This window comes from Rosa rugosa, chromosome 4 (assembly GCF_958449725.1).
Source record: "Rosa rugosa chromosome 4, drRosRugo1.1, whole genome shotgun sequence".
Taxonomy (NCBI): Eukaryota; Viridiplantae; Streptophyta; class Magnoliopsida; order Rosales; family Rosaceae; genus Rosa; species Rosa rugosa.
The window spans coordinates 26,932,620-27,004,708 of NC_084823.1; the positions used below are offsets into that span (position 1 = coordinate 26,932,620).

Here is a 72,089-nt window from a genome sequence, read left to right on the forward strand (position 1 = left end):
ATGCATAATTCGTTGTTACTATGATGGATTTTGTGTATGGTTGACTTATGGAAAGATTGATATGACCTCGTGATAGGATTGACTGTGAAGAGACATTGTGTTGATGTATGAGCTTAGGTAATAACGTTGTTTTCAACTCTAGGAGTGCTAGGGTTGTATAACTAATTTATGAGGCCAGATACTGTTGTGAGGACAGATTATGGATTATGACGTGGTTAGTGTGAAGTGCTATAATCACAGAATTTTGACCCACTAGATGTTGACTTACCACCAAATGAGCAGTGAGGTGATTCGTGGGTGAGATACTGAGTGTGGTACCAGTATCGATTAGTGGATGCTAAGATGGTACATATTGCTTGTTGAAGCAATTGATAGATGGAGTGATCGAGATTTTTTTTAGAGTTGTAAGTGTGACTCTAAAAACGTGGGTTTTTCCTAGCTAACTCAGGATGTGTTTAGCTTTATAAATCCCTAATCCTATCGATAAAATTGTTGTGTTTGGTTTGACTCAGAGGATACTAGCTAGACCTCGATGCGACTTAATTGATTGTTGGATTCTTTTTGAGTGATTGTTTTTATTGCATCATTATGAAAGATGTGTGCAGTAGAGTTGTTTATGGTTTTGAAAACAGTATTGGGTGACCAAGGTTCGATCCTTGGTGTTGTTGTTGGTTAAACAAACAGGAAAGAAAACATGCACACCATCTTATTGAGTTTATATTACAAAAAAAAAGAAAAAAAAAGAAAAAAAAAAGCGAGGACTATGCTATACTAAGCCTAGTCAGCAGCTCCGGATGGGTTGAGGCTGAGCTCAAGAGAAACGTTTGAGCCACTGTGGTAACCGCCTGAGCCACCAGAATAGTAACCAAAAGCGCTACCTTCCTCGGAAGTAGTCTTCAGGTTACCAAAGACGTCCTCGCCGTGCACGGGGAACAGAGGAAGAGTTTGAACCTCCTGGTGATCTCCTCCTCGTTGTTGCAGGGATGTTTGTCCTCCTGTTGTGCCAAAAGAGTTGGACTGGTATTAGTGTTGAAGTGTGAGGAAGAATATGAAACAAAATTTAAGTAAATAAATCCTTCATTACCAGTAGAATAGGTGGAACCAAAGTTGAGATCAATGGATCTACCATCATCAGTAGAACTAGTGGACCCAAAATTGATGTCAATGGATCCACCAGCTGGCCCAAAATTGATGTCGATGGATCCACCAGCACCAGTAGAACCAGTGGACCCAAAATTGAGATCAATGGATCTACCAGTACCAAGAGAACTAGTTCTCATGGGCACTGGAGCAGCCTGATTACACCTATTCATCTGCTTCTCTCGAGCCCTGACGTTCTGGAACCAAAAGTAAATGTTCTTACCCTCAACATACCCATACTGGTTCAGCTGGAGACAGATCTCGTGAATCTGCTCTGTAGTTGGGCACTTAAATCCCTTGACATAGTAAAGATCCTTGAGGATTCTTATTTGTTCTGGAGTAGGAATCCACCTGGTACGGCTTCGCCAGAAATCCATGTTGGCACTACTTCCAGCTGCTTGGGTGTTTCCTCCCTCCTCTGTTGGTTGCTGTTGTTGTGGTTCCATTTGTTGCGGGGTTTGGAGCTCCATTAGTTGCAGAGTTCGTGGCTCTTGGGTCATGGGGTGAGAGGATGTGGAAATCGAGGAATACATGGTTTAGTGTTTGAGGGAGATTTTGTTAGAAGGATTGGAGTTGTTGAACTGGTGATTGGAGATCTGAGATTCTCAGAGGAAAGATGAGATCGAATCTTCAAATGGAAGAAAAGATCTGAGAAAGAAGGATTGAAGATTTGGAGGAAAAGATTGAAGATCTGAAAGTTCAGAGGAAAGATGGGATTGAATCAACTAGATGGGAGAGAAGATCAGAAGAGAAGGATTGAAATTGATGAAGAGAGGATTTGAGTTTCGAGAGGAAGGCTGCAGAGTTTGAGAGAGAATGGCTGGGGAAAATTTCTTTTCTTTGGTGTGAACAGTTTTTCTCCAGGATGCACCTATTTATAGAACGAGGTGAGCAGATCTCCACCGTTGGATGGACGATCTCTGAGATTCAATCCACGCGTTGGATTAAAGTCGCCCCGAAACCCGGAAAAGCTGTTGGCGCGTGGAGAGCGTGTAAGGGGACCGAGGGAATCTCGAGGCGCTGTGGCAGACAGCTGTAGCCGAAAGCAGATTTGACTGCCGTAAATCACGGAAGGGATAAGCCGTGACACAAGTGGGCCGTACTTGGGCCTGTCTCGGATCAAGGCATCACTGTAGCTGTGGGTGGAGGCCTGATGGGCCGAGTTTCAGAAACAGTTTTGGACATGATGGGCCGAGTTTCTGAAACAGTTTTGGATGAGTTGGGCTGGATTTCTGTAACAGTTTTGGATACGTTGGGCTGGGTTTCTGCAACAGTCTTGGATGTTTTGGGCCGAATTGTTTAAACAGTTGAAACAGTTGGTTTAAATAAAAGGATTTGTATGGATAATAACGTGAGCAGCCGTGCTCGAGTGGTTGAGTGTACAGTTCGTGTACAAGAGGTCTGAGGTTCGAACCTCGCCTCTCGTTTATTTTTATTATGTTCGTTATGACATAATAAGTATAAAATTTGTACACATTATATTAAGCACAGCTTGTGCTCCAGTGGTTGGGGACAAAGGTTTCGTGCAGCAGGTTGAGGTTTCGAACCTTGCCTCCCCCGTTATTTTATTTATGTCGCTTATGACATAATAAATATAACACGTGAGCATATATTAATGAAGGCAGCTCTTGCTTCAGTGGTTGGGAGCAAAACCTTCGTGTTTGAGGTCGGGAGTTCGAACCTTACCTCTTACAAATATTTTTGGATCTCGTATATGCTTGATATACGACGTATATACGGTATGTACGGTATACATACGTATATACGGTCTGTACGGTATGCATACGAATATACAGTTGTACGGTATGCATACGTATATACGATCTGTACGGTATGCATACGTATATACGGTATGTACAATTTCATACCGTAGCCGAGCTGGAAGTTGGTGGGCCGATTGGTAGGCCCAAATCGTAAGCCCAAATGGTAAGCCCAATTGTTCGGCCCGAATAGTAGGCCCAAATGTTAAACCCAAAGTGGTTTGGGCCGGTTCGAAATGTGGATGGTCCGATTTCTTCAGGCCCAAATGGCCAGCCCTAGTGCTTAGCCCAAGGATTGAACAAGCCCAAGTCATCGTCACTGGGTGACATATTTTATTGGCGTGCTTTTGGGGATGATTTGTTTTGAGTGATGCATCTCTATTGTTGTGAAGAATGGTGCATGCTTGAGTTTTACTATAGAGATTTACCGTGATGCTAATTGAGTAGCGAAACACTTTGTGGGAGTGTTTACTGTGCTTGTATGCCAGTACAGAGTGAAGATCTATGTAAGGATCTATGAGATGATCCATGTGATGATTTTGTGTAATTGATGTGGAGTGATGTTGAGCAGTTGTGTTGTGCGTTTACGTTTGTGATGAAAGGATTTAGTGGCCCTAGGAATGTATTTTTATACAAAGGATTGTGGCTTTGTAGATTACTACAGATTTGGAAAAGATGGAGATTCTATGATTAGGTCAACCTTAATCGAGAGGAATTGACTTACGCTCAAATTTCGGGACGAAATTTCTTTAAGGAGGGTAGATTGTAATACCCCGAAAAATCCAAATTAATTTCCGTGGATTTTTAGAAATGATTTCACGATAGTAGGAGCGAGTACGAAGCTTGGAGAAGTTGTGGAATTAGTTCGAACGATTTTATTTTCGAAAACGAACGTTTTTAGGGGGTCAACAAAGTTGACTTTTTATTCGTTCAAAATTTGGGAAAACTTCCTTCATGAAAGTTGTAGAGCTCGTCGATACGAGTTCGTGGACATGTGGAACGCATTATTCGGAGTTCGTATGATTAAGTTATGAATATTTGAAAATTGGGAATTTTCTATAAATAGGAAAAATTTCTGATTTATTCATTAAGGACAAAAAAATGGAGATTTTGCGGAATAGTCCCCCGAAACCCTCCGTCCTCTCTCCTCTCCCACGCGGCCGAACCGCTCGACCCGACCCGGCCGAACGGCCCTCCTCCGGCCTCCTCTGGCCACGGACCCGGCCTTCCCCGAGCTCGCCGTCGCACGCCCAGCCGCTCCCTGCCACCGTCTTGCCCCGCCGCTGCCCCCAGATGGAGATCGAAGACGCCCCAGCCATGTGAACCCGACCCGACCGGAAAACGACTTTTCCGGCGTTGCATGGGCCGATCGTCCCCATTTTCGTGATCTCCTCCTCATGCTGATCATCCCCATGTAAGCCTTTCATCACGATTTTGTGTATAGAACGCTAGATCATGGTTTGACTTTTTCGACGTCCCTGATTTAATCTGAATCTGATCAGACGCACGAGATTAATCCAACTTCAACGCTTGATCTAGGACGATCTAGGCCAAACCAGACTTAGCTCCAGGTATGGAAGTCGATCACCCTTTCATTTTGAACCAGTTTGTAGTTGGTCACTTTGCCATCTGAGGTGGTTGACCGTCGTTGACCGCCGCGTTGACCGCCCACTGACCACCGCTTGTGGCGGCGCATCAGACCATATTTCGAGTTTTCATTATCTAGGCGATGATCTATGCATCCATACGAGCGTTTTGATATATAACATGGTCATGTTAGAAAAAGTTGATAAATAGTGGATTTACGTTTTGACGTTACTATTTAACGTTTTTACGTTTATCTTCGGTTTACGATCTGTGAAGATCTGACCATCGGTTTTGCTTCAATTTTGGATATGTTGATCGTATGACTGTCCCGGTGACCTTGTGAGGTCACGGGCGAAGATCCGACCGTTGGATCTTCGTATAATTGAGAAATAGTGATTCGGAAGGCGATTCGTGAGAATCTGACCGTCGGATTTTCATATAATTTTGTGGAGATGTTAGTAAAGGCGATTCAGGAAGATCTGACCGTTGGATCTTCGTGATAATTTTGGAGGATGATCCTAAAGGCGATCCGTGAGGATCCGACCGTTGGATCATCATTAAATTCAGATCCGACCGTTGGATCATCGTTTAATTTGAATCTGAGCGTTGGATCGTCGTTTAATTACATATTTGAGTTGTTGGCTAAGTCAAGATCATTATTGGACTAGGTGATTGACGGTTTGAGTTGGTGGACGATTGTGGATCGTATTTTGAGCTGAATTGAAGACGCAGCGGGATTATCGAGGTGAGTAAACCTCACGTGGTTCATATTACGAACCCAATACAATTAATTGCTTTATTTTGTTGCAATCATATGAACTATTGTTGGTGTTACTAGACATTCCTGTGTGAATGTCTGTATATATATTATTACGTGAAATAATATGTATTGTTGGAGTTGTGTTGAGTTATTGTTGAGAAACAATATATTGTGAGAGATATTGAGTTTATTGTTGAGAAACAATATATTGTGAGAGGTGTTGAGTTTTATTGTTGAGGAACAATAAATTGTTGTGATCTGTGGAGATCACTAGGTCACGAGGTGACCATGGCATCTATTAGTGAATCACGCTCTCGTACCGGGCTGGTGGTTATTAATAGTATTAAATCGTAATCACGTCTGTGGCCGGACGAGTGGTTACGTTCAGTTAGAGCTCTAGTCTGTCTGCCAAATGTGGAGTGACCTTATGAGTGAAATTGAGAGTAACTCATAAGTGTCAATATATATATGGTAACCTTATGAGGGAAATTGAGAGTAACTCATAAGGGTCTATATATATATATATGAGTCTGTCTACCAAATGTTGGGAAATCTTATGAGCGAATTTGAGAGTAACTCATAAGTGTCTATATATATATATATGAGAGTGAGGGATCTTATGAGCTAAATTGAGAGTAACTCATAAGTGTCTACATATATATATGAGAGTGAGTGATCTTATGAGCTAAATTGAGAGTAACTCATAAGTGTCTATATATATATATGAGAGTGAGAAAGTAACGTGGGTTTGTGGTAGTCTTGAAATCTAATAAATCAACAGTTCTTTCTTGTTTACTCATACTGGCTGTAAAAAGCTTACCGGGTTTTGTGTTGTTGCAACTCCCGGTACACTATTCAAATTGTGTAGCGGGTAATCCTACAGGACAGGAGAACCAGGACGGTGATCGTGCGGTTAGAGCAATTGTTAGAGTTTTACAACAATTGTAAGTTGTGAGGTGTGTTATGCTCATTTGAGCTTTATAATATATTGTGAGAGTGAATTGTAATAATGAACTCGAAGTTTCGAGATTTGTTTTTTTGTAATTGTAATTATTCAGGTTTCGGATTTGAATTTATTATTCAAAATTCGGGGCGTGACATGTTTTGTGTGCGAATTTCAAATCCAAAGATTCGTTATTTCGAAACAGATCTGAGGTAACAATGTTCAGAAAGAAATTTGCTTTTGTTTGTCAATTGATCTGTGTTTTTATTTGTATGTTTTTGCCAAAATTTGAAGCTTTCATTTTGGTTAGGATTTTAGAGGTTGTTTTTTTTTTTTGGCTGGAATTGGGTTTTGGGTTTGATTCGTTCTTTGGTTGTCTTTCTTACAATTTGAAACTTTAATTTGATAATTTTGTGAGTTCTTTCTTTTTTCAATTTCTATCTCTGAATTTGTGATTAATTTATTTCTGAATTTGTGATTAATTTCTGTTTCTGTTTCTAATTGTACTAAAACAAAGAGTATGGTTGTTTCAAATGCTGTAGAAACTGATAGATTTGATAGATGTTATGTTTAGATGTTTCAAACTGTTTTGGGTTTAGGACTTTGGGATCAGTTTGTATAGATTTGATCTCTTTCTTGGTTTTTTTCAAAATAAATATAACATCCAGCATGTTCTTGAAATGGAAATCATATGAAAAATATGGTGATGATTGAATGAGATTATCATCCCAGGTCCAAATAGAATAAAAATAAAGATTTTGACCTTTCACCTAAGCTTTTATATTTGATCTCAAAGATTCTAATGGGCGTGGTTTTGTTGAAATAGTAGGCCTGCTGCTTGCTTTCCTGAGGTGAATAAAGATGGATAAATGTTGCTTCAGAGAATAAAAATGGTTTTTCCTTCTCACAAAGACGAAGGAGCTGGTGATAGTATTACTTTGAGAAATTGAGCTAACTTGAACAAATAGGAATATCCGATTGAGCTGGCACCCATTTGATCAAATTGGGGGATTTGATTGAGCAATCAAGGATCTTTGAAGGATTGAGCTCCGGGTAAGATTCGTATGGTTTATTGATTTTAAATTTTGGTACATGCAGTTTTGGGTGGCTTTAATGAATTTGGGATCTTCAATTTGTTTAGATTGTAAAACTCTATAATCCAAGAATACTATCAGCTTGCATAATATGATAACCATATATCTAATGGCATTATTAAGTGATAACCGTCATCGTGTCCAGCCAAGTAGAGCTCTAACATAACCTAAGGTCCAATCTTCATCTGTGATAACACAAATGTTTCAATTGAAATCATTCAGATCGTTAAAACACAAAGATGTAGACTTTATTAATTTTCATTGTAAACTACACCCTCGATTTATGTATTTGACTATTTTTGTGTTTCACTGTTAAATTTGAACAAAGAATAGCATGACTTACACATTTCTTTCAATTTCACTTTAGACCTAACTGGAAACAGTGGAATTGACTTTTAGTCCAGTTTCACAATGTTAGTAACCGAAAGAAGCATTAGCTTTTCTGCTAGCCAAATCTTAATTGGAATGGAACATCTTGGCCAGTACTTGATGTTGCTTTGAAATTGTTGTTTAGTCTGGTTGAAACTGAATTAGTGTTCTATTTATATCTAGAAATGGTTAAGTCATAACTCATAAACAAGTATATAAAGGCAGCAATATCTCACAGAAATCAATTTGAAACGGTTTTTATATATTTGCATTCTGTTTGTAAGATAATTTGCCATCAATCATAATTATATGTGATAACTGAGATTTGTCTTAGTGTCGGATGTTATGTGTCTATTGTTTATATGCATGCTTCATTTTATGCAGTGTGATTGTGGAATCCCTGACGGTGGTTAGCTTGCAAGGATTTGCCTCAATTTTGGAGCCTAACCTCTGCAGAATTGTGAGTCAAATTTTGATTATTTACTGATTATAGTTGAATTTTGGTCGAGACTAGATGCCGTTAGATGAATCTCTTCAATATGTTTATCAATTCAGTGAAGCATCATGTTGCTTTTAATAGTTCTGTTATTCAAATACTCATGTCATTCATTCATCAAAATCATGTAATGGAATCACTTTAATGGAATTTTTCTGGAATTATATTCTGTAAGGGCTTCTATTTTTTTTTTTCTCTATATAGAGATTTAGAGACAAACCTTCAAGGGCTGAAGCAAGATCGCAAACCTGTTGGGTTTCACTTTCTCTATATAGACCTTTGGGGTGTATTAGAACACAGAAGGTCCTAAAATTCTTGAGTTTAGTTATGGTCTAAACTCAGTATTCAGATTGGTTTAGATGGATTTAATTGTTTTGTACCACAGAGGTAGTAAGTGTGTGTTTGGGAATGCCTCTGAAATGAAAGTGCTTTTGGGTTTAATGTCAAATGAATTTGGAATATATTATCTGCATTGTTTTGCTCGCTTTGGACATTATCAATTGTGATTTAATTCCAATGCTTTGATCGTGTGATCAGTTTATATGTGTGACATTCGATTAGGCCATGCTTTGCTTATCACACTCTTTATGACTCTGATCATAAACAAAGTATATAGTAAATATATTCCATCATGATCATGATTTCCTTATTTAGGCTTTCATTTCAGGAATCTGCATTTTTGGTCTCACAATTTTGAGGGTTTGATGAGTTGAGAAAATTAGGGGTTTTAGGAATTTTGTGTTTTGTTGGGTTTATACATATAATGGTTAGAAGAAGCATGCCGTGATTCTTGCTAGACAAATCTGCATCTTTTCTGACTTCAATTTGTATCATCAGTTGATTCCTTCTTTCTTCTATAGTTGCATTGAGAGAGTCAGTTTTTTTTTTCCATCTGTTTGCTTTTGATTTTTTGCTATTTTTTTTTTTTCAACTTTAATTTGCTCTATTTTTTTGTGTTTACCACCTTTTCTGATTTAGGTTTTCTGATTGGCTTTAACCTGTTAACGTAAAGAAATTTAGATAGTAAAAATAGACTGCGAGTGTTTTTGGTAGTACTGAGTGATATATGTCACATGGATTTATTTTTGCATGTAATGCTGTATCCAATGCAGTAGTGAATGATAATGTGGGAATTAAATAAGCAAAGAAAGTTGGTTATCAGTTAATTAAGATAGTTGTTTTTTGTGGGCATTTCTCAAGGATTGTTGGGATCGCAGTGATTTAGTGTTGTAACTGGTTGAAGTTTTTGATGGTACTTAAATTCCATAAGCAGTTGAATATAATAGTTTTGATGATAGTTAAATTCCCGAAACCCACCTTTGTTCCTGTTTTTGGTCTTCATAATCAATTGAATATAATAGTTTTTGATGATAGTTAAATTCCAAAAACCCACCTTTGTTTCTGTTTTTAGTCTGGAACCATCTTGCTGCCAATCGTTAATTGCAGCTGAACTGCTGCAAAGAGTTTGGTCTGCAATGAAAGCCCTTCGAAATTGCAGTCCAATTAAACATGAAGGAAGATGCTGTCATGTTTATACAGAATCTTTTTGCTCAGTCTCTTACATGCATGTCCAACGTCTTTGAAGTAGGATTCCAGCGTCCTCATGTTTCTTACTCTTAACTGAAATTTGGAAACAAAAGCAGGGTTTGTATTGATGGTAGAGATTTTAATTTTGACCTGTTGAAGACTTTACATTTAATGGCAATATGCTAATCATGTTTTTCATTATTCTCATGTCTCAGTTTTCTATTTAATGTTCCCTTCTGCTTTTTTTTTTTTTTTCCCTTAATTGGCAGCAAGATGGTTCCAGACTGACTGTTTCCAAACTTCACAAATAGGTTGGCATTCACGTTGCAGTCCAGTTGCAAACCAGAGTTTCTTTGTTGACAGAGCTCTATCAATTGAAAGGTATTGAATTTGGCTGTTAATATGTGTCATGTTTATATGTTCTCACTGCCTGTGTTTTGTTTTTTTGTTTTTATTTTTTTGGGTGAAAGTGTTGTTCGTTGTTCTAAATTGATTGTTGTCCACTTTATTAAAGGTGTCTCTTTCTCTTTTTAACTTTTGTGATTGAAATTTAGTAATTGATATCTGTAATAGTAAGATAAATGTATTTGATTGAAATAATCTAATTTATGTTCGTTATCATTTAGTAAGCTATTCTACTCATCAGATTTTCTAATTCAAATTTTGTAATTATCTTCTAATGCAACTTCTGTTATGTGTTTTGGACTACTTGGTTTCACTTGAAGGAGCTTTGTGATCAGCACCTTAAAAATTTGAAAAGAGGTAAGAGCAATCCTCAATTTGTCATTGTCATGAATCAATTTCGCTTTACAGTTTTCAATTTAATTAATGGCTAAGCAATTTTGGGTGTCACTTTCATGCATTTTGGAAAATGATTTGCAGCTGATGGCAAATTGTTAGCACAAATTAGCTTTTAACTTTGTGTCACAGTTTCAGCTGAAGTTAAAATTTTTGGGAATATGATATAGTGATTTCAGATTTATACTGAAATTCTTTGGGTTGTGTTTATTGAATTTTGGAATTTGATAATGTATTAAGAGTGGAACAAGAATCATAGTAGAAATGAAATTGGCATTGAGCTTTAAAAATTTTCTATTCTTTGTGTGAATAATTGTTTGTTTTTCTTTTCTCTTGCACATGTTTTCAAAAAATGGTTCCATGATGTTCTGAATAAATAGATTCTTGAGTTTAGACTGATTAACTATACCTTCTTTCGGTGTAAAAAACTAAAAACACATGCAGCCAAGGGCTTAGAAATCTTAATATAAGTACGTTTTGGACCTTGGGGAAGAGTTCAGAAGACTTGAAATCAACAATGATGCAATTAATCTTATCAAACTAATCGAGAGTCATGATTGAGATCTGATTTAACAAGGTCCGATACTTGATAACATCAAAATAACAACAGCATAACTGGAGCAACTAAAGTAAACAAAAATTCCAGAATTGTCGATTAATCTTATCAAACTAATCGAGAGTTATTTTGTTGACAGAACTATATCGATAGTGAGGTCAAAAGAGGGGTGGACGAATCAATTGGAAAATTCTGTCGGGTACCTTTTGGGTTGGGTTTTTGATTGGGCTGTGTGTCTGGCTGACCAAAAATTGAGTCTTTTTCTTATGTAAATTGAGAGGCTTGAAGGGAATTTGAAAGAATCGAACAGCTATATGTTGTTTCGTGGCTTCTGAATTTGGTCTATTTTTAGAGTCAAGTTAGTGAAACTTGCTTATTGTTGGAGTATGGATTTCTGTGGTTTGGTAATGGTAATGTGTTTGACTGGCAAAAGAGTAGCATTTCTACTGATATTGAAAGGCTTGAAGAGAATTAAAGAAGTTACCGGCTATTTGTGGTACAAACTTTGTATTCATAGATGGGGAGATACCCTTATTTAATTCTTAGCATGTTAACAATTCAACAACTAAACATGAGTTTTTTTGAATAGAACTAGAGCATAAATCATAACATTCAAGGTGAACATTCTCCTTTGTGTGATATTACTTGCCTTCAGGTAATTTACTGTCAAAGTTTTGGTGGATGTTTATATATTGCCATCATTTATCTCTTATTTACACTAAATGCATAACCTTTTAACTTCCTGTTTTTTCTGATTAGAGAAAAAAATACAAGGAATCAAAGAACCCAAAGCATTCATTGGACTCTTTGCAGTTGAGAGAAGTAATGAATAACACAATGGTCAAATCCAAAGCATCCTTTGTGCATGTGTATATGCACAGAAGAGTATATGCTTGATTACTTGGAGAGCATTGAAGCCAAGAGAAGTAAAGAAAAGAGCAGAAAAGAAAAAGTTAGGGAGGGAGACTGAAAGAAACCCTTCTCTACCTGATTCTTTGGTTCCGAGAGGTAAAGAATTAGCAAAGCAAAGTAGATTAGTCACTTAAAAAGAAAAATTGTTTTAGTTAGCTTTATTAGAGACTTGACAGTGACATTCCACAGAATGTTCTCATTTATTGGATTCATTTCTTTATGTTGACGATCAATCAGAATGTCATCTGAGGTAAGTAATCAGAAAAACAAGTGGTTGACGATGTGAATTGTGCAATCTGTGTATTTGATCAAAACTACCTGAAACTCAATTCACATATAGCACTTATTTTTTGCAGTTTCTCAAGTTTGAGAGCTCTAAGTCATGCATGCCCGTAAAATCTTGGACGAGTTCTCATATTATCATGTTCAACAGGGAATATAGTGATGAGATTAAGAGCACAAAATTTATTGGCTCCAATAGCACAAAATTTTGTGCTGACATAGAATTTGGTGAAATTATACATCTAGAGAAGCCAATAAATTTATTGGAGCCTTTTTAATTCCAAAATTTTGTGAAATTATTCCATCTAGCACAAAATTTTGTGATGTTATTGTGATATATATAGCACAAAATTTATTGGCTGCAATAGCACAAAATTTTGTGCTAACGTAGAATTTGGGTCTTTGTCTCCTCTCATTCGCTCTATTAAATTTATGCTCAGCAAAATTTATTGGCTCCAGAAATCTCGATAATTCCAACTAATGAAAATACTTACTAAAATTTTAATTCCAACTTACTAAAATTTGGCCGCAGCAAGGATATATATATATACTTGAGTGATTTCGTAAAGGTCTGTGGATGGATCTGTTCGTAACAAAAAAAGTGATTGGGCGATTAACATATGGAGCAAGAATTTTATTGGCTTTTTTTTATAGATGTTCTCAATCTATGTTAATTAAATATTTATTTAAATATATTAATAAAATTTTCTGACGCAGAAAAAACAGATAGATCACCCAACTTACTAAAATTTGCCCACAGCAAAGCCAATATTTATTATCCAATATTGGCACAAAAAGCTTTACAAAAGGCTTTGGTATTTCTGTATTCATCTTGCAATGCATAAAAATTCATTACAAAAAATTTAAGGTAGAATTCATCGATCAAAGCTATTGACCAGCATTACTCTTCAGCAAGCAACACCAACACCAAATGAACATTGTATTCAATTTATAGCTTCATTAAACTATATATATCAAGTTTGATATGAAATTAGGAAAATTCTGGAATACGCCCCATGTAGGCTGCGCCCTACACGTCTGTTAACGGAAGGGCAAAATGGTGATTCCAGGTTTCAAAAACGACAAGCTTTCTGTGTTAGTAAAAAAGGTTTTACTGCAGCTCATACCTCTGATGTGGCAATGGCAAGATTGTCATTTGACCGATTGTGGCAAAATTGTCAATTGACCGAGTGTGTCCTACTTAGTTGAAGAGGGAGGCACCAAGATTTTTTTGGTAAGAGCAGACACTCGAAGAGGAAGACTCTCAATACAGATCTGAAACACCTATAGCTCCAGCAGGGTGGAGACTGCTCGATACACACCGAATCCGAGCCGCTGTGTTCGATAACCCAGAAAGGTACATAATCTATTTGTAATGAACTCTTCTAATGAATGGAACATAGTAATTTTCCCCGATGGTACATGAGTTGGTTGAATAGATTTGTCTAAGTTTGGGTGAAATAGATTGAGGGTGAATGAGGATTGGTAAAAGACTGAAATTTACCTGTTGCATTGATTTGTAATTATAAAAATAATGTTCATAATAGAAAACAAGGAACAATGGATGCCCAGCTTATGAACTAGGAAGTGGAAGGTAGCTTGTTTGTAAACAATTTGCACTAAAATGGATAATGTTATATAATATTATTCTGATTACTCGTAGACATGTATGAACCCAACAGAGGATGTATTACAGGGGGCTTGTTATTTGAGATAGGCAGCTGTTGAGCAACTAGAAGGGAACCGCAAAATGGAAGACGTAGCGAAGCTGAAGAACATAATTTATAGGGAAGAAAATCAGGTGCATTATTTCATGTCATGTAATTTTATAATTTGAAGATTATAATAGGAGACAACATTTTAGGCTGTTGGTAACCCATGAATACATGTTTCAGGTCAGCGAGAGTGCTGTTGAAGTGGCCAGTCTGACAACTGATGATGATTGCAAGACATTGTCCGGTGTTAATGACGAATCAGACCTCGAGGTTACAATCAGAACAGCGTGTCGAGGAAAACACTTCAGAAGAACTATGTCTTCCCTGTCAGATGAAAAGGTAGCTGCGACATATGAAATTGGGTTTGGGTCACTGCACCGATTTCGTTGTGGCAAAGTGAACCTCCCACTGTGCCAAATGCTGGTTGAAAATTTTGATGTTGGGAACTCATGCATCAAGATACACGGAAGGAACCTGACAATCACACATGAAGACTTTCGGCGCATTATGGGCGTCATGGATGGAGGGTGCGATGTGAATCTTGAAGGAAGCACCGAGGACCCTGATATACTGGGGCTGAAGAGCAAGCTTTCAAGGAAGGAGAAGGAGATAACCATACATGGTCTGAGGAGGTTGTTGATTGAATCTGAAAGTACCGACGACACTTTTAAGGTCAGCTTTGCTTTGTATGCCCTTGCAACTCTGTTAATCCCAGTTACGGGAATCGAAGTTGATCTAAGATACCTTATACCACTTAAGGATCCTAATGCCCTGGGTTCAAAAAACTGGGCAAAGTTTGCATTCGCCAAGCTTGTTGAAGGGGTGTCATCATTCCAGGCCACGCGGACTGGTTTGGCAGGAGGTTGTATTCTGTTCCTTCAATTGTTCTACCTGGATGTTGTTGGCAATGGTATCTGTATATATCCAAAGATTGGGAAACCAGTGATGACGTGGAGCAGAGATGACTTGAAGAGAGTTTATGAAAAAGTGGAGAGCGAGGGCGGATTTAAAAGCGAGAATGTGCGTGTAACGAAGAAGTATTTCAGGGGAAATGTACTTTCGGGGACTGGATCAGTTGATCCCAGCACAGGGATTAAGACAACTGTAGTAGACGATTTATCAGAAGTGAGGTCTGATGTTGGTCTTGTGAAAGGGGATATAGAGAGTTTGAAGTTAACGGTTGGTCGGTTGGAGCCAGACATGGGTCGATTGAGGAGAGCAATTCTGACACTAGAATCCACGGTTGGGGAACTTAAGGCCAACGGTCTCGGCGGCATTGTTGCTGAAGCAATCAAGCAAGTGTTTGAAGACAAGTCCTACACTTACGGTGGTAATTTCGGGAACGATGGTCTTTTTATCAATGAAGAGCACCAAGGCACAGAAGCTGAGCAACATGACGATGAGATGCCTCATAACAAATCTATCATTGTAAGTTGTCTCCTATGTAGTATAAATTTACAGCCACATTTTTGGATTTATTTGGATGGTGTTATTTGCTTTGTGTGATGTGCGCATTATTATCGGAACTGCTGATTTAATTTTGAATATAACATTCACAGGTCATCTCCACTGACAAGGATGCATATGGATGCGACAGCAGTGACATGGAAGAAGATGAGGCAGGGAGTTTCCCGGCGGTGTCTGAGATATCGCACAGCGACTCATACCTACTGACCTATCTATTCAGCAAGAAGGTTACCGCTGACGACAGTGTTGGGAGGTAAAAAGGCTACAAAGTTTATATCCTCTGGTTATATTCACACAACGGTATTAGAATTTGATATAAAAATAGAATAATATGGATCGAACATGGCGCAAAACCATATGCATTGCATAGATAGAACTTGTTGATATATCGCACTGCATGCATTTAATTTCCGGAAGTATACTGATAATCTGCAGTTTTTTGTAAATTGGATAACCATTAGTTGTACTGTTTAATGACAATCTTGGCATATAATTTCGTTGAACGCCAGCAATGAAGTTGCTAGGCACGAGGAATGGTCTGTTTCTCGATGGGACATGAGGAGCTTGTCCCCAATGCAATGTCTGACCTATGAGGTAGGAAACTTCATATCAGACCTCATTCATCTTATGTGAGACCAATTTTTTATAAAAAGTCAGATTAATTCAATGTTGAAGGACCACACGCAGATTGTTGACATATCGGCTGCTTACTTGTTTGATCGGGGATCGGACGACTGGTTCATGCCAACTTCATTCTCAGTACGTAACTATAACAGTTAAATTTGGCCTCGTTATTTTACGATTCGTATACATATTTGTTCACCCCTATCTGTTTTGAGTTAACGAAGAAGGCGCTTGTGATACACATCAGGAACGTGCTAAGGAGTATTTAGCGGGTGTGCAGGTGGAAGGTCTCGTGCCATCTACCGTTAAACTGTGCCGACTGGGAAGATTCATTGGTAGATTTATGTCGTGCAAAAAGGTTAAAACCTAATGTGCCCCCATTTCTTGTGAATTCTTATTTGAACCAAGCTGCATTGTTTGTATGTCATGGTGGCCTCTAATTTTTTAAAATGGTGACAGATTTTCTTTCCTATCCATGACGGCGTACTTAAGCATTGGTTCTTGGCAGTTCTTAAAATACCCAGTTGGCAATGCGAAATATGGGACAGCAACCCCGAGAAGTCAGCAAACAAACGCCGCGAGGAATATGTTGCTGCATCTGTGAGTAATCCCACACATGTTTCGGACTTTCTCACATTAAGTTTGTTTTGAACGTTCTGATAAAAACTGATAAATACTATGTTAGGTTACCTTAATGTTACTGTCGAACCCTGATTTGACATTCCTTTACCGTGAGTACAGATATCGATGATTGAAAAAGTTTTTGCTGCTGCAATGCAATTGTCACCTGGCATTCATGCCAAGATTGGTTCATTGTCCATCAAGTATCCACAGAAAAGCCCTAGGCATCCCAACAGCCAAGACTCGGGAATATTTCTGATTAGAAGCATGCAGTTTTACCGTCAGCGCTGGTACCAAGGGGTGAGTGCAGTACCATACACTGAGATCCGAATAGATTTTGGGTGCATGATTGACTTAAAGCATTGTTTTTGTTCAGTTTAACTCGGGGGACCAGAGGGTTCGTATGGCACTTGAGACAGTGAATCACCCAAAGAATGAAGTTCTGGAACAGGTCTTTGAAGCCGCTGCAGAGGAAGTCCCATATGATGTAGCATCTGCATGGTTGGCACAAGAATATTTGAACAAAAATGGAAGTCTCCCAACTGCAGGCATGAAGTTCAACCCACGCCGGGCTAGGCGCTGATCATCCTATTAAGAACAAGTGATGTGAATGGTTTAGGGCCAGTAACCTTGTCTTAAATCATTTATGTGGATTTTATTTGGTTGATGGACTGTTTCATGAGAACCCCTGTTTCATTCATTTTTCATTTATGTTTTAACTGTCAGAGAACGTTATGAGTTATGGAGATCGTGTTGTTGTATGCTATTGATTAAGCTTATCTGAATTGGCATATAACCTGAAGACAGAATTTTAATTGTTATCATGATGTATCTGAGAACTTTTATTCCAAACTTTCCATGGATAGACCGAGCCTTTTTTTTTTCAGGGTCCTTTACTCTATAGGGCATATGAGTTGGAAAAAAAAAAAACTACATTACAGGAACCCTACAGCGAAAAAAATTGTTCACACCCTAATAACACCAGCATCTAGTTATGAATGCACTGTGCGGGGAGAAGCAGATTGTTCACACCCTAATAACACCAGCATCTAGTTATGAATGCACTGTGCAGAACCAATTGCCTACTTCTTGACTTCTGCTTCTTTAGTGCAGCAGCTAATAGACTCTTTCACTGACATGGAGCTTGAGTGTTTCACAGAAGTCACTGTCTTGAAACCTTTTGTAGTTTGAGTGTCCCGTCCTTTCGCCTCCAACCATCTAACCGGAGATGTTCCAGAGCTTTTGAAGAAATGGGCCAACGATTCTTCAGTGAAGTCGTCGTCACCGTTGAGACACATTTTGCTTCCAACCCCATTTTTTCTCACCGATTCATCACCACTCACGGATCGATCACCTCTGCTCCCCATACCCGAAATGACTGAGATGTGAAAATCCTATGGCGGTGTGATTTTATGGACGGTTTGGTCCTTTCAACTGCATCTTAAAGAAGGTTGGTGCGTTGTAGGTGGAATGGTTGAAGACACAGTTATAGTACCCTATGTGCATTTATGAATTACACATTAAGAGGGTGTTGAGAAAATTTCAATTTGGGCCTGGTTACAAGGAAGCAGTTTGTTATAAGAAGGCCCAATATGTCTTTGCCGTAGGCATTCTTGTAGTTCACAGATGGTTCGAAATATTTTACACGAGGACATATTTTACACAATGACAGGTAGAAAAACAGCCTACATATTTATCGGGACTGAGTGCCTAACAAAGTTTGTGTTCACAAGGTAAAACCTGAATATAGTTTGACGATATTACAGGCCACATAACCCCTAAACAGGCACGAAATAGAGCATTTGAAATCGAAATAGTCCCAATTAAACGCCAATGAAAAATAAGTTACCCACAGGAGTAACTTTTGTAATAGGAGTAATATCACTCACCAAGGGCAGACATCTCAAAAGTTACAGAACTGGAGTGTATTCGACTAGGAGGAATACAACTCAAACGACGAAGGATCACTGTCTGACAGCCCACCGGCTGAAGGTATATGTTCTGGTTCTTCAAAGTCACTGTAGCCGTCGAATCCAGCAAAATGTATCTTGCATTCATCCACCCATATGAAAGACGGCTTGTGGATTGTAGGAGCCTGCAATGTAGCAAACAGGTTGAACCAAAATAATCCCAACTGATGTAGAGGCACGAACAAGTATCTATCCATATACTTACCGGGTACCCATAGCAGAACCAATAAGGCCTGCCGGGATTTGTTGCAGATTGTGAAATAAATGAAGACATGATGCGACCGCATACTTGGCAATTAGGACCAAACATTGTTGGTTTTGGATACTCCTGCAGTTTGGTAGTCCTCCCATCCTATGATTGAAAAATAAAACATATTAAGTTGACCTTGGCCCCCTTATCTGGTAAGCTAGTTTGCTAATATTACTATGAAACTGTAAGTAGCCCGTACAACATGATATATCACCTCTTCATCACACTCAGAGCCTTCCCCCGCCATCTCGTCAACCCATATATAACCCATGCAATAAGGGAACCCCTGAAATGCAGACGAGTGAGTGTCGCGATGTCTGTGATAAGGGGTATAAACTGATAGACTCATAGGAGTCATAAATGTAAAATAAATCGTAAGTGAGTTATCTCACATTTCCCCTGCAACACCTCCAGTAAGGCCTTTCGCTTAGTATCTCATGAACCCAATCGTGCATCATTGTTGTGTTTCCTTCACAAAGTGGGCATCTAGGACTCTCGTCTGGTATTGATTTGGTAGGTTTTTCACCTCCCATATCCGGGCATTCTTCTGCCTTAGGTCCCCTTACAACTCGCCGGATCTGACCGCATGCAGGACACCATCTCCGAAGAGGACATTTATCATCCTCGCCCAATTCTCCAGCGCCGTTGAATCTGTTTACAACATTTATAGAATATCACTTACACGGCTATAAGATGACAAGTAGTTCAAATATGGCATCGTTTTAGTTCAAAGTGAATGGCTCTTTGTCTAATTGGTAAACCGCATTCATGAAATTGAAACATGTTTACAGAATATACATACCCGTCAGATGCCTTATCCTCAACGGACACCATCCTCGACGATGTTGAATCTGCAATTCCTTTTGCTCGACAGCAGTTGGTTGGGGAATGGGACCAAGGAGGTGAGCAGCACACATTATATGGGACAGACATATTTATACTAGGGTTTGGAGGATGATATGGGCTTTATTCTGTCGAAGCCCAATGTTCATCTAACTTCCAATACTGCCGAACTCTTATGATACTCGAAAATTAACATCCCATTTTGAAAAAAAAAAAAACGCCACAGTGATAGATAAACCCTTAATTCATAGAGAGCACCAATATGCCAATATACCACATAATGACCACTACAAAATAACATGCAGATAATAGGGATAATAACCACCACAAAATATGTCCCAATATCGGAAGGAAAAAAAAAAAACCACCACAAAATATGCCCCTAATACACTATTAATCCAAAAATAGGCAACCACACAGTCCTAATCCACCACAATCACCGCAACATTCACTCTAACACAAGTAGTCTTGGATTAACCACATGAAGTCGGATTGTAGAATGTACCGGCAGTCCGAGAGCATCCTTCATTTTAGTGTAGCCCGCACTCAAAACATGAGTTGTGTTGCTTGGGACCACCTTGATTCGCCACACCCGGCCATTTGATTTCTGCACCTTTATCACAGGTCTCTCATCATCTCGAAATAGGCTACGAGCAAAATCAGCTTGGAAAGTCTACAGTAAAAGCATAAGGGTGCCCATATTTAGTAAGATTAGATGTTGCCCATGCAGAAGGTACGTAACTATAACTAACATACATATCTAAAAACCTGAAACCTGGATTGTGAAAGCTTACCCCGTGAGATCGTTGAATCTTACAAGTGCCATAGCGGAATCCAGCCCATCCAGGGTGGACGCGTTCCCTTTGATGAAGCTCACCATATGGTCCCATATCCGGTTCAGATAGCTGCCCCCCCCACATCGGCCCCAACTGCGCCTTCTTCTTCCATTGGGGCTTCATCCTCTGTTTTCACATCGGGCAGAGTTCTAGATAGGCCTGCTTGGCTGAGATTCATTGACAGACTCCCTCTCTTGATGTTGAATACTTGAACAGAGAAACACAATCGACCAATGCGCGTGAAAACACAGCACAGAGAATCGTCCAACCCTGCATCCGTTTGAAAGCGGTCCCATCCAGAACCGAATGTCAACTCTTTCTTTCCTGTCATGTGAACCGTCCACCGCCTTGACGGAATTGTTTCCCAACGGAGCTCACATCTGCCCGGCGCGCCGTCTGCCACTAGCTTGTCACGCAGATAACCTCTTCATACAATAGGCTAACAAAAAATAAAGTATTCATTATCTTCAAAGGCTAACTCAACCAACAAAACAATGACTGCAGTGTAAACAACAACAGGATTAGAGAGACGAATGATTATACTTACCACAGTTACTTTCCGATCCCAAATGTCCGACATGAAGGTGTCCAAAATACCAGTCAGTTCCATTGACTGGTCCACCACAAATCCAAAGGGCGGTTTGGGAGCTCCGCGCATCAACCGGCCGTTAACATCGAAGCGGCGTACGATGAAGGTCATATCCCCTCTGTAATGGAACCACAACACCATCCGTCCTTCACCATTGCTGACACGGTGAACAAAAGTGGTCCAATGACCATCAAACCACTTGTCCGATCCTTGTGGTGTAATGTCGACGAAGTAGGGAACGTCCGGTAATCCGTCCAAATACAGATCAGCGATCGGTTGGTTTTCGTCCTTCATGTGCATCTGTGAAAACCTTGGTGGAATTTTCTACATAATGTTTAGGGGAACCCAATTTTTAGACCAAATTCAGACTCAGAATCAGTTGTAATTCCTAAAAACAATCATCACACAACAAGCCCACCCCACAACAACACAATCCCCGTTGAAGTGTAAAAATGATTAAACCTATAAATAATACTCATCGCCCGTTCAATGTTCTTTCCCGAGGACATTACAACCAGGATGAAGTAGGGGTAATTGTCAGTAGATGCGGAAGCCATTTGTGATGATAGAGTTATAACTGAAAGATCGATCAAACCAAAATTATGACATTCAGGTTATGAACTTAATACGAGGTCAGAATAGGATATCGGAGAAAAGAGTAATCGCTTTACTTACCGCCGGCAATGGAGTGAACAAGGGGTTGTATCCGGTCTGGTGAACAGGGATATCGGAGAAAAGGAGTAATCGCTGTACTGATATAGGGAACGCAGGCCGTATATTTAGAATGACCTCTTCGACTGTCAATTTTTTGGAGCGGTTGTCCTCGGGCTGGTGAACAGGCGCTGTGTCTAGGGAACCGGCAAGGGCTTTACCGGAGACTTTTCTTTTACTTTAAATGGACACCCAACTTTTGATATTCACTCTTCAGTAACAGTAACTCTTCATATATTGACTATTGAGTTCTATGTTTACGTTAATACCCCGAATACCCATCTTTTGATATGAATTATGCGCCTTTGGTGCAGCATGGGGGGTAAAACTGAGATTTCCTATTTTGCTTTTTAAATGGATTACTCTGATTATACAGAATATTTATGTTATTATTCATATTTATGTTTTTGGGGAACCCTGGTTTAAGACCCATGTTTTAATCGAGTTGTAAAAAATAATAATAATAAAAGAAGAAAAAAAAAACACTCGATTGGGTTATGTTTTAATCGTCTTAAAAACATAACCCAATGGTGTACGAAGATTGGTGTTGTACGTACGTTTGTCTTAGGGTCTAGGGCTAAGGGGTGTAGGTGAGTGTGGTTTACGAGATTGGATTTGTGTCATTTGAGAGTCCGAAGTTTTAGCCATGTCTTATGATATTCTAACAATGTGTAAGCTTCTTGATGATTTGCCTCATCACTCGTATTTTTTTTTTTTTGTTTTCTTATTGAAGACTTGTAGTTGGTATAGAGCTATAGATCAATCACATTTAGTTGTTTGGAGACTACATTATTAATGGGACAGAATTTTAATGATTTTGGTTTCATGGTTGTATTTTTTGGGAAATTTTAATGGGCCATTACACCAAATCACTACAGTAGATGCTGTATGATTATCGCGGACAAAAAGAGTTTGAGCTAATTTCCTATATAAATCGTTCTCCTAGCAAATTAACATTGATTATATCATTATTGTTTAGGGCTTACGGTCTTGAGGTTGGTCAACATCGAGTGAAGCACATTCTGCCCGAGAGATAAGGGTTTAGGGTTTAGGGTAATATCTCCACATATCTAAACTTGTGTTTGGTTAACGTCAATTGACGTACCAGTTCGAGAGATACGAAGATTGTGCATACGTACGTTTGTTTTAGGGTCTAGGGCTAAAGGGTGTAGGTGAGTGTGGTTTACGAGATTGGATTTGTGTCATTTGAGAGTCCGAAGTTTTAGCCATGTCTTATGATATTCTGGGGCATTATGCCCTATATAAATCCTATTCAACGCAATTAACATTGATTATATCATTATCGTGTGGTAGTTTCATAAGTTATTAACATTGATTATATCATTATCCTTCTCTTAGCCAATTAACATTGATTATATCATTATGCCCAAAACACTTTTCATATAGTTATAAGTCTTGCTCACATAAAAAACATTCTTGGATGGGTTACTAGGGTTTAGGGGTTACAGGTCTTTAGAGTATAGTGTGTTGAGGTTCATTGCAGGTTTAGGGTCTTTAGGGTTTAGGGTCGAATCAGAATTAGGTTTAGGGTTTAGGGTTTAGGGTCGAATCAGAATCTTCCATCTCCGCACGCATGTGACGTGGTTGAATGGGTTTGAACTGGAGGTGACGTAATGGCAGTAGTGTAGTCCCATCCAATTAATGCCACAGTTAGCATGTGGCTGGGGCAAAACCACATAGGCCTCCTAAGAATGACCATGCGTCGAGGTGCAGGTCCTGTGCAGGTACCGTATACGAGAATTTGAATTAACTATGATATGGATGGGTCCTACCCACCGAATCATTCTTGACTGTGGATGAACGGCGTTGATGATCGATCATATGGTCCCCTTGGAACAGAACAAATTTTTATTTCTCACTAGGGTTTCACTCAAACGAGTAATGGCGCCCAAGCAAGGTTGGTTTTGGGGGGAAAACCATAAAGGTTTCTATAATCGAGACGTTGCTGATGTCATGAACAGTTTATGGAGACGTGGCTCTATGATCTTCACTCACCAATGGTTTGTGAATATTAAGGCATGTTTGTGAGTCCGGGTATATACTCAGAAGCTTATGTGCACTAGGGTTTAGTTTCTCTCTTTCAAAACGCAAGGGTATTTGTGAGGTAACCACACATCTTCTCCACTTGTCGGCCTTTATACCCTTCGAATCAAGATCTTAAAATCTGCAAGGAGATCTTCCAAAACATTGGTTGTGTCGGGTTGCAAGAGGTTTTCAAAAGTAAGGATACTGTTCTCTACACTACCCAATGGACCCTTTGATTTGATTTGATTGGAGTCACCCCTTTTTCTTCTGTTGAAAGTTGAAATAATTTATTTTCGACTATGCAAGTTGTTCATATTTTGCTCTTTGTGGATAAAGTATTCATCTATGTTGTTGACTTGGTGTGCGAGTATGAATTAAACTCATTTCCAATTTATTAATATTGTTACTGCTTCCAGAAGTTGTTAAATGTGGTGGTTTGGTTCCTAGGTCATATGGGTTCCTTAAAGATTATTCTTTTGGTGAATGGTTCCGTAAAGATACTAAATCCGCCATAATGGTTTGGTAGCTCGAGGGGAACCCAGCTCGAGGTCTAAATGCAAATGCGTTTTGGATGGTTGTTTCCGGTTGTCTCTGTATCATTTAGTGTAAATTTGACATCTGCAGTTGGTAGTTGGAGTCTATATTTGTTTATTTATTAATATTATTATTTTTATTTTTTAGGATATACCCCTCTTCTACAATCAGAACTTGCTGCGTAGTCTAGGTTGTGGTGACCAAATGATATATTTTAGGGTATGCGAGTATTATTGTTGGGTAGACAGGAAGACAAATGGGTTTGGGGTTTACATGGTAGCCTGAGTAAACAGTTGAAGCCCAAATAATTAGATGGGTTTTCGGGAATATTACAGGGCACCATGTTTGGGCTTCCTGGTACATTTTTTGACTGGTTTATATAATGTAGGAACCAGGAGGCAATATGGGCGGTGGAGAACTCCCATATGGGGTCGCAAACGCTGATAGAGGCAAGAGAGCCAGTGAGCTCGTAATTGGGGACTTGGTGACGCATTCCAACCCCGCCGAGTTCTCATTCACTATTGCAGATCTGTCACCGGAAAAGGTGGCTGCAGTAGCTGAAATAGGCTACGAGAGTCTGTTGGATATTGGCTGCAACACCCTTGTCGGGCCCGTTTGGAGGACGATGGTGCAACAAATCGACCTCAGGGACCACACAGTGTCAATTCACGGTCGCACATATCCAATAAACGCGGAGGAGTTCGGCCACGTGATCGGGGTTCAGATTTTGATTTGGGAGCTGCTGCAGATGCGGCTGAATATGGGGCGGTTGTCGATGACCTGTGCGACAGTGCAGGTAGGATTCATTATTGTCTTCTGGAGGAGATTGTGAGGGAACGTGATTAGGTTGACGCCACTTTCCGGATTGCCTTCGCCTTGCTTGCACTGGGTCTAGTGTTGTGCCCCGGGACAGTGGACGCGATTGACACCTCCATGCTACTGCCACTGCTGGAAACCGGTCAGATTGTGAAGAAAAATTGGGCCTCGTTCTGTGTGAAAAGGTTGGAAGAAGAGGTTAAGAATCAGAGGGAATTTGGGGACGGTGTGGTTGGAGGGTGCGTATTGTTTCTGCAGGTTCTTTACTTCGACAAGGTCGGGGAGGCAACCTTTCACATCGATAGGTCAATTCTACCACTCAGGGCATGGGGAGAATTTGAGGTTAGGGAGTTGATTGGCATGATCAGAACATATGGTGGTTTCAAGAGCCCAATTGTTTTGATGGAAAGGAGTAAGCGTTCGAAGATGGCAAGTAAGTGCTGTGTGGATGACGGTGCGTTTGGACTAGGACTAAGGAGGGGTGTTCATGAGGACATTTTCGATGTAAAGTTGGAAATGATGGGGTTTAAGAATGACTTGTGCAGGCTCCGGGATGTTGTTGGAAAGCTCCAGCCGGACATGGTGGAGGTTACAAGGAAAGTAGAGATTATAGTACAGCTAATTGCTAGCCTGAAGGAGGACTGTGCTGAGAAGGTGAAGATGGAAATGAGGCGATACCTACCTCAAAGGGGGGATGCGACTGACGGTCATACAGTCCCGGTGTGGACTCCACCGAAGAATGGCGCAAAGGGAGCTGCAAAGTCAGTACTGGATGCAACATTTGAACTAGAGGAAAACATAACTAACACACCAAATCGAGGTGCTAACCAGGTAAACCGTTGTTCACTGTGACTTATCAGTACACACATAATTAGATGCTGATAGGCATGCATGAAAAATATTATCCTAAATGCTTAATTTTCATGAAGTACTCGGTCAAGTAATGTATATACACTCATCTTTACTACACAATATGTGCAGGCCATTGAGGTAACCGGATATGCCATTGGGAAGGCGGTGAAAGCCGTGTCTGCCAGCTCAAGCAGCCCTGGTGCACCACCAGCAAAAACTGACAGGAAAACTAAGGGTGAAGTTGCACATTCATATAAGGCCGTCGCATCTCCACATGCACGTGCCCTTTTCACTTACGCAATAGCGCACAATCTCCAACCGGACTACCCGAAGGGTGTGAACTATAAGGGAGACGGATTCAATGTCAACAAAATGACTAATGTGCCAGGTCCTTACATTCTGCTGAATCCTTTAGAGGTTGATGACAATCTTCTGATCAATTACATCTTCTTGGGGGGGAAGCAATACACGATGGAGGAAGGAAGGTTAGGACACAATCTGTCAGCTCAGTTGAACGATGGTTTTTGATATTGCGCATAAACTGGTTTAGAACCTGCTTAAGTTGGTGATTGTACAACATGAACTTAATTGAGGATTTGTTTTGTGCAGAATTATAGTTGCATCAAGTGGGAACAGTAGGTCTATACTTTACCGTGATGAAATATCATGCTTGGGCCCAAAGAAACTTCTGACAAGCTTCGTGAGTGTTCTTAAACCACTGACCATAACCTTTTAATTAAAAGAAGTTTAGTAAAATATGTTTATCGGACAACATGATTGTGGAATTTTCAAGTGTGATATATGTTGGTTGACTAGTTGAATGGGTTACCAAATTTGCAGGTTATCAATTTCATTGCAGACAGCTTGAATAGTGATGGAAGTAGGGACTGGTTTCTCCCTACTTACTTCTCGGTGAGTTGTCATTTGTAGATCGTAAAATAAATGTAGAGAAAAGCATTATTGTGGCTCTGTTTTGATGGAAAGGTATCCAATTGGAACATATGCTGTCAATAGGAAAAGGCAAATGCCTATAAACCTTCCGAGGCATTTCGCGATTGGGTGGAGCACACAAGGACACTGTGCAACCTTCACAGGTTTAATGGTTGTTTGGAAGATTGTAAGAGGGTGAGTTGGTTATCATATTTTTATGTTACTTTAAGTTACCTGTTACCTGTTTGGGAATCTGAAAATTGACTGATTGGCGTTAATGTCATTGTAGATGTTTCTGCCTATGCACGATGCCTCTGATGGGGGGCATTGGTTTCTGCTGGTGGTTAATATGGAGAACAAGGTGGCTGAAGTTTGGGACAGTCTTCCTAATGAGTTCTCAAGTGCCAATAGATGGGACATTGCAGTGACAACGGTAAATAACTTACTTGGCTGTCTACATTAATGTATTGACAAACTCACTCATGTCCTGTGATCTTTAATTGCAGCTGCGCCATCTTAACCATTGCTTTTACTTTGACAAGATAAGGAACAAAGGGAGCACCACTGAGTTTGGGTTGTTCGACTATGTTGTTCAGGAAAATGTACCGAAGCAGATCAATGGTTATGATTGTGGCATATATGTCATACAGAATATGATGCACTATCGGACCAATTGGGCTAAAGGGGTAGGTAACTGTTAGATATATTCAATGCTTGTTACTTGAGGTCAATATGGTGTATATGTTTATGGAATATGCTCCAATAAGAATCAGGCAAGATTGATGCCATATAATATACTTCCCGTGCAGGCCAGCTCGAATGATCTTCGATCAAGTGTGCTTCTGTATTGTCTCAAATCCCCTGCTAATGAGAGAGCCAAATTAACCCTTAGAGAAGCACGGGCATTTGCTGCGGAGGAGGGAAGTTTCATAGAGGACATCGTCCTCGCTGCTACTGGATGGGAAGCAGTTGAAATGTTTGAGTTTGATGACATAGGTGATGAGTTGGAAGCTAATGAGGTCGGGGGGGGGGGGGGGGGGGGGGGGCGACTACAGCGACAAAGGGTTATTCGGGCACTGTAGGAGGGAACAAGGACCTGAGGGGAGGCTTTCCCAAGGGAATGTTCCGTGATTAGACCCTTCATAGAGTCCTTTTGGAGCGGTTGTGGAAATTATATGTTCCCGCCGCCGAAGTTTTTGTGTATTTGTGATACAGTGGAGAGGGTCGTCGATGAAGAAGGGACTGCGAAAGTAATCTTACTGCCCTACAGGATGAATTGGGACAAATAGGTTAGTTTCGCTCCATTAACATCATAGCATGCGTGGTTCATGTTAATGGATTTTTGTATCTGTTGTTACACAGAGGGAAGGAAGGAAGGCTGCATAAAACTTTAATGATCATATTGTTAAGTCATCGACCTGAAACTAGGAATGTTGATACTCTCCTAAACTGTATTATGTACCTATGTAGTTGACATTTGATCCAACCAACGGACATTGGTTGAATTTAATGTGTGGATTACCACAGAAAGTAAGGATCTCTGGCCGTTAGCTTAGACAATGTTATGTCTAATTCTCTCTCTCTCTATCTCTCTATCTGTCTCTCTCTCTTTTATTTTTTATTTTTTATTTTATTTTATTGACATATTATATCTACAAAATAACTGTGGAATGTTATCAACTGCTACCCAGTGCGTGTTCACAGCGGTATAAATCAAATGTCCCTCCAGGACGGCGGTTGCCAAATCCAACCTTTAAGGTGGTTATGACCTAGTGAACTAATATATATGTACGTACCATCCAATGTCGCAACGCACAGCAATACCGGAAACAACCATTAAAGCCCACCACAGGAGCCAAAATGCCATACTTCCACCCAATTTTCGTGCCTGCAAAACGTCGAAGACTCAACCCGTCTCCGCTCAATGACTTCACACAACCGCTTGTGATATGCCAATACATTCTTCAGTACGTTGCCGCAGATGACTTGCACGTAATACTAGAGTGTAGAACGGTTTGTAAAACTTTTCGGAGGCTAATTAATGATTGGAATGTTTTTTCGTGCATCAACATGGCCGGAATATGTGGTCTGAACGATAATCAATTTCCTCTCTCGAAAGTTACACAACGCGTCATTTTTGCTCAGCAATGCTTAGAGGCGAATAACCCGGAAGCAATATTTCGTCAAGCAATCCGAACCATGAAGAAATATGGAAACATTCTGATGACGATTCAGTACTTAAAAATGGCATGCAGAGAAGGCACAATCGGTAAATATGGTACATATTTTACTTAAGGATATTAGTGCAACATATATGTCACACGTTGGCCGTGTAAATGCAGAAGCTTAGCATTTGATGCAAAATCTTACCTGAACTCACTTATATCATCCAAAAACAACGGAGATAATTCCATCATAGGTGATCATTAATAATTCAACATCACTTCATCCTGTCAATTACCAATAATTCAACATCACTTCCTCCTGTCAATTACCAAAATGACATAGAAATAGAAACAATAATAATTCAACATGACCACGGGGTTTGCATAAATGTGGACAACATTGTCTTCAATAATTTTAGCCTAATCTGAGATTGGTGTAACGCAAAATAGGAATCCACATTCGACGTGGTACGTCAGGGCTGCCAGCCGGTGGGTGGGTATGGTTCATAGAATCCGTTCATCAACGTACCAGCAACATCTTCGGCGGACTGGTTCAGGTTGAATGAAAAAGGCGGGATACCAACGGCAGGATTAGAAGGCTGGGAAGCGGTGAAGAATGGGAATTGAGCAAAATGACCATTTCCGCTGGCGCCATTCCATTGAAATTCTGCTTCCATGGGTTGATAGACAGATAAATTAGGAGGAGGATGAGGTACTGAATGTGCAGGATAAGGGACTAAAGGTATCATCTGAGTCTCTGAATCTGCTGATGCTGCATTGGCACGATTGGGAACCCCTTCTTCATTCATGGTTGTACAAGTGCGCCTGTTGTGACCGGGCATTAAACATTTTCAGCACAGCCGCTGCTCGCTCTTCCCATTCTCTGGGTTTGTTGCAGGATTAGAAGGCATCCCCTTCGTTCGTGATACTTTTGGGTCCTTCACAACATTGCTACTCAGAGGCACATTTGATGTGTCCGTAGGCGGAACTGTGTTGAATTCTCTTGAGGTTTGAACCAGCCTTGCAAATTCATTCATTCCCACCTTGAATCCTTCTTCTGAAAATGAGTAGTTTAAGCATGCTTTGGCTGCTTCTGATATGAGGGCAGAATACCTGGCCACCTGTGCTGACTTGTCATGACTGGGGACCTTCAGTTTTGGTGCAACTGTTGAATCACCCACAGCCTTTGTCCACCGTTTGCTTATCAAACTCTTGGGATATCTGGACAGAAGCTGATCTTTCATTACACAGAAAATGTGACTGCAAGGAATACCATCAGATTCAAATAGTTTGCAAGAGCATTGCCACTTTGGGTTTTCCGGGTCACCATGGAACTCAACACACCACCGTCGTTCAGGCCTGTCATATTGGGCAAGATAGAATATCACTGTGTCATTGATAGGAAAGGGTACCTTTTGCACTAAAACAAACCTCCTCTCGAACATGATTTGTGACTTGATCATAATGAAGATGTCATGCGTGAACAGCCTACATGCATCTTCCTCGATCCCCCTCATGTGCGTCTCCTACACCGGTGCACTATTTTTGGACCTGAAGTTGTCATACAATACTCGGTTCCGCATGCGCCCAAGTGTCTTCTCCATTCTTGGCATAACTTCACATAGTCTAGTGTGCCTCCCAATCTCTTTTTTCAGCTTTGCGTGCATGCCTTCCACTCGTTGGGTACTGCACATTCCTCCAAAAAAGTGCCCTCTGAAGAATGCTTCCGCCCACCTATCCCGTTTGTTGTACAAGCTTGTAACTCATGCATTGTCCGACAACCCATTTCTGACCACCATTGAGTGCCAAGCAGCCTCCCATTCACTGATAGTCATTGACGAATAAATCAATTTCCCAATGGTTTTCTGAGCAGCAGCATCCTTCACATTCTGCCCTATGTTTCTGCCAATGTGCCATGCACATAACTTGTGCCGAGCTTGTGGCATCATTCGCTCTACCACATTCCTAATTGACTCGTCACCATCGGTTAGGATCGATGAAGGCTGTTTATGTTCCATGGATTCAAGGAAGTTCTTGAACACCCACGTGTACGTATCCTCCCTCTCATCTCGTATAAGGGCAAATCCAAAAACAACAGTAGCTCTATGATTGTTGCACCCAACAAATACAACAAGAGGCTTTACATACATATTTGTCTTGTATGTGCTGTCCATAATAACCACATCACCGTATGCGCTGTAGTCCAAAAATGATTGGTAGTCCCTCCAAAACAAATTGGCTAGTCTGCCTTCTTCATCCAAACTGTACTTGCAGCAGAACTGTTGTGACTCCATTCCCCTCATGTTCATCCAAGTCAATGCGGCCTGTGCATCCCCATCGAGCTCAGCATTTTTCCTCTTCTCAGCAATCTTGTTGTACAAATCTTTTATGATGAAGCCAACACCGTCGTGTCCCCCAGCTTGCTCTACCAGATGCTCATAAGCCCTACTAGTGTACACTTGTGCGCGACGAAGGCACTCAACCTGAGCAATATCTTTGTCTTCAACATATCGGTTTGATCACAAGAACTGAACCTCATGGGACATGGCAAGCTCATGATTGTGCTCATGTATAAACTTTGTCACGCGATATAGCTCCCTTTCCTTGCAATATCTAACACTGAATGCAGCTTGGCAGTTAACTCTTGTGTATCTCCTTCCACTAGGTACTATGTTCCTCCTCGATTTCTTCTGCTCCCCAATGGTCTGATGCTTTGTAAATTTGTTCTTATCCACACCTTTATGCTTGCTCGACTTCATACTTGCCAGTCCTTGTTTTGAACATACCCACTGCCTCCTTACCACCATGTCATTGCCTTCCTTCTGCAACCTATCCCTCCGTATGCTGAAACCAAGTATTCGTGAGTACAATGACAAGAACTTCTCTGCTTCCTGTACGGTTGGGAAGTATACTGCCTTCATATCGTCCATTGTAAGGTCTTCAAAATGCTTACCATTTAGCTGTGCAGCCCCCGTATGTTTCACAAATTCAGGCCTTTCAACACCAACATCAGGTAATGTTTTGTCCTCTTGTGCTATTCCAGGTGATTTCCTCAGTTCTGTTGATTCAGCCGGTTTTCCACTCCCCGTTGCCTCCTTTGAACGCGCAGTTACCTCTGTGCATTTACCAAACCGAATTGACATTTCATCTTCTGATTCGTCTTCGTCTGATGGTAATGTTTCATGATAAATATGATCGTTGTAGCGAAGACCACCTTCATCTGTGTCCATGCTAACCTGTTAGATGAACATGAAATGTCAGATATTGAAATGTATGTTCCAAACCCTCAGTTAATTCACAGGTCTGCTGTCCTGATATATGGAGTGCTATATTATGGAAAAGACCAAAACTTCACAAATACCGAATTAAGCACTTGATGCACCAACCATTTTTTAGATGCAGTGATCTAAACAAATAAGGTACTGAATAAGGAGTTTTGCTATTTCGACCTTAACGAATTTAAATGTATACCAGATCCTACGGAAAAGCAAAGTGAGCAAATATATGCCTATTCTAAATGCTTATTCTAAAGGTCGAAGACCTTATTCTATATCTTCCCATTACACCCAAAATAAGTCAGTCAAATGCATTTGTATGCGGAATGATAGAGCCAAATATACCAGGAAGCTGTTAATTTCGACTTCCGTAATCAGTTCATATGTGAAATAAAATAACAACATTGAATCTTCTTGATGCATCATTTTCCAGATTACTGGCAGAAGTTTACTATCTCTTTAACCTCTATCTTCCCTCTACCTGTATCTGTCATGATGTTTCATACATAAATAAAGCCAGATTCCATTAGTTTTTCCCTGAGCTTTACAGAAAGGCTAAGAAGGAATTAGATACTCTTCTCTTAAGTTGGCTACAAGAACCCTCCTCTTCATACCGAAACTTTATTCTTTTGCTCTTCTAATCCCATTTGGTTGTGCGCAAAAAGCACAGTTAGTACTACTCACACTCACACACGAGTCATAAGAGAAAGAAAACGAGGCACACTTACATGCTCTTCAACAACTGCATGAACTGCTGCATCAGGAACTATTGGCCTGCCGATCATTGTCTGACTACTTGTGCCCACCAAGACAACCGTATTCAATATCAACTGCAATAGACAAGCAAACCAAGCATCAAAACTAAGCTCCCATGTAAAGTTTAATGTGCAAAAGTTTAACTATTCCCATGCAAGTAAACGAGATCTTCTACCAGCAAACTTCAATGCAAAAATTAGATCTCAAACAATCTGACACCAATGGCAACATTGTCTAGTCAACCTCCCCAAAACAAAAAAATGGGTTTGTTTATTCATTTGGTTAAACAGACATCATATTAGATATAACAAAAAAAGCCTGAAACACCAAATGTAAGTTCACTAGTTTGGCATACGATCTTCACTTTATTCACCAATTATAAATCCATGAATTAATTTCGTGCATATCGTACTCTAAACCCATCATCTTCCAGTCTCTCCTACATAAATTTTATAGATCAATATACAAAAATAAATATCCTATAGCTTAGACCCTTGCTTCCAAATAGTGAGCTAATTTTAAGCCTAAGCAAGATCTCACAACGTTGAAAATCACAAATTCTCTCCGACCAACTAGTTTTGAGAATGCCATATGAATGTGAGATACATGGCAAAAACAAATGAATAAATGAAATGAATCGGAGCTTATATTAAGGCAATGTATAAGAGCAGTAGTCTAAATTAAGTTAATTAACACTCCAAAAGTAACTCTTTTGATGTAAGTCCACACCTCCAAGTGCAGTAGTGGACCATTGGAAGGCAAATGGACCATCATTTATACAAACAGAGCAGAACACTTAAGCTTCTGACAATAAAGAATTTCCAGAAAAGTAGAACAGAACAAGCGAAGAACTAATCTGACTGTAAACCGAACAACAACCACATATACTAACTCCTATCTTGACTAAATGGTACGAGCATTACACTGACACAGATGCAATACCATATAAGCTGACACGGCACCAATCAATAACAAACAGCAGTAGCTAGAAAGCCAACCTTCACACTTCCTCTGAACCCAACACGGATACATTGTAAGCTACAAGACCTCAAATGCATATTCTAATTCGATTTCTGCAAACCTCATCCACTGAACATCAATAAATACCCAGACATGCGTCTCATCAATATACACACTTACCAGATCCAAGCGACCCTCTAAGCGCCTCCAAAATCTGATACAAGGGGCAATGCCGTCGGATGTTTCACTTCATCGATCTCCTCTCAGTCAAGGGACAATGCATCGATCTCCGCTCAGTGGTCTACAAATTTTACACCATTGTTTATCGGGGACTGTTTATCGCTGATGACGGCTACTCTTTGCCTACTCTTTCGGGATCCCTCTTTCCTCTAACAGGTATACTGTGTGGCCGATGGGAGTAGGACGTGGCTGTTTCTCCATCACCGGAAACTTTAACCTGCATTTTACCTCGTTCCGCATATTACCTGAATACCCTCCGCCCTCCACATTGACGGCAGCGATTTAACTGATAACTACCGTTTTCTCTGCAATTACAACGCTACCCTTCTAATTCAAATCCTGAGGACCAGAAGAAGCCACGACGTCCGGACCCACACAGGCGCACCCTATGTAGGGCGTATTCCAGCTGCACCCATGAAATTATCTGTTTTGTAGAACAATTTGTATAACAGTCTTATAACATCAATCACATTATCATCTATTAAACCAATTCCCGCGCAAGCCGCGGGCAACTATTGCTCGTCTACAATTATTATTATTATTATTATACATACATCTAAAGCAGAAAGCCAGAAAGCCCTGTTCATAAGGCCTGTTCACTTGTTCATTTTAGTGAACAGTAAACTGACGCTTTTGCCCCTATGTTTCTCCTTAATTACAGTTTGCCATTGCTTTTTGCACTCTGATTGGTTTGGTTGGTTTCCACGTGGCTCTGTTTGCTTGCTCCACGAAGAGAGAGATCAAGAAGGATCGAGAGCGTGCATGTGTGTTTCTTTGCTTTCCGGAGAGAGAGAGAGAGAGAGAGAGAGGAGTTATTCAGGATCGAGAGAGTGCAGGTTTGTTTCTAGAGAAAGCACAGTCGAAACACAGAGAGAGAGAGAGAGAGAGAGCGCGCGCGAAAGAGACAGTGGTGATTCCGTTTTGCTGTGAGGAGGAAGAAGATCTGCGTCTTGGATAGGTCTGCCGTTTACCTTTTGGGTTGGTTCTTGATTGCTGTCTTTGGTTTATAGTTTTGATTGGTCTGTTTTTTCCCGTGGTTGGTTTTTAATTGAATTGGGTTTCGATTTTGTAGGGATATTGTTCGGTTTTGCTGTGAGAAGGAGGAGGATCTGCGTTTTGGATAACTCTGTCGGGTACCTTTTGGGTTGGGTTTTTGATTTGTTACGTTGGTTTGTCATTTTGATTGGGTTTTTTGCTGCGATTGGTTTTCAATTGACTTCAGTTTCGATTTTGTAGGGGTATTGTTTGTGCTTCAGTTTATTTCAGTGATTGATTGGAGGAGGTTCAAGGTGAGGCCTTTTTTTTTTTTTTTTATGGGTAAATTGTGAAGAGTTTTTGTTCTAAATTCAGTATTGTCTGTCTACTTCTTCTATTTTCAATAAATACTGAAGTAAATAAATGAAAAGAGGAGGAGGTTAGGGTTAGTTGCCAGAGAATGAATGATTGTTATAGATATGGGTTTCGTTGGGGGAGTAAGGATTGGAGGTTTCGTGGGTTTTGAAGTACGATTCGAGTTGTCTGATTCGAAATTGAAAAACCCAATCAAAAATTCAATTGGTGGGTATTTGAAATTTGGATTGCGAATGCTCTGTTTTTTTTGTTCAGATTCATGGCAGCTAAGTATTAGCTGTTAGAGATGAATTTTAGCCCTGGATAAAGGCTTGATAGAGCTTGGCTTTATGTTTGATGAGAGCTCATAAAACCTTTTTTCGTTTGGGATTTTGTTGAAACAGAAGAAAAGAAAAGAAGAAATACAAGAGGAAGAAGAAAAGGAAGAAGAAGAGGGAAATCGAGTAAATTGATCATCCCAGGTACTTTTTCTGTGAATTGTTGCCCAGTATATGTCAGTTAAAACAAGTTGCCAGCTTTTGCTTATTTGAAATACTATTTACCATATCTGATTACTCATGTTTATTTACGGGTGTTCATTGGGTTGCTGAATTTGGAGTTTGATGTGATTCAGTTTATAAGAGATGTAAGATAAAAGCAAAGATTTTCTTATCAGCTATTGGAATTATTGGGTTTTGATATGGGGAGGAAGGGGGTGAATTTGGGTGGTAGGTAAGAATGATTTTCTGGGTTTCAGCTATTTATGATCTTCTGAAAACTGGAGTTATGATTTTCTGGGTTCCTTTCTTTCTTTCTGCTGGGTTTTGGATCTTGGCTATTTGGCTATATATGTAATAGAGCTTGGTAGCTGAAAATATGTGCAGCTACTATTAGAAATGTCATTAACTAATCAGTGTTTGCTCAATTTGACTTTCAAACCTTTGTTTTTTCTTTTTTTTTTTCTTTTTGCTTTCACTTCTGTTTACAGCAAATTTGTGTTCAAGTTAGATTTGACATGGATTTAACCTCTAGATATGATATACTGCAGGGATTTCCATAAGCATATCAAAAGAGGCAGCTAATACAGTTCGAGAAGAATCTTAGAACTTAGAAAAGAGCACATCAGTTGATAGCAGAAAAGGTAACAGTAGCTAAACCAGTGGGAATGTATAAAACAGTGCTTACAGACTTAATGATATTACTATTTGCTGATACCTTTTTGCCATGTGCATACTATTTGGATCAATCTTTTATTTTTTGGATCAATCCCAGCACAAACAATTTGGTTTTGTATTCGCTTAATTTCTGTTTTCAATGTAAATGTAGGTCATGCTTCTTATCAGAATTGGTCTAATCTGTGGGATTTGGTCAATTTCAGTGGGTGGTTCTTTTTTTTTTTTTTTGGGTTTTGTCTTATTGCATGTGATTATGTGAAATTTGTTCTTAGTTTCTTTTAGTGTTGTTCGTGTTTTTAGTTGGTAGCCTAGCATCTACCTATTAATAGTTTTATACTGTGCTAACAATTGAAAGTTGGAACCATTTTAATTATTAAATCAAATGAAAGTCATTCTGGTGTCTGTTATCTAATGTTCTTGATTGGCATCAAATTTTTGGACAATTAGATTAGTTTGTTCCAAACAATTTCAGTGTTATTTTGCTTTTTTTTTTTTTTTTTAAACCACAAAAATCTTGGATCTGAAGTTGTAAACAGTTCAAAGTTTGAAGGTTTTCAATCATTAAACAAAATAAAAGCTATTCTGATTATCATATTGTCTGCTATGTAAGCTTTTTGATCACTATGCAATCCGAATTAAGCTATTAGAATGCATAGCTGGAAGCAAAAATGTATCAGAATTAATTCTATGAATGACAAAGTTTCATAGTATTTAAATTAGGCTAATTAGACTAATAGCAGACAAAACTGCTTAGTTTCTTCACCATTATATTCTATATTATTGCCGTTTAATCACTGTTTTTTTCTTGAGAAAAAAAAGGGACGGATTTAGGTGGTAACTGTAAATGATTTTCTGAGGTTTCAAATTGTTATTATAGGGGTTACATGTTTGTACGCTTTCGGTGTTCGGAGCATGGCAAGTAGGATTGCAAGAGTAAGGACAGTTTATCTTTTGGAATGGATTTCAGTCATAGAACCAGTCTCTAACTGCCCCTGCAATTGTCTGCACATGAGTTTTTACAGAACCAATTAAAATTAGTGTATTTGCAAGCACAAAATAAAACCTAGATATTTTTCTTTTGAAAGAGGGTGTTTGTGGTCTTTGTTACCATTTTGTTAAGGAGTGGAGAATTAGGCATTAACGAAGTCGCCTGCAATTCAGTTTGACAGTATAGATAGCAAGAGTCTGAACATTCGTCTCCTGCAATCTCGCTTTTCTGTCTTAATCACAACAATGAACAATAGTGTGATTAAGAATCTTAGAGGAAATTTAAACCGTCTAAAAGTGTATCAGACAATGATCCTCATCACCTACCAAATAAAGAAATCATTTGATTGCCGTTACACAAGTATTTAAATTGAGTCCTATCTTTATTCCATTTGGGATCCTATCTGGGTTTCATTTTCATTTTCCTTTCTCTTTCTGGGAATCAAATAATGCAGTATGAAGCTAAGCTGCCAATTTCCTTTTAGGGCCTTCGGCTTTGATAGTGTGTATTAACTCCAAAAATTAACTATGTAGCTGTTTATGTACCATAAGATAATTCTATCCTACAAGTAGTTTTTTTTTGGGTAAATTGTGAGGATTTTTTTATTCTGAATTCTATCCTACAGTTTGGACAAGAGAACATTGCAACTTTTTTTTGCCGCAGCATCGCGCGGCTGGGTTTTCTAGTACATACATCTAAAGCAGAAAGCCAGAAAGGCCTGTTCATTTTAGTGAACAGTAAAATGACGCTTTTGCCCTTTGTTTTGTTCTGAATTACAGTTTTTACGCTTTTGCCCTCCCTTTTTTCCTCTACAGCTCTAGATATTTTCCGTCTCTCGCTCTCTACCCCGACAGCTGTACATCGTCTGTAGCACAATCCTGAGAGAGTTCAAGAACCGATCCAGAGAACCATGAAGAGGATTAGTGAGAGAGAGAAGTAAAATTCAGGAAAGATAAAGAATTCATCTCATCATCTCAGCACGACTTTAGTTGCTCTTCATCCCGAGACTGATCGGAGAGGCACACTGGGAAAGAAGTGGGAGAGGGATCTGGGTTTTGACTACAGCCCCAAATTTCTAATCGGAGAGGCACACAGACTGAAGGTATTGTTTTATTGATTTCTATGTTTTTGGGTTTTCATTGGGTTTTTGGTTGTGGTTGCCTTTGAATTGATATGGGTGTTTGATGTTTTAGCGGTACTGTTTGTGCTCAAGTTTGGGATTTGAGTGATCGATTCGAAAAGGTTCAAGGTGAGGCTCTGATTTTGGGTGATTTCAAAACTTTGGCTTTTGACTGATATGGGTTTTGATGTTTTGGGTGTTTTGTTTGTCCTGCAGTTTGGATTCTGGACGGTTGATTGAAAAAATTACAAGGTAGAGTTGTGATTTTTTGTTGTTTGAGAATTTTGGGTTTTGATTTCGAGAAGGGGAAATTTTGGGTGGTGGGTACAAGTGATTTTATTTATCATGTTTTGAAGGGGATGGTTTTACTGATGTTAGTGCTGTGAGACTGAGGGGCATAATTGCTGTTTTGTGATTGGTTTTTGCCGTTTCCTTCTTTCTTCTTTAATCATCTTTAGTATGTTATTAACTCTCCTCTTCGTCTCCAGACATAATATGACGAATCTCGGTTTTTGGATTTTGATTTGAGGAAGCTGAAAACTTATCTGGGTAATTGGTTTTCCATTCCTAATTTTTTTTTTATATCAATTTTTTGGTTTAATTGGTAAATTATTTTTTTCACGTCTTCAAATGCTCTGATCGATTTTCCGGTTTGGAATTTTTGGTTTAATGTTCATTCAAATTTTACTTTTACAGAGAGCTACAAGAACTGTACTGGTTGTGTGTTGAGCTTAGTTTTTCTTAATACCCTTGATCCGAGTTTTTCTTACTTTAGATTCTTCTGGAATACGCTCCCCCTTGTGGATTAAATAGCAGTAATTGCAAGGGGCTTGTAGCAGTGAGAGTGTCTAAGTAGTTCAGATTCTTTCATTCTTTCACTTATAAATTCAGAATTTCATTCTCTAGTCTTCATAGTTTGCGTTATCAACCAAGGAGAAGAAGAAGCCGTGCGATACATCTACCCTAGCACCACCACCTTTATTGCCGTCCCTTGGAGGTGCTTGCTTTCAAGATCTTCAAGTGTTCAACGTCTTCAAAGTCTTGTCTTCCATCTTTCATGGTGTATTTCATCTTTTTCTTTATGAACTCTTTTAATTTTTCTTGGTTTGATTTCGAAAACTATGTACGATTAGTTAATATGACGTTAAGGACATAGTTTAAAGCCTGTTTGTATGTTTGATAATAACGTTATGTTTCCTATATCTTGATTTTTATGTTGCTTATGTGAGAGCGCTTAAATATTGATTATGGCTTATAGAAAACTTATATATATATATATATATATATATATATGTGTGTGTGTGTGTGTGTGTGTGTGTGTGTGTGTCTGTCTGTGTCTGTGTCTGTGTCTCTGTGTCTCTGTGTGTGTGTGTGTGTGTGTGTTCTTTGAGTGCAGGCTTAGGATATATGCATGTAATTGGAGCTAGATTTAGGTAAACAATTCACCTAATAGTTTTGTGAACCTATTTCAAAAGTAGTAAAAGCTTTGGACAAAAGTTGAGATCAATTAAGGAGGATTGCAAATAGATAAGCTTTCTTATAATAGGTTGTGCACTTTGGTTGACATCTTTTTTTTGTTCTTCATGCATTGGATGTGTTCTTGGTTAGCTAGCTTTCTAGACTATGATTGTATGTTTAATAGGTTTAATTTAGGTGCTTTCAGTTAGATTACATATCCAAGGAAAGTAAATATGGGAAATCGTTTGCTTACTAACATTTCACACGGTCAACTTCTTTCTCATGACATAGATAATCAACTATAAGGATTGTAACTTGTTTCATTCATATGACTATAGCTTGAATACTTTGTTCCTTGCGTTTCACCTTCATCATTGTATATATGTTTACTTTTTATGTTTTTATTCTTTTAATTTGTGTTTACAAACCCTACTACCCCCCTAATTTACGATTTTGTTATATTCTTTGATTCTTTGTTTATATTTTCATGTAATATACCTTAAACTATACCTTAATTCTTTATTTTCTTATGCAATGACTTATGTACCCTCAATCCCTGGCTTGAAAGATCCCTACTTATTGTATACTAACGATGACATTTTTCAGGGTTAAATTGCATGCTACTTATAGCATATCAGTGATGATAGTTTGTGCCCTTTGTGCTGAACTCCTGGCTATGTCCAGATTGAGAGGACGTTGTTCCTCGAATTTTCTTTTCCTTTTTTCACATTGTCAACTGATCTCATATGTTTCCAGATTTGAGATCACTCAACCTCTAACATGTCATCTCTTTCTACCTTAAACCTCCAAGAGGATTCGTATGGCTGCAATTATAAAGTGCAAGTCACTTAACTTGGCGAGTATGGGTGCTCATGGGTTTTCCACCCCCCATTCTCCATCGTTCTTGTCCCTGTTCTTGTTCTACACTCTAGTTCTTGGTTCCTTCTCTGCAGCCATGGTTCTTTCTTGAGATGTGTCTCTGTGGTAGAGGGAATGATTTCATTTTGAAGGATCTTCTCCCTTTGAATGTTGGGTTCCATATGTTCTGTGTTTTGGGACTCAATTGGCATCGGACAATTAGTATAGTACTCTGAGGCTTTTCTGCTTTCGGCAGTATATCAATGACATCTTGTAGTTCACGGCGAGGGGACTACAATAACTGGGGTTTCTGTATTGTATTGGGCCTCTTATTGGGCCTATATTTTAGTATTTAGCTTTTTAAGGTTTGATTATATGCATTTTCATGCGTATAAGTATATCTAAAACACTAGAATAAGCTAGTCCTCAAGTCAATTATTATGTAATTAATATATTTTTATTTATTGTGTAGGAAATAAGCGGAATTGCGAAAATCAATGAAAAATAGTGCGAAATTGAAGCAATTTAAAGTTTCTGACAAAAGGACAAAAAGTCAACTGGTTGACCACCGGACTGGATCAACCAAGTCAACTTGGCCCGATAGCATGAAGTTCAAGGCCCAAGACCAAAGAAGCACAAGTGAAAATCCAAGTCCATTTGTATTACATCTTTGTATTCAAATTTCAAATTCAAAATGGATGTAATGACAATAATAATAGTGGACCACACCTCACACACATCACACATGTGGATGAGATATTTATTTGTGTTCACACTAGACACACACTCACTTACACTTTTACCCTCCGGTTTTCTTTATATTTTCCAAAATGTTTTCTAATATTCTAATTCTCTACATTTTTATTAGATTGTTTTTGTCTTTTTCATTTTACCCATTTCTACTTGTTTTTGAGCCCTTAGATCTAGGGTACAAGTCCAATCTTGACCCTTAAACCCAAGGGGTATTTAAGCACCTTTGCACACACATTTCACAAGCTTAAGACCCTTTTTTCTACACCCTAGGCCTTTTGGCCGAATTTTGGGAGATCTCTCCCTTCTCACCTCTTCTTCTCTTCTCCCTCCTCTATTTCTTTTTCTTCTGTTCATCTTTGCCTTAATTTTATATTGGGATTTCAAGGATATCTCACCCAAAGCTTCAAGGATTCATCAAGGACTTCAATCTTTACAAGATTCGAGACTTGGGTAATTGTGGGAGTTGTAAATCAAGACTAGTCATGCTAGCTTTTTTAGGCCTCATCAAAAAGCCCGAGGATCAAGTGGGCCGATGGAGGCCCGCCGGCCCTGAGGGCTAAAAACCCGGCCCGTTAAAAAGCCCGCAAAAGCCCGGCCATGCCCACCAAAGGCCCGCTAGGCCCGGCCCGTAAAAGCCCGTAAAATATTATATATATATATATATATATGTAGATATTTGTGTGTGTGTTTATATATATATATATATATATATATATATATATATATATATATATGTATGTGTGTGTGTGTGTGTGTGTTCACATGGTCAGTTGCTGACCAAAAAATTTATGCTCAATAACCCTTACATTTACATCCAAGGGTTGAAAACAAAATACCTCAATTTAATAATAATTCTCTCTGCCCTTGGATTTACATCCAATAGTGGTTGAGAATTATTTTCTTGGTCAATAACTGACCAGGTGAACATTTTCGATATATATATATATATATATATATATATATATATATATATATATATATATATATATATATATATGTGTGTGTGTGTGTGTGTGTGTGTGTGTGTGTGTGTGTGTGTGTTTATATATATATATATATTTGTGTGTGTGTGGAAATTCTTATACTTCTATATAGAATATGTGCATATATATATTCTACATATCGGTTGACCAATTCGATCGGATTCGAAAATATGGTGAAATTAGCTAAATTTTTTACCACACTCATAATTTATTGTAATAATCTCATCCAACGGTCCATTTTTCCATTTTATTTGAATTGATAGGGGTTGCTCTTTGGAGTGTATGATATATAGATATAGGTTTATAAGAGTAACTAAATTTGACCTAGTTGATCGAATTAGAAACGAGAATCAAATTAGCTGAATTTTTTACAATCACCATAAAACATTACAATCTCTCAATCGAGCGGTTGATTTCTCTAAATTCATTTTCCACTTCATGGTTGCTTTAGAATGAACCTCAACAATTTAAATGCAATATACAAGTCATACAACTTTAGGAGGCAAATTAATATAGGCCAACATCTTTGTAATTAAAATTGAAATTTTTATCTTATGTCCACGCACATCCATCGATGAAATATTTACAGACGTGATGTGAAAAAATAAGCACGTTTCGCGGTCGTCATGCTATCGGTCAACCAAGAAAACATACAAGTGACAACGGTTGACCAATTCGATCGGATTCGAAAATATGGTGAAATTGGCTAAACTTTTTACCACACTCATAATTTATTGTAATAATCTCATCCAACGGTCCATTTTTCCATTTTATTTGAATTGATAGGGGTTGCTCTTTGGAGTGTATGATATATAAATATAAGTTTATAAAAAATATTATCTTTAAAGATTTATTTGTAAATAAAGCCCGCAAGGCCCGCCCCGAAAAAGCCCTCAATGCTTAGCCTGGCCCGGCCCGAAAAAGCCCGCGAAGCCCGCATTAAATGGATGGGCTTGGATCCTTCAATTTACAATAAAGCCCGGCCCGGCCCGGCCCGCTACTATTTAAAAATGGAGTAAGGCCTGGCCTGGCCCGGCCCAAGCCCGCTACCAATGGGCCGGGCTCGGCCCGTTGATGAGGCCTAAGCTTTTTAGCTATTTGTGACTATTCTTGTTTTCTCCTACACTTCTCTATTCTTTTATCTTCAAATTTTGTAATTTTGATGTCTATGATTATGAGTTGTGAGTAATTTTCATGTTGGGGGTTAGGGTTGTGTGCCCTAGCCCAAATTTGATGTAATGGATGCTTAATTTAATTTATATATGGAATTTGTTAATTATTGGATGCTTGTGTTTTGTGATAATTGATTAGAATGCATGCTTAGGAATTGTCAACTCTTGGGTATGTGTTTTAATAAGTCTAGATTAAAATTTAGGGGATGTGTCACGCCCCGAATTTTGAATAATAAATTCAAATCCGAAACATGAATAATTACAATTACAAAATCCAAATCTCGAAACTTCGAGTTCATTATTACAATTCACTCTCACAAGCAATATTGTAAAGCTCAAATGAGCATAACACACCTCACAACGTACAATTGCTGTAAAACTCTAACAATTGCTCTAACCGCACGATCACCGTCCTGGTTCTCCTGTCCTGTAGCATTACCCGCTACACAATTTGAATAGTGTACCGGGAGTTGCAACAACACAAAACCCGGTAAGCTTTTTACAGCCAGTATGAGTAAACAAGAAAGAACTGTTGATTTAATAAAATACATTTCCTTTAACTCAAGTATAGAAATGTAGAAACATCACAATTACAATGATCACCACAAAACCACTTCACTTTCTCACTCTCTTATATATATAAATATATATATATATAAATATTATACACTTATGAGTCACTCCCCGTTACCCTCATAAGATCACTCAACATTTGGCAGACAGACTAGAGCTCTAACTGATCGTTTCCACCTACCCGGCGCGAGGGCGTGGTTCACGATTTAATGCTATTAGTTTCCACCTACCCGGTACAAGGGCGTGGTTCACTAATAGATGCCATGGTCACCCCCGTGACCTATTGATCTCCACAGATCAATATATCTCAACAAATCAACAATTTATTGTTTCTCAACAATAAATTTAATACCTCTCACAATATTGTTGCTTTTCAACAATAAACTCAACACAACCATAACAGTACATAAAATCTCACAATTTCAACAATACATATTATTTCACATAAATAATATATATATAGATAGACATTCACACAGGAATGCCCATTAATACCAACTATAGTTCATATGATTGCAAAATAAAGCAATTAATTATATTGGGTTCGTAATATGAACCACGTGAGGTTTACTCACCTCTAATCCAGCTGCGTCTTCTTAACAGCTCCATTAACAATCTCACGAATCGTCCGCCAAATAAATCCATCGATCACCTAATCCAATAATGATCTTAACTTAGCCAACAACTCAAAAGCACACATATACGGAAACCCACGGTCGGATTCTAATTTTAATGATGATCCAACGGTCAGATCGAAATTATACGATGATCCAACGGTCGGATCTGAATTTAATGATGATCCAACGGTCGGATCCTCACGGATCGCCTTTAGGATCATCCTCCAAAATTATCACGAAGACTCAGATCTTCTTGAATCACTCTAACAAACATCTCCATAAAATTATATGAAAATCCGACGGTCAGATTCTCACGAATCGCCTTCCGAATCACTATTTCTCAATTATACGAAGATCCAACGGTCGGATCTTCGCCCGTGACCTCACAAAGTCACCGGGACAGTCATACGATCAACATATCCAAAATTGAAGCAAAACCGATGGTCAGATCTTCACAGATCGTAAACCGAAGATAAACGTAAAAACGTTAAATAGTAACGTCAAAACGTAAATCCACTATTTATCAACTTTTTCTAACATGACCATGTTATATATCAAAACGCTCGTATGGATGCATAGATCATCGCCTAGATAATGAAAACTCGAAATATGGTCTGATGCGCCGCCACAAGCGGTGGTCAGTGGGCGGTCAACGCGGCGGTCAACGACGGTCAACCACCTCAGATGGCAAAGTGACCAACTACAAACTGGTTCAAAATGAAAGGGTGGTCGACTTTCATACCTGGAGCTAAGTCTGGTTTGGCCTAGATCGTCCTAGATCAAGCGTTGAAGTTGGATTAATCTCGTGCGTCTGATCAGATTTCAGATTAAATCAGGGACGTCGAAAAAGTCAAACCATGATCTAGCGTTCTATACACAAAATCGTGATGAAAGGCTTACATGGGGATGATCAGCATGAAGAGGAGATCACGAAAATGGGAACGATCGGCCCATGCAACGCCGGAAAAGTGGTTTTCCGGTCGGGTCGGGTTCTAGCTTCGGGGGGGCTTCGATCCACTTCTGGGGGCAGCGGCGGAGCAAGATGACACCACCAGGCGACTGGGCGTGCGGCGGCGAGTTCGGGAGGCGCCGGGTCCTGAGCTGGAGGTGGCCGGAGGGTGGTGAAAAAGCCGGGTCGGGTCGAGCTCGACCCGCCGGGTCTGAGGGTTTTCGATCGAGAGAGAGAGAGAGTCCGGGGGACTATTCCGCAAAAACAGAAAAGTTTCGTCCTTAATGAATAAATCAGAAATTTTTCCTATTTATAGAAAATTCCCAATTTTCAAATATTCATAACTTAATCATACGAACTCCGAATAATGCGTTCCACATGTCCACGAACTCGTATCGACGAGCTCTACAACTTTCATGAAGGAAGTTTTCCCAAATTTTGAACGTATAAAAAGTCAACTTTGTTGACCCCCTAAAAACGTTCGTTTTCGAAAATAAAATCGTTCGAACTAATTCCACAACTTCTCCAAGCTTCGTACTCGCTCCTACTATCGTGAAATCATTTCTAAAAATCCACGGAATTTAATTTGGATTTTTTTTTTCCGGGGTATTACAATCTACCCTCCTTAAAGAAATTTCGTCCCGAAATTTAAGCGTAAGTCAATTCCTCTCGATTAAGGTTGACCTAACTATAGAATCTCCATCTTTTCCAAATCTGTAGTAATCTACAAAGCCTCAATCCTTTGTATAAAAATACATTCCTATGGCCACTAAATCCTTTCATCACAAACGTAAACTCACACAACAACTGCTCAACAACACTCCACATCACATACACAAAATCGTCACATGGATCATCTCATAGATCCTCACATAGATCTTCACATAGATCATCACATAGATCTTCACATAGATCATCACTCTGTACTGGCATACAAGCACAGTAAACACTCCCACAAAGTGTTTCGCTACTCAATTAGCATCACGGTAAATCTCCATAGTAAAACTTAAGCATGCACCACTCTTCACAACCATAGAGATGCATCACTCAAAACAAATCATCCCCAAAAGCACGCCAATAAATTATGTCACCCAATGATGATGACTTGGGCTTGCTCAATCCTTGGACTAAGCACTAGGGCTGGCCAATTGGGCCTGAAGAAATCGGACCATCCACATTTCGAACCGGCCCAAACCATTTTGGGTTTAACATTTGGGCCTACTATTCGAGCTTACTATTTGGGCTTACTATTTGGCCCACCAACTTCCAGCTCGGCTACGGTATGAAATTGTACATACCGTATATACGTATGCATACCGTACAGATCGTATATACGTATGCATACCGTACAACTGTATATTCGTATGCATACCGTACAGACCGTATATACATATGCATACTGTACAACTGTATATAAGTATACATACCGTACAGACCGTATATACGTATGTATACCGTACATACCGTATATACGTCCGTATATCAAGCATATACGAGACCCAAAAATATTTGTAAGAGGTAGGGTTCGAACTCCCGACCTCAAACACGAAGGTTTTGCTCCCAACCACTGAAGCAAGAGCTGCCTTCATTAATATATGCTCACGTGTTATATTTATTATGTCATAAGTGACATAAATAAAATAACGGGGAAGGCAAGGTTCGAAACCTCAACCTGCCGCACGAAACCTTTGTCCCCTAACCACTGGAGCACAAGCTGTGCTTAATATAATGTGTACAAATTTTATACTTATTATGTCATAAACGAACATAATAAAAATAAACGAGAGGCGAGGTTCGAACCTCAGACCTCTTGTACACGAACTGTACACTCAACCACTCGAGCACGGCTGCTCACGTTATTATCCATACCAATCCTTTTATTTAAACCAACTGTTTCAACTGTTTCAACAATTCGGCCCAAAACATCCAAGACTGTTGCAGAAACCCAGCCCAACGTATCCAAAACTGTTACAGAAATCCGGCCCAACTCATCCAAAACTGTTTCAGAAACTCGGCCCATCATGTCCAAAACTGTTTCTGAAACTCGGCCCATCAGGCCTCCACCCACAGCTACAGTGATGCCTTGATCCGAGACAGGCCCAAGTACGGCCCACTTGTGTCACGGCTTATCCCTTCCGTGATTTACGGCAGTCAAATCTGCTTTCGGCTAAAGCTGTCTGCCACAGCATCTCGAGGTTCGGCCTGTCCCCTTACACGCTCTCCACGCGCCAACAACTTTTCCGGGTTTTCGGATGACTTTAATCCAACGCGTGGATTCAAATTCTGAGATCGTTCATCCAACGGTGGAGATCTGCTCACCTTGTTCTATAAATAGGTGCATTCTGGAGAAAAACTGTTCACTCCAAAAGAAAAGAAATTTTCTTCCGAGCTCAAGTCTTTCTCTCTCAACTCTTCAGCCTTTCTCTTCTCAAATCCTTTCTTCATCAATTTCGATCCTTCTCTTCTGATCTTCTCTCCCATCTAGTTGATTCAATCCCATCTTTCCTCTGAACTTTCAGATCTTCAATCTTTTCCTCCAAATCTTCAATCCTTCTTTCTCAGATCTTTTCTTCCATTTGAAGATTCGATCTCATCTTTCCTCTGAGAATCTCAGATCTCCAATCACCAGTTCAACAACTCCAATCCTTCTAACAAAATCTCCCTCAAACACTAAACCATGTATTCCTCGATTTTCACATCCTCTCACTCCATGACCCAAGAGCCACGAACTCTGCAACTAATGGAGCTCCAAACCCCGCAACAAATGGAACCACAACAACAGCAACCAACAGAGGAGGGAGGAAACACCCAAGCAGCTGGAAGTAGTGCCAACATGGATTTCTGGCGAAGCCGTACCAGATGGATTCCTACTCCAGAACAAATAAGAATCCTCAAGGATCTTTACTACGTCAAGGGATTTAAGTGCCCATCTACAGAGCACATTCACGAGATCTGCCTCCAGCTGAACCAGTATGGACATGTTGAGGGTAAGAACATTTACTTTTGGTTCCAGAACGTCAGGGCTCGAGAGAAGCAGATGAATAGGTGTAATCAGGCTGCTCCAGTGCCCATGGGAACTAGTTCTCTTGGTACTGGTAGATCCATTGATCTCAATTTTGGGTCCACTGGTTCTACTGGTGCTGGTGGATCCATCGACATCAATTTTGGGCCAGCTGGTGGATCCATTGACATCAATTTTGGGTCCACTAGTTCTACTGATGATGGTAGATCCATTGATCTCAACTTTGGTTCCACCTATTCTACTGGTAATGAAGGATTTCTTGATTTAAATTTTGTTTCATATTCTTCCTCACCCTTCAATACTAATACCAGTACAACTCTTTTGGCACAACAGGAGGACGAACATCCCTGCAACAACGAGGAGGAGATCACCAGGAGGTTGAAACTCTTCCTCTGTTCCCCGTGCATGGCGAGGACGTCTTTGGTAACCCGAAGACTACATCCGAGGAAGGTAGCGTATTTGGTTACTATTCTGGTGGCTCAGGCGGTTACAACAGTGGCTCTAACGTTTCTCTTGAGCTCAGCCTCAATCCATCCGGAGCTGCTGACTAGGCTTAGCATAGCATAGTCCTCGTTTTCCTTTTTTTTTTTTTTGTAATATAAAATCAATAAGATGGTGTGCATGTTTTCTTTTCTTTTTGTTTAACCAACGACAACACCAAGGATCGAACCTTGGTCACCCAATACTATTTTCAAAACCATAAACAACTCTACTGCACACATCTTTCATAATGATGCAATAAAACCAATCACTCAAAAAGAATCCAACAATCAATTAAGTCGCATCGAGGTCTAGCTAGGATCCTCTGAGTCAAACCAAACACAACAATTGCATCGATAGGATTAGGGATTTATAAAGCTAAACACATCCTGAGTTAGCTAGGAAAAACCCACGTTTTTAGAGTTACTCTTACCACTCTTATAGAATCTCGATAATTCCATCTATCAATTGTTTCAACAAAAACTCACCACAATTCAATCCCTAACATTTAGCGATTCAGAAATCGAATCAAACTCCATATCACATAGTAATTCACTTGAACCACTATGGATACCTAACAAAGTCACTAAAATCAATACCCAAAATTGCACTTAACCATTTCTCCTAAAATCCATCACCACAGAAACACACCCTCATCTAATAACATTTACAGAGAGTTGACTCTAAATCTCCCCATTATTTACCGACCAAGATCAAACTCCATTTCAAAACTTTAAGTGTCCCGCCTACTTAAACTTAAAATACAAACAACCTCAAATTCACTGCAGTCCATCTCCATACTACGATCCAACACTTAAGAAAACTAGTTCACCACACAAAGGCCACAAAATTCAATTTCATTCACTTGAACAAAACTATATTCACAAGTCACGGTCAGGTCATCAACCCATGGTGTTCAAATGAATAAATTTCAAATCCAGTTTTCCTTGTGAATCGTAACGTATCGTTCCAAAATGATGCAAGCAACATCAACCACGTATATAAGACATATCTCACGAACTCAATTCAAATTCCGAATCACCAAAACTACTACTAATTCCAATTCTACCAACAATCCTGATTCTGAAGGAATTATAGTACTCAACGACAACCCAAAACAATGGTCTCTCATCTCTAACCATCGAGCACAAAATAAAATTCTTGTCTCGCACCTTAAACCCTGCTTAACAACTTACAAGCACAAGGAAGAAGTAACCACAATAATTTCTTTCCTAACCTCAACCCTACTAACAAACTCCACAAGGACATCTCATTACAAAACAAGATATTTAATCCTTGATACGTACATCCCATCCAAACGTCTGTACGTCCAACTTAAGAAGACAAAATTTATAACAATTCATACTCGTATCCACACTAGGTACGTGCATAGGTCAACATCATGCCTTCAACCAACACTTCAACATCCAAAAGGACCTCACTTCCATAAAACAAATCTCACCGACTCATCAGAGTTAAATCTAGAGGTCTCTATTCCTCGAAGATTACAACCTGCGGAAACTAAATTTATTCTAATACGAACTTAGAAGACAACTCTACCGTCCTACAGACATACACGCTGTCTAGACCCCATACTAAGACATACCCAATGATTATACCAGTACCGAAGAGTATATGATGGGGATCCGCTGCAGACGGGCCATCACTCGGGGAGTACTGATTATCACCAAATATGTACCTTACGCTCTGATACCAAACTGTCACGCCCCGAATTTTGAATAATAAATTCAAATCCGAAACATGAATAATTACAATTACAAAATCCAAATCTCGAAACTTCGAGTTCATTATTACAATTCACTCTCACAAGCAATATTGTAAAGCTCAAATGAGCATAACACACCTCACAACGTACAATTGCTGTAAAACTCTAACAATTGCTCTAACCGCACGATCACCGTCCTGGTTCTCCTGTCCTGTAGCATTACCCGCTACACAATTTGAATAGTGTACCGGGAGTTGCAACAACACAAAACCCGGTAAGCTTTTTACAGCCAGTATGAGTAAACAAGAAAGAACTGTTGATTTAATAAAATACATTTCCTTTAACTCAAGTATAGAAATGTAGAAACATCACAATTACAATGATCACCACAAAACCACTTCACTTTCTCACTCTCTTATATATATAAATATATATATATATAAATATTATACACTTATGAGTCACTCCCCGTTACCCTCATAAGATCACTCAACATTTGGCAGACAGACTAGAGCTCTAACTGATCGTTTCCACCTACCCGGCGCGAGGGCGTGGTTCACGATTTAATGCTATTAGTTTCCACCTACCCGGTACAAGGGCGTGGTTCACTAATAGATGCCATGGTCACCCCCGTGACCTATTGATCTCCACAGATCAATATATCTCAACAAATCAACAATTTATTGTTTCTCAACAATAAATTTAATACCTCTCACAATATTGTTGCTTTTCAACAATAAACTCAACACAACCATAACAGTACATAAAATCTCACAATTTCAACAATACATATTATTTCACATAAATAATATATATATAGATAGACATTCACACAGGAATGCCCATTAATACCAACTATAGTTCATATGATTGCAAAATAAAGCAATTAATTATATTGGGTTCGTAATATGAACCACGTGAGGTTTACTCACCTCTAATCCAGCTGCGTCTTCTTAACAGCTCCATTAACAATCTCACGAATCGTCCGCCAAATAAATCCATCGATCACCTAATCCAATAATGATCTTAACTTAGCCAACAACTCAAAAGCACACATATACGGAAACCCACGGTCGGATTCTAATTTTAATGATGATCCAACGGTCAGATCGAAATTATACGATGATCCAACGGTCGGATCTGAATTTAATGATGATCCAACGGTCGGATCCTCACGGATCGCCTTTAGGATCATCCTCCAAAATTATCACGAAGACTCAGATCTTCTTGAATCACTCTAACAAACATCTCCATAAAATTATATGAAAATCCGACGGTCAGATTCTCACGAATCGCCTTCCGAATCACTATTTCTCAATTATACGAAGATCCAACGGTCGGATCTTCGCCCGTGACCTCACAAAGTCACCGGGACAGTCATACGATCAACATATCCAAAATTGAAGCAAAACCGATGGTCAGATCTTCACAGATCGTAAACCGAAGATAAACGTAAAAACGTTAAATAGTAACGTCAAAACGTAAATCCACTATTTATCAACTTTTTCTAACATGACCATGTTATATATCAAAACGCTCGTATGGATGCATAGATCATCGCCTAGATAATGAAAACTCGAAATATGGTCTGATGCGCCGCCACAAGCGGTGGTCAGTGGGCGGTCAACGCGGCGGTCAACGACGGTCAACCACCTCAGATGGCAAAGTGACCAACTACAAACTGGTTCAAAATGAAAGGGTGGTCGACTTTCATACCTGGAGCTAAGTCTGGTTTGGCCTAGATCGTCCTAGATCAAGCGTTGAAGTTGGATTAATCTCGTGCGTCTGATCAGATTTCAGATTAAATCAGGGACGTCGAAAAAGTCAAACCATGATCTAGCGTTCTATACACAAAATCGTGATGAAAGGCTTACATGGGGATGATCAGCATGAAGAGGAGATCACGAAAATGGGAACGATCGGCCCATGCAACGCCGGAAAAGTGGTTTTCCGGTCGGGTCGGGTTCTAGCTTCGGGGGGGCTTCGATCCACTTCTGGGGGCAGCGGCGGAGCAAGATGACACCACCAGGCGACTGGGCGTGCGGCGGCGAGTTCGGGAGGCGCCGGGTCCTGAGCTGGAGGTGGCCGGAGGGTGGTGAAAAAGCCGGGTCGGGTCGAGCTCGACCCGCCGGGTCTGAGGGTTTTCGATCGAGAGAGAGAGAGAGTCCGGGGGACTATTCCGCAAAAACAGAAAAGTTTCGTCCTTAATGAATAAATCAGAAATTTTTCCTATTTATAGAAAATTCCCAATTTTCAAATATTCATAACTTAATCATACGAACTCCGAATAATGCGTTCCACATGTCCACGAACTCGTATCGACGAGCTCTACAACTTTCATGAAGGAAGTTTTCCCAAATTTTGAACGTATAAAAAGTCAACTTTGTTGACCCCCTAAAAACGTTCGTTTTCGAAAATAAAATCGTTCGAACTAATTCCACAACTTCTCCAAGCTTCGTACTCGCTCCTACTATCGTGAAATCATTTCTAAAAATCCACGGAATTTAATTTGGATTTTTTTTTTCCGGGGTATTACAATCTACCCTCCTTAAAGAAATTTCGTCCCGAAATTTAAGCGTAAGTCAATTCCTCTCGATTAAGGTTGACCTAACTATAGAATCTCCATCTTTTCCAAATCTGTAGTAATCTACAAAGCCTCAATCCTTTGTATAAAAATACATTCCTATGGCCACTAAATCCTTTCATCACAAACGTAAACTCACACAACAACTGTTCAACAACACTCCACATCACATACACAAAATCGTCACATGGATCATCTCATAGATCCTCACATAGATCTTCACATAGATCATCACATAGATCTTCACATAGATCATCACTCTGTACTGGCATACAAGCACAGTAAACACTCCCACAAAGTGTTTCGCTACTCAATTAGCATCACGGTAAATCTCCATAGTAAAACTTAAGCATGCACCACTCTTCACAACCATAGAGATGCATCACTCAAAACAAATCATCCCCAAAAGCACGCCAATAAATTATGTCACCCAATGATGATGACTTGGGCTTGCTCAATCCTTGGACTAAGCACTAGGGCTGGCCAATTGGGCCTGAAGAAATCGGACCATCCACATTTCGAACCGGCCCAAACCATTTTGGGTTTAACATTTGGGCCTACTATTCGAGCTTACTATTTGGGCTTACTATTTGGCCCACCAACTTCCAGCTCGGCTACGGTATGAAATTGTACATACCGTATATACGTATGCATACCGTACAGATCGTATATACGTATGCATACCGTACAACTGTATATTCGTATGCATACCGTACAGACCGTATATACATATGCATACTGTACAACTGTATATAAGTATACATACCGTACAGACCGTATATACGTATGTATACCGTACATACCGTATATACGTCCGTATATCAAGCATATACGAGACCCAAAAATATTTGTAAGAGGTAGGGTTCGAACTCCCGACCTCAAACACGAAGGTTTTGCTCCCAACCACTGAAGCAAGAGCTGCCTTCATTAATATATGCTCACGTGTTATATTTATTATGTCATAAGTGACATAAATAAAATAACGGGGAAGGCAAGGTTCGAAACCTCAACCTGCCGCACGAAACCTTTGTCCCCTAACCACTGGAGCACAAGCTGTGCTTAATATAATGTGTACAAATTTTATACTTATTATGTCATAAACGAACATAATAAAAATAAACGAGAGGCGAGGTTCGAACCTCAGACCTCTTGTACACGAACTGTACACTCAACCACTCGAGCACGGCTGCTCACGTTATTATCCATACCAATCCTTTTATTTAAACCAACTGTTTCAACTGTTTCAACAATTCGGCCCAAAACATCCAAGACTGTTGCAGAAACCCAGCCCAACGTATCCAAAACTGTTACAGAAATCCGGCCCAACTCATCCAAAACTGTTTCAGAAACTCGGCCCATCATGTCCAAAACTGTTTCTGAAACTCGGCCCATCAGGCCTCCACCCACAGCTACAGTGATGCCTTGATCCGAGACAGGCCCAAGTACGGCCCACTTGTGTCACGGCTTATCCCTTCCGTGATTTACGGCAGTCAAATCTGCTTTCGGCTAAAGCTGTCTGCCACAGCATCTCGAGGTTCGGCCTGTCCCCTTACACGCTCTCCACGCGCCAACAACTTTTCCGGGTTTTCGGATGACTTTAATCCAACGCGTGGATTCAAATTCTGAGATCGTTCATCCAACGGTGGAGATCTGCTCACCTTGTTCTATAAATAGGTGCATTCTGGAGAAAAACTGTTCACTCCAAAAGAAAAGAAATTTTCTTCCGAGCTCAAGTCTTTCTCTCTCAACTCTTCAGCCTTTCTCTTCTCAAATCCTTTCTTCATCAATTTCGATCCTTCTCTTCTGATCTTCTCTCCCATCTAGTTGATTCAATCCCATCTTTCCTCTGAACTTTCAGATCTTCAATCTTTTCCTCCAAATCTTCAATCCTTCTTTCTCAGATCTTTTCTTCCATTTGAAGATTCGATCTCATCTTTCCTCTGAGAATCTCAGATCTCCAATCACCAGTTCAACAACTCCAATCCTTCTAACAAAATCTCCCTCAAACACTAAACCATGTATTCCTCGATTTTCACATCCTCTCACTCCATGACCCAAGAGCCACGAACTCTGCAACTAATGGAGCTCCAAACCCCGCAACAAATGGAACCACAACAACAGCAACCAACAGAGGAGGGAGGAAACACCCAAGCAGCTGGAAGTAGTGCCAACATGGATTTCTGGCGAAGCCGTACCAGATGGATTCCTACTCCAGAACAAATAAGAATCCTCAAGGATCTTTACTACGTCAAGGGATTTAAGTGCCCATCTACAGAGCACATTCACGAGATCTGCCTCCAGCTGAACCAGTATGGACATGTTGAGGGTAAGAACATTTACTTTTGGTTCCAGAACGTCAGGGCTCGAGAGAAGCAGATGAATAGGTGTAATCAGGCTGCTCCAGTGCCCATGGGAACTAGTTCTCTTGGTACTGGTAGATCCATTGATCTCAATTTTGGGTCCACTGGTTCTACTGGTGCTGGTGGATCCATCGACATCAATTTTGGGCCAGCTGGTGGATCCATTGACATCAATTTTGGGTCCACTAGTTCTACTGATGATGGTAGATCCATTGATCTCAACTTTGGTTCCACCTATTCTACTGGTAATGAAGGATTTCTTGATTTAAATTTTGTTTCATATTCTTCCTCACCCTTCAATACTAATACCAGTACAACTCTTTTGGCACAACAGGAGGACGAACATCCCTGCAACAACGAGGAGGAGATCACCAGGAGGTTGAAACTCTTCCTCTGTTCCCCGTGCATGGCGAGGACGTCTTTGGTAACCCGAAGACTACATCCGAGGAAGGTAGCGTATTTGGTTACTATTCTGGTGGCTCAGGCGGTTACAACAGTGGCTCTAACGTTTCTCTTGAGCTCAGCCTCAATCCATCCGGAGCTGCTGACTAGGCTTAGCATAGCATAGTCCTCGTTTTCCTTTTTTTTTTTTTTGTAATATAAAATCAATAAGATGGTGTGCATGTTTTCTTTTCTTTTTGTTTAACCAACGACAACACCAAGGATCGAACCTTGGTCACCCAATACTATTTTCAAAACCATAAACAACTCTACTGCACACATCTTTCATAATGATGCAATAAAACCAATCACTCAAAAAGAATCCAACAATCAATTAAGTCGCATCGAGGTCTAGCTAGGATCCTCTGAGTCAAACCAAACACAACAATTGCATCGATAGGATTAGGGATTTATAAAGCTAAACACATCCTGAGTTAGCTAGGAAAAACCCACATTTTTAGAGTTACTCTTACCACTCTTATAGAATCTCGATAATTCCATCTATCAATTGTTTCAACAAAAACTCACCACAATTCAATCCCTAACATTTAGCGATTCAGAAATCGAATCAAACTCCATATCACATAGTAATTCACTTGAACCACTATGGATACCTAACAAAGTCACTAAAATCAATACCCAAAATTGCACTTAACCATTTCTCCTAAAATCCATCACCACAGAAACACACCCTCATCTAATAACATTTACAGAGAGTTGACTCTAAATCTCCCCATTATTTACCGACCAAGATCAAACTCCATTTCAAAACTTTAAGTGTCCCGCCTACTTAAACTTAAAATACAAACAACCTCAAATTCACTGCAGTCCATCTCCATACTACGATCCAACACTTAAGAAAACTAGTTCACCACACAAAGGCCACAAAATTCAATTTCATTCACTTGAACAAAACTATATTCACAAGTCACGGTCAGGTCATCAACCCATGGTGTTCAAATGAATAAATTTCAAATCCAGTTTTCCTTGTGAATCGTAACGTATCGTTCCAAAATGATGCAAGCAACATCAACCACGTATATAAGACATATCTCACGAACTCAATTCAAATTCCGAATCACCAAAACTACTACTAATTCCAATTCTACCAACAATCCTGATTCTGAAGGAATTATAGTACTCAACGACAACCCAAAACAATGGTCTCTCATCTCTAACCATCGAGCACAAAATAAAATTCTTGTCTCGCACCTTAAACCCTGCTTAACAACTTACAAGCACAAGGAAGAAGTAACCACAATAATTTCTTTCCTAACCTCAACCCTACTAACAAACTCCACAAGGACATCTCATTACAAAACAAGATATTTAATCCTTGATACGTACATCCCATCCAAACGTCTGTACGTCCAACTTAAGAAGACAAAATTTATAACAATTCATACTCGTATCCACACTAGGTACGTGCATAGGTCAACATCATGCCTTCAACCAACACTTCAACATCCAAAAGGACCTCACTTCCATAAAACAAATCTCACCGACTCATCAGAGTTAAATCTAGAGGTCTCTATTCCTCGAAGATTACAACCTGCGGAAACTAAATTTATTCTAATACGAACTTAGAAGACAACTCTACCGTCCTACAGACATACACGCTGTCTAGACCCCATACTAAGACATACCCAATGATTATACCAGTACCGAAGAGTATATGATGGGGATCCGCTGCAGACGGGCCATCACTCGGGGAGTACTGATTATCACCAAATATGTACCTTACGCTCTGATACCAAACTGTCACGCCCCGAATTTTGAATAATAAATTCAAATCCGAAACATGAATAATTACAATTACAAAATCCAAATCTCGAAACTTCGAGTTCATTATTACAATTCACTCTCACAAGCAATATTGTAAAGCTCAAATGAGCATAACACACCTCACAACGTACAATTGCTGTAAAACTCTAACAATTGCTCTAACCGCACGATCACCGTCCTGGTTCTCCTGTCCTGTAGCATTACCCGCTACACAATTTGAATAGTGTACCGGGAGTTGCAACAACACAAAACCCGGTAAGCTTTTTACAGCCAGTATGAGTAAACAAGAAAGAACTGTTGATTTAATAAAATACATTTCCTTTAACTCAAGTATAGAAATGTAGAAACATCACAATTACAATGATCACCACAAAACCACTTCACTTTCTCACTCTCTTATATATATAAATATATATATATATAAATATTATACACTTATGAGTCACTCCCCGTTACCCTCATAAGATCACTCAACATTTGGCAGACAGACTAGAGCTCTAACTGATCGTTTCCACCTACCCGGCGCGAGGGCGTGGTTCACGATTTAATGCTATTAGTTTCCACCTACCCGGTACAAGGGCGTGGTTCACTAATAGATGCCATGGTCACCCCCGTGACCTATTGATCTCCACAGATCAATATATCTCAACAAATCAACAATTTATTGTTTCTCAACAATAAATTTAATACCTCTCACAATATTGTTGCTTTTCAACAATAAACTCAACACAACCATAACAGTACATAAAATCTCACAATTTCAACAATACATATTATTTCACATAAATAATATATATATAGATAGACATTCACACAGGAATGCCCATTAATACCAACTATAGTTCATATGATTGCAAAATAAAGCAATTAATTATATTGGGTTCGTAATATGAACCACGTGAGGTTTACTCACCTCTAATCCAGCTGCGTCTTCTTAACAGCTCCATTAACAATCTCACGAATCGTCCGCCAAATAAATCCATCGATCACCTAATCCAATAATGATCTTAACTTAGCCAACAACTCAAAAGCACACATATACGGAAACCCACGGTCGGATTCTAATTTTAATGATGATCCAACGGTCAGATCGAAATTATACGATGATCCAACGGTCGGATCTGAATTTAATGATGATCCAACGGTCGGATCCTCACGGATCGCCTTTAGGATCATCCTCCAAAATTATCACGAAGACTCAGATCTTCTTGAATCACTCTAACAAACATCTCCATAAAATTATATGAAAATCCGACGGTCAGATTCTCACGAATCGCCTTCCGAATCACTATTTCTCAATTATACGAAGATCCAACGGTCGGATCTTCGCCCGTGACCTCACAAAGTCACCGGGACAGTCATACGATCAACATATCCAAAATTGAAGCAAAACCGATGGTCAGATCTTCACAGATCGTAAACCGAAGATAAACGTAAAAACGTTAAATAGTAACGTCAAAACGTAAATCCACTATTTATCAACTTTTTCTAACATGACCATGTTATATATCAAAACGCTCGTATGGATGCATAGATCATCGCCTAGATAATGAAAACTCGAAATATGGTCTGATGCGCCGCCACAAGCGGTGGTCAGTGGGCGGTCAACGCGGCGGTCAACGACGGTCAACCACCTCAGATGGCAAAGTGACCAACTACAAACTGGTTCAAAATGAAAGGGTGGTCGACTTTCATACCTGGAGCTAAGTCTGGTTTGGCCTAGATCGTCCTAGATCAAGCGTTGAAGTTGGATTAATCTCGTGCGTCTGATCAGATTTCAGATTAAATCAGGGACGTCGAAAAAGTCAAACCATGATCTAGCGTTCTATACACAAAATCGTGATGAAAGGCTTACATGGGGATGATCAGCATGAAGAGGAGATCACGAAAATGGGAACGATCGGCCCATGCAACGCCGGAAAAGTGGTTTTCCGGTCGGGTCGGGTTCTAGCTTCGGGGGGGCTTCGATCCACTTCTGGGGGCAGCGGCGGAGCAAGATGACACCACCAGGCGACTGGGCGTGCGGCGGCGAGTTCGGGAGGCGCCGGGTCCTGAGCTGGAGGTGGCCGGAGGGTGGTGAAAAAGCCGGGTCGGGTCGAGCTCGACCCGCCGGGTCTGAGGGTTTTCGATCGAGAGAGAGAGAGAGTCCGGGGGACTATTCCGCAAAAACAGAAAAGTTTCGTCCTTAATGAATAAATCAGAAATTTTTCCTATTTATAGAAAATTCCCAATTTTCAAATATTCATAACTTAATCATACGAACTCCGAATAATGCGTTCCACATGTCCACGAACTCGTATCGACGAGCTCTACAACTTTCATGAAGGAAGTTTTCCCAAATTTTGAACGTATAAAAAGTCAACTTTGTTGACCCCCTAAAAACGTTCGTTTTCGAAAATAAAATCGTTCGAACTAATTCCACAACTTCTCCAAGCTTCGTACTCGCTCCTACTATCGTGAAATCATTTCTAAAAATCCACGGAATTTAATTTGGATTTTTTTTTTCCGGGGTATTACAGGATGACATCCTTAGATTTTAGGGCTAGAACCCCGATTTAATATTCGTGGGAAGTACAAGCATGGTTCACTACATGATTAGCTTGATTGCAATTATGGTGATCTTGGTTGCCTAATTCCTCGATCTCTAGGCCTCTTGATGTGAATTAGTGACCATTGAACCGGCTCTAATTCATGCCAAGTGAGTTCCTACGGCCCTTGAACCGGAGTAGGAATACCATGAAAGGGAATTTTGGCCCTTGAGCCCTGAAAAGCCTTGGGTACGGCTTCTACCATCTTTAATAAATTGCATGTAAATCAAATTAGCATCTAGAGCATTGAATTAGGGTTAGGATTCATCCCTAGCTACCAATCCCCTATTTATATTCATTTTTTACTTTTCTTTCCTTTATTTAATTTAGTTGTTAATTAAAGTCTCAATTTAAATTCTTGCACTTTAGTTATTAGAAATGCAAATTACATTTTCGGTGACATTTCCTACTTCATTGTAAATAGTCATCACTAGGCTCATAGCTTTGATGCAAACCAAAGCCGAGCATTGCTAAGGCTTGGTGCCTTAGAGTAGCATTTTTATTTGTTTTTTTTTCTTTTTCTTTTGTTTGCTAAGTGTCTTTATTTCCGATTACCCAAGGATTGTGGGTTAGCCACTAATCCCCGTGGTACGATAATTTTGGGCTTAATACTTCCCTATCTTGACAATGATACGTACGCTTGCGTAAATGTGTATCAAGTCAAGGTTTAATTTCCTTGTACTAGCTCTCTATTTGAGCATACGTGGAAATTAAGTTTTCTTTTATTATTAGGTCGTTTGGGCTTGTCCATCGGACTTATGTTGTGGTTCTATTTTCAACCATTTGGGCTTGCTTTGTGGCAACTTCTATTTTCAACCATTTAGGCTTGCTTTGTGGCAACTTCAGATATTGTCTACACATACATGAACTTTAGGTAATTTGTATTGTATTTTTAATTTTGATCCTTCTGCTCTAGTAAGATTTTCTTTTGATTTTTCACAATATTTGGTAGGGATTATTCCTTGTTGAATACAGTTCATATCTGCTCCTGTATCAATCAAGGCTACCATTTTGATAGTATAAGATTATGAAATTACAAGAGTTATAATTGTTTTCCATTTTTGATAAGTTACTTGAGTAATGAATCCAATAAATTGTTGATTAACCACATTTTCTTCAACCTTTTGAACATTTTCTTCTTTCTCTTCTATTTTGGGTTGTTCCTCATTTGTAGGTTTACAGTTGAGTTCTGTAATTTCTGTTTTTAAGAGAATTATTTCTTTCTTAACTTGATTTATTTCTTGTTGGAAATCTTGAATTGGTATTTCCGGTTTTTGTCTTTTATCGAATCTTTGGTAAATATCTTTTATGTTATAGAGATCAGTTGATCAGTTGACTAAGTGTCTTTTCCCATATCTTCTTTCATTAGGTCTTTGAAGGTAGTAAGAAATTGGGCTTGAAGTTCTGTGTCTTCTATTTTTGAAGCTATTTCTAAAAATTCATTTTTTGTTTTTCAGGAAATCATTTGAATTTTTTATTTATTTTTACAATTATAGATTTTTATATCTTCTCTTGAGAGTTTACACTTTGTTTCTTCTTCATCGGAACTTGAAGTTTTCGAGAAGTTAATTTTGTCAATTTGTAGAGCTTCTTCTGACTCAGAATTGTCATAAGCAGAGCTATCTGATTCTGAGTCAAGCATAATTTTGAGAATTTTATTTTTTATTTCTTCATCAAGGTTTAGACAGTTAATCTTTTGTTTGACACGATAATCTTTTTTGTAATGTCCTACTTTACCACATTTGTATCAAATAGGAAGTTTTGAGTTTTGTCCTGAGTCTTTCTTAAAAAATTTTCTTTTGTATTTCTTAGAGGTGGTATAAGGTTTAGTAGTGATTTTCTTCTCTGGGTTTGATTTATGTTTTTTTTATAGTATTTTGGATATTTTTTATGATGTTTTGGGTTTTTCCCAGAAGGAGATTTGATGGACTGGTATCCGAATTGTTAACAGAAAGATCCTAGTTCTTTCTTTGTGGTGATTTGTTTTCTTTTCATTTGGGCTTTTAACCTAATATCATTACAGAGTTCTAAACCTGTGGTGTTGATCGTACTGATTAATTGTCCATAGGTTAAGTCTCCATAAGGAATTTCATTACCATATATTTGTTTTAATTTTTGTCTAACCTTTTCAGCAAAAAGATTTGGTAATTCTTATATGAACTTTTCTTTCCATACAAGTTGGTTTGAGTCAGTCCTAAGCATGACTTTTGAGAGAAAAACATCTTTGTACCAACGAAAATCTTGGAGTTTCTTACATCTTAAATTTGTGAGGGTTTCAGCCATTCTATCTTTGATTGCTTTCTGATCACCTATGAAGTGAGTCATGATGGAGTAACAAAGAGTTGCTACTACATCTGTTACTGGTTGATGTTGTTGATCAACAATCATCGCACCAGTTGTTCGTTCTATTTTGACACTGTTTAGGATTTGATGGCGTTGGTCAGATGTGAGATAATTATCCCATCAACCTTTTAAATCCTGCTACGAGCATATTACCGATTTCTCTATCTGTCTTTGTACTTTTGTAAACATTGCTAACCATCAACATTTCATTGATGTGTTGTATGATTCTATATTCACTCATGCCATCTATATTCCACACATACAAAGTACTAGTAGAATATCCAACATGTTTTCAAGTTTTACTTCTTCAAATTGTAAATCTATTGGAGTTGGTCTTGGGTAATAATTTCTAGAAAATATATGTATATCTTTATATGTAAATGTATATATATACATATATATGTATATACGTACACACACACACACACACACACACACACAGAGTCCTTAGCTAAGGACATCCTTACCTAAGCTTACATACGGATTTCCAGTTTTTGCCCACTTTTCGATCACATATTCACATCTTAACCATTCAATTTTTAGGTCCTAATATATAGATCATTTCAGCAAAATTTTAGCCAAATTGATGATCGTTAAGGCCAAATTGATGATCGTTAAGGTATTCAAAACTGCAATTTACAACAATGTACACAAACGGTTCCGGTTCGACAAATTCCGTTCGTTCGTGTAAATTGTGGTTTTGGATGCCTAAACGATCATCAATTTGGCTGAAATTTTGCAGAGATGATCTACATATTTGGACCTAAAAACTGAACGATTAAGATGTGAATATGTGATCGAAAAGTGGCCAAAAACTGGAAATCAGTTCCATAAGCTTAGGTAAGGATATTCTTACCTAAGAAAGATCTTATACATACATTTATATATACACACACACGTATCCTTCTGATATAACAGAAAAAAAAAAAGGTTTGCTTTAAAGGTGTTGGCCCATTCACTCACAGGTCTACAATTTGAACACCATCTTTTAATTTTTTAATATGGACACATTACCTCGATAGATTGTGTATGCAATTTATTATCCTGCTCCCAAATATAGGAGGTTAAGCTTCAATAAAGGAAAGTTTGAGTATTGTAACCACAAGGATTGTGGAAACTCTACCCTTAGCTAGATTACCTAAGAAACACATGCAACGCTATCTTTGTACAATATTTGTCACGCCCCGAATTTCGAATAAAGATATTCGAGTCCGAAACGCGAAACTTAACAAACACAAGAAAAACACATAGTAAAATTTTCATTTAAATTAAGCTATAAAGCAAATCAAGCTCACCAACATCAATACGGACTCGCTCTTTAGAGTCACATATTAATTTACAGAGGGTTTACAAATTAAACTGACGACAATTCAATAAGTAAACGCACTCACTACGCAGCAGAAGAATAACACTAACGTACACCCCTACGTCCAATCTACAACCGCAACCAAACCTCAGCTTCGATGATTGCTACTCCGACCTGCACAATAAACCCTACACCATGGAATAGTGCACGGGGTTGAAATAGCGAACCCGGTAAGCTTTTGTAAGCTGATAGGAGCACAAAGTGCGACGATATTAATGAGTGTATGCCCCATTTTTGCCTTGTTTCTCCCTTAGTTTCGTGTTTTGAGTCATTGAGTCGTTTTCAGAGTCTTGTAGAGTGTTTGGCGTGAAATAGGTGGAAAATGAAAAATGCATCAAAAATCCTAGCTGGATCAGGATTCCTCACCGTCGACGTTTTTACGGTCTTTACATTTTAATTCCCATTATTTTCTCTAAAAAATTCTGATATTCTCCTCCTTTTTGTAGGAAATTTAAGATGTTTGACCAAGTAATGAAGAAGGGAAATAAAGGAGAAAGACATTTTCAATTGGGAAATAAAGGAGAAAGGCGTTGCAGTTGGGAAATTAAAGGACCACATTATGAGAGGAATTAAGGCCATAAAGGGGAGGTTTCAGTTGGGAAACTAAAGGAATTATGATGCAATCCCATCCGTCCAAATGATGAAGGGTATGAGCGACAAAAGCTAACCAATGCTCCTCTATAAATAGGCAACATCCAGAACAGAATTGGCATCACTTCCTTGCCAAAAACTATTCCAAGACTCTGCCCAATTCACTCCTCAAACCTCCATCACCTACAAGACTGTGACCACCATCCTTCCATCAATCTATGAAGCTCTTAGGTGCTGAGTCAAGGACGCTCCACTACCATAGCAGAGACGAGTTCATCACCTTATTGCTAAGCCGCTGAGGAAAATGCTTCAAAGTGTAACTATGACTCTACTTACAATTTTTGTTTCGGTTTTGTGTGTTTGGATTTGCGAGTTGTGTAATTGGAGACATGAGATTTTCAAAATATTTTTATTAATATTTTTGAGATTTTCAATTTATTATTGAGTTAATTTCGAGAATTCTTTGATGATGCATCTTATAATCTTGTGCCCTCTTACGTGTTTAGGTAATTTTCAGAGTTAGGTTAATAAGTTTGCATGCTAGAATCACGCTGAGTGTTCTTGTGTGTTTGTTTAATTTGCCAAGAATAATTGTTATTTGTTAAGATGCATGCTGAGTTAAACAAGTAGTAATTAGTTCAAACGAGTAGTAAAAATCATGTTTCAATGATTAAATGATTCTGGAAATTACGTGTTAAATTCTATGTGTAATGGTTAATTTGCACGTGTGAGTTAATTCGGGGTTAGATAATACTAGTGATTAAGAGAACTACGCTGAGTGTTTTCAAAAATTAGTAGTATTGGGCTTGGTAAGGATTTTTCCGATCCAAGCCCACATTAGAACGAGTTAGATAAATGGATTGTACCGTGATAGCTTTTCATTTGGTCTCTTATCTAGGCATTTAAGATGGGCACGTTTTTGTAGCATGTTGAAATGGATTTTCTGTTTTTACACTTAGTAATTTCTGAGTGGTATTGGTCTAGGTTAGGGATGTTGATCATTGTATATAGTTTTATTTGTTTTGTTTTTATTTTAAGTAGATTAGGAACCAAATTTCAAAACCCCCCTTTTATTCTTTTATTTGTTCATTGACCTTTTTGTGTAGGTGTACCCTACAATCCCCGGACTGAACGATCCTTGCTTATCCTATACTGACAATTACATTTTGCAGGGTTAAATTGTGAGGCTATTTCAGCCGTACCACAAGCTCGTATGAGTAAACCTAAATAACCACAAAAACGCATTTCTGACTTGAGGACAACAATCAACACAATGATTAATTCCAACAACAAAATCCTTTACGCTCACATTTTAAGGAACACACATGTCACAACCGTGACAAATCAAATAATTCTAAATGAAAATCAGTAATCCCTGCATAAAATTTTAGTTCAGGAAATCACCAAAAGTATACAAACCCAAAACCATAGTAATTGCTGCATATAGTTTAGTTCAGGAGATTACAATTAAAATCAACAATTAGAATGAAACGGAAAATCGATTACGAAGTCAAACAACTCACGATAAAGTCGATGATCACCCATCAACTATAAATAAATCACCCCACAACATGACTCGTTTCCAAAACTCGACATCCTTACCCCTTAAGGTAACATACATCACAAAAGTGATAAAAATCATATTATCTCAACTCACCCATAATATGAAAATCAAGTCCCTCTTGGACAATAGAGGAAGAAATCACCCGACACTCTCAATAACAAATACGTACTCATAACCCCAAGTAACCCACATGCTACTCTCATGACGTACAATGGCAAACAGACTAGAGCTCTAACTGAATTGTAACCTGTCACCTCGGCCGAGGTTCAGCCTTACGATAATATTTTCCTCAGTCACCACTGTGACACCAGATCCGTAGATCCGAAAACAGTCACCACTATGACACCAAATCAGTAGATCCGAAAACATTTAAAAAGTCACACAAGACTTAAAATGTTACACCAATACTCGAGTACTCTTTCAACACAATATAATCAACCAATCCATGATATAATGTATTGCCACGAAGAGTAAAAACTTGAAATGCCAATTCAATCAACTCTCAATCATTACATCACCAATGTCACACCATCAAATATATATATTCCACGTAAAAAAAAAATATATATATATATATATATACGGAGTTATTCACGCAGGAATGACCACTAATACCAACTATAGTTCATACGTATTAAAACCAAGAAATTCATTTTTTTACCTGTGAGCCGTAGCCCTATGAACCGTAGTCGAACAAGTTCATATTATTTCAAACAAAATTTTATTTTCAAAAATGATTTACAATTATCAAACAATTCCGATTATTAAATAACTCGGTTCGTAAATGAACCACGTGAGATTTACTCACCTCTAATCCAGCTGCGTCTTCTTAACAGCTCAAAATAACAATTCACATATCGTCCGCCAAATCAATCCGTCAATCACCTAATCAAATACGACCTTAACTTAGCAACCAATTCAATAAACACACTTAAACGACGATCTAACGGTTGGTTCATCATCCGTGACCACACAAAGTCATCGGAACAGTTCTACGATCAACATATCAGAATTACAAGTCGATCGGACAATTTGATCCACACGGATCAGAACCGGAACAATCGAAAACCGGAAAATTCACAACTTAATCATGCGATATCCAAATTTAACGAATTGTATGTCAAAATGATCGTATCAAAATCTAGAGCACAAAGAGGGTCAGAAACTATCCATGAGGTGGCCGGAAGTGGCAGGAAAACACCGTCACAGTGGCGGCGCCGCCGCCCAACCAAAGTCGGAATTTGACAAAACTCCCAACATGAAAGTGTTTCATCTCAACTCCAATTACAACTTTCATAACTACATCAAAGTTAGAATATAAGCCAATAAGTCAAATTTTACCTTTGAAGCCACTGAAACCCGATGAACCCTAGTTTTGAAATCGAACCAATTCGATCTCCACAGATCGATTCTATGAAAAAAACCTTGGGGGAAATGATCTACGTCCCTTGAAGTGCAGAATCCCCTTTTGAATAGAAGCAAACGGTGGCCTGAGGAAGGAGAACAGAGTGAGGTGACGGGAGGCGATTTCCGGCTCAGTCGCGCGGTTTCCCGAGCTTATAACTCGATCTACAGTTCGAATTTTGTGTTGATTCCTTCTGTAAAGTTGTAGGCGAGCTCAAGGAGAGCAACATGCCCAAAAGAACTCGTCCGATGGTGGCCGGACGAGCGAGATCAATGCAGGCGAAGGGAGAGGGTGAAACCGGGGTCGGGAGAGAGGAGAGAGAAAGAGTTTCCGTTTTTGGAAACTTTCTGATTTTCTGATTAATTTTTGGATTTTTCCAATTTAACCAAAATGGAAACTTTTTCCAAAGGCCATAACTTCTTCATACGAACTCCAATTTTTGCGTTCAGCATATGCACGAACTCAAATCGACGCGCTCTACGATTTCCATGAATGAAGTTTTCGAAGAAACCCAACGTATAAAAACTCAAACTTCGTATACCCCCTAAAACGTGCATTTCGATTAATAAATCGTCATAAACAATTTCGCTCTATCCTCGAACCACGAAATCGTACTAACGAACAATTTATTAATTCCCGAAATTTCCAAGAATTTAATAACGAATTTTCGGGGTATTATAATATTCACTAACTAGGCACTTTGGAAGCCACGGCTAGCGAGATGGTATTCACAAATGAGTGAAAGTGAGTCGGGTTGTGATGTGGATTGGTGTTAACTACACTAAATGGAAGTTAAAATAAACTACACGAACAAAATGGATAGTAATGTATCAAATGAATGAAAAGGGGTTGTAGAGCATCACACCTAACATCCTTTGTACCAAACTTAGTAACAAGATGCAACATGCTCATGCCATGATGAAATCCCCCGCGGTCCGATAATCACTATGAGGAGATGAAAAACAAGGGAAAAATAAGGAATGTCACACCCCAAAAATTGGTGGTGAAAATGTTATTTTTATTAAGTCAAAATGATATAAAGAAGAGCTTCAAAATACACTTTAATTTGAAAAAAAAAAATTAAAAAAGGTAGCAGAAGCTCCATTCTAAAATTCAGAACAATCTCAACCAAGAAACTTGAACTTTAATCCTTGGGGACGCTGACACAACCACTAGCTACCACCAAGTCTTCTAAGCATTCAATTCATTTTTAGTGTCCGGAACCACAACAAATTACTAATGAGATAAAAGCTCAGTAAGTAACTATAACACACCACAAATGACAAATGAACAAATAGGGGGGCATTCCATATTATATACAATATGGCAAAATGCATGGTACATGGATCAAAACAAATCAAACTGAACTTTCTAGGTCCCTCTAGACACGACATACCAGTGAGACCCAAACTTATATAGGTGGGAGACAGACGTCACCCATCGATGACGAACCCACTATGTGGGCCATATAACAAACAATTCAGAACCTGCAAAGACAGAATAGTGCATAACTTGCACTTACATAACTGATTTCTCTCCAGACAGCCTACTGGTATTGATGTGCCAAGAGAGTGCCTAGGGCAAATATTTTTCAAAACTTACCAAATTTTGCAGGATGCACATGTACTAATATAAGCAAAATTAATCACAACGGAGACAAAAATGGTGCACTTAAAATCATAAGCGTATAATAGATATAATAATGTATCATCCATAATATATTTATCATGGTTACAGAGCAAACAAAAGTTACTTACCTCATCTGAACAAGCTATGTTGTGTAACTCTTTTTGTCATGTTGTGCAATTCTTTTTGGTGAGAATCACTCTGTTTTTTAAAATGCTAATGGTTCCTAAGAGGCTTTTATTTTCTTTTGTTTTGTTTTTATTTTTTTTTTCCAACTTTACATACCATATTACCTATATTTTGACGGTTGAAAAACCCGCAGCAATGCGCGGGGTTTTCACCTGGTCAGCGATAGAATTTGCAAACCCTCCTTCCCGTGGCATGTAGGCTTACTTGAATGAAAATTTTGTTGGTAGATTGATAGGAGCATAAAGTGTGATGTTTTTAATATGTATTTTCCCTCATTTGGCTAAGTTATTCTCTTAAAATTACTAACTCTAACATAGTTTATGTTTTTAGGTACTTCAGGGTCGGAAATGGAGAAAAAAGGAGAAAAAGAGCATAAATGAAGAATGAGTCATTTTAGAAACTTTCCTCTTTCATTTTAGGAAATATTTCCTATTTTATTTTAGGGCTAAATACAAATTACTACCCTGTGGTTTAGGTCTAAAATCAATTCAGTCCCTGAACTTCCAATTTCATCAAAAACACCCCTGCACTTTCAATTTTGATCTAATAGGTCCAATTTGTTAGTTTTCCGACAATTGAGTTATTTAACTTGTTAATGTGGCTCATATATGGCCTATGTTTTATGATGTGGTGTCGAGGTGGTCTGCATAGTCAATTTAGGAGTGAGTCATACTATTAAAAATAAATAGTTTTTCAACAAATAATCTAACTATAACTTGAATCCATAACAGAATATTAACGAATTGGACCTATTAGATCAAAATTGAAAGTGCAGGGGTGTTTTTGAAATTAGAAGTCCAGGGACTGAATTGATTTTGGACCTAAACCACAGGGTACTAACTAGTATTTAGCCCTTTATTTTAAGGAACTTTCTTCATTTGGACTTTCCTATTTCTGATTTTCTTGTTTTAAAGAGAGAATTTAGGAGTCCATCACATTAAGAACTCTTGAGTGATGAAATCAAGGAAACTTGAAGGATAAGAAGACTTGCATAAATCAGGAGGAATTCAAGGAGTTTTATTCACATAAATTCTTCTTATTTCGTGGAGATAAAAGGGGAGTGTTATATTCAATATTTATCCTAATTATCTTAATTATCTTATTTCCTATTGATTATGACACTAATTAATTTCTGATTTTTCTTGATTATAAGAGTTCATTATGTGCACACCATTGGAAGAAGAAATTAGTGCAATTCAAAGGAGAGGAATAAGGGATGTATCCGGTCACTATTCAGGGAAGAAAAGAGATCAGAAAATTCATGACTTTGTCAAGAGAAAATCAAGGAAATTTGGAGGAGAAATCACTTCTAGATGAATGGCCATGATTGCATCACAAGAGAGGAGGATTCCTCTATAAATAGCAGCCATTCTCAACACCAAGACTTTCACTTCCTGGCCAAAACCTATTCCATAACTCTGCCCAATTCACTCCTCAAACGTCCATCACTTACAAGACCGTGACCACCATCCATCCATCAATCTACAAAGTTCTTAGGCGCTAAGTCAAGGACGCTCCACCACCATAGCAGAGACGAGTTCATCACCTTGTTGCTAAGCCGCTGAGGAAAGCTTCAAAGTGTAACTATGACTCTACTTATAATTTTTGTTTCGGTTTTGT

At 39.0% G+C, this 72,089-nt stretch overlaps 4 protein-coding genes and 1 long non-coding RNA gene across 6 annotated transcripts; 2 read left to right on the forward strand and 3 right to left on the reverse strand.

The window, feature by feature from the left end:
* Positions 1–13,342: 13,342 nt before the first annotated feature.
* On the forward strand, positions 13,343–17,386 carry LOC133746238 (uncharacterized). 2 transcript variants are annotated; one of them, XM_062174417.1, is made up of 10 exons: positions 13,343–13,581; positions 13,888–14,025; positions 14,120–15,367; positions 15,499–15,659; positions 15,916–16,000; positions 16,094–16,165; positions 16,278–16,388; positions 16,490–16,630; positions 16,772–16,951; positions 17,028–17,386. In XM_062174417.1, the coding sequence occupies exons 2-10, from the start codon at positions 13,975–13,977 to the stop codon at positions 17,232–17,234; spliced, it is 2,256 nt and encodes a 751-aa protein (XP_062030401.1). In that variant the 5' UTR covers positions 13,343–13,581; positions 13,888–13,974; the 3' UTR covers positions 17,235–17,386. The 2 variants fall into 2 exon arrangements, with proteins under 2 accessions (XP_062030401.1, XP_062030400.1); XM_062174416.1 differs by having other exon boundaries at positions 13,921–14,025.
* A 1,189-nt stretch (positions 17,387–18,575) lies between these two features.
* Positions 18,576–19,764, reverse strand: LOC133742898 (uncharacterized). Its single transcript, XM_062170598.1, has 5 exons — positions 19,674–19,764; positions 19,264–19,522; positions 19,086–19,157; positions 18,827–18,973; positions 18,576–18,746 (listed from the first exon to the last, which is right to left on the reverse strand). The coding sequence occupies exons 1-5, from the start codon at positions 19,703–19,705 to the stop codon at positions 18,585–18,587; spliced, it is 672 nt and encodes a 223-aa protein (XP_062026582.1). The 5' UTR covers positions 19,706–19,764; the 3' UTR covers positions 18,576–18,584.
* A 10,280-nt stretch (positions 19,765–30,044) lies between these two features.
* On the reverse strand, positions 30,045–30,710 carry LOC133744570 (protein FAR1-RELATED SEQUENCE 9-like). Its single transcript, XM_062172662.1, has one exon. It carries the CDS (start codon positions 30,708–30,710, stop codon positions 30,045–30,047), a length of 666 nt encoding a protein of 221 aa, XP_062028646.1.
* Positions 30,711–30,956: 246 nt separating this feature from the next.
* On the reverse strand, positions 30,957–34,693 carry LOC133744571 (protein FAR1-RELATED SEQUENCE 5-like). Its single transcript, XM_062172663.1, has 4 exons — positions 34,670–34,693; positions 33,197–33,298; positions 31,728–32,429; positions 30,957–31,676 (listed from the first exon to the last, which is right to left on the reverse strand). Exons 1-4 carry the CDS (start codon positions 34,691–34,693, stop codon positions 30,957–30,959), a joined length of 1,548 nt encoding a protein of 515 aa, XP_062028647.1.
* Positions 34,694–35,207: 514 nt separating this feature from the next.
* On the forward strand, positions 35,208–42,517 carry LOC133745326 (uncharacterized). Its single transcript, XR_009863547.1, has 11 exons — positions 35,208–35,382; positions 35,497–35,557; positions 35,661–35,713; positions 36,030–36,235; positions 36,388–36,485; positions 36,802–36,894; positions 38,542–39,018; positions 39,110–39,165; positions 39,253–39,288; positions 39,525–40,096; positions 41,825–42,517. It is a non-coding gene; the product is annotated as an uncharacterized LOC133745326 (long non-coding RNA).
* Positions 42,518–72,089: the final 29,572 nt, after the last annotated feature.

What these genes read in the sequence shown, in the direction of transcription:
- LOC133744571 (XM_062172663.1), bottom strand. Translation starts at nt 34,693, where the DNA reads ATGTGGAGGGCGGAGGGTATTCAG. An exon ending in ATGCAGTTGTTGAAGAGCAT is followed by an intron (nt 32,430 to 33,196) that starts GTAAGTGTGCCT and finishes TTCATCTAACAG; the next exon opens with GTTAGCATGGACACAGATGA. An exon ending in AGCTTGCCATGTCCCATGAG is followed by an intron (nt 31,677 to 31,727) that starts GTTCAGTTCTTG and finishes GATATTGCTCAG; the next exon opens with GTTGAGTGCCTTCGTCGCGC.
- LOC133746238 (XM_062174417.1), top strand. Translation starts at nt 13,975, where the DNA reads ATGGAAGACGTAGCGAAGCTGAAGAACATAATTTATAGGGAAGAAAAT. An exon ending in CTCATAACAAATCTATCATT is followed by an intron (nt 15,368 to 15,498) that starts GTAAGTTGTCTC and finishes TAACATTCACAG; the next exon opens with GTCATCTCCACTGACAAGGA. An exon ending in GTCAGCGCTGGTACCAAGGG is followed by an intron (nt 16,952 to 17,027) that starts GTGAGTGCAGTA and finishes GTTTTTGTTCAG; the next exon opens with TTTAACTCGGGGGACCAGAG.
- LOC133744570 (XM_062172662.1), bottom strand. Translation starts at nt 30,710, where the DNA reads ATGAGGGGGATCGAGGAAGATGCATGTAGGCTGTTCACGCATGACATC.
- LOC133742898 (XM_062170598.1), bottom strand. Translation starts at nt 19,705, where the DNA reads ATGGTGTCCGTTGAGGATAAGGCATCTGACGG. An exon ending in GAGGATAAGGCATCTGACGG is followed by an intron (nt 19,523 to 19,673) that starts GTATGTATATTC and finishes TGTTGTAAACAG; the next exon opens with ATTCAACGGCGCTGGAGAAT. An exon ending in GGAGGTGTTGCAGGGGAAAT is followed by an intron (nt 19,158 to 19,263) that starts GTGAGATAACTC and finishes TCTGCATTTCAG; the next exon opens with GGGTTCCCTTATTGCATGGG.